The sequence below is a fragment of the Cervus canadensis genome, chromosome 17 (genome assembly GCF_019320065.1).
Source record: "Cervus canadensis isolate Bull #8, Minnesota chromosome 17, ASM1932006v1, whole genome shotgun sequence".
NCBI classification, from domain to species: Eukaryota; Metazoa; Chordata; class Mammalia; order Artiodactyla; family Cervidae; genus Cervus; species Cervus canadensis.
The window spans coordinates 6,490,652-6,548,980 of record NC_057402.1 but is presented as its reverse complement, the minus strand read 5'-3'; the positions used below and the strand labels follow the sequence as shown (position 1 = coordinate 6,548,980).

Genomic DNA, 58,329 nt, shown 5'->3' with positions numbered 1-58,329 from the left:
TGGGGCCCCAAGACCAAGTCCTCTCCCCAGCCTGCTCCCTGAGGCAGCAGAAGGTGGGTCAGGGGAGCGGGCGAAGGTTTCAGGATGTGTCCCTTCTCCCCATCCCTTAAGAGAGGGGCTGGATGGGAGACCACAGTGCCTGAAGCAAGGGGAGGCTGGCAACCAGGCCCAGGGGGACTGCCCCCTTCCTCCCCCTCTGGGGTCAGAAGGAAGATGGGGCGGTCAACATGAGTGAGCCGGGGGGGAGAGAGGACGGCCGGCAGCAGGACACAGGGACACTTTAGGACAAAAGTTTATTGTCACCAATCTGCGATGCATACATGTTCACATTGTACAAAATGATTCCAAGCCACAGACTGGAGAAGCCATGGGACCCTTCACCTGAGCCCCAGCAGGGGGGGCCCTGTCCCTGGGCTCTGCTGGGGGGCAGCGTGGAAGGCCCAGGAACACGGTGGCAGGAAACCACCGCAGAGCAGCGCCGGCGGCCCAAGGGCTGCGGCAGGACCGCGGCTCAAACCCTCTGGGTCCCTCGGAGCCTGGGACACCCGGCCCGGCCCTGCGGCGGCTACAAAGGAGGTCTGCTGGGCAAAAGGGGAAGGTGCCGTCTGGCAGGTGGACACGCCTCCAGGGAACAGGGCCGCCTTCCCCAGGCCGCGGAGGGGTCCACCGCCCGGGCTGGGGCCGCATCCGTCGCAGCCCACTCTCTCCCTCCGCACCGCCTCCCCGGTCCCCCGCGCCCCAGCCACCACCAGGCTCATGAGCCGTGACTGGCCTGCAAGCTACCTGGCCGCTCGGTGCGCCGCTGGCCTCAAACCCAGGCCTGCGGACCCAGCAGCCAGGCCGCCGTGCGGCGTCTCCCCTGGAAGGAGGCCGAGCGGCAGGGGCCTTTCCTCCCCGGAGGGTGTGGCCAGACCCGGGCCGGGCAGGCTGCGTTGCAGGTCAGTCATCCTCGGGTGGAGCAGCGTCGCCTTTGGCGCGAGGTGGGAGTGGACGGCACCTGAGCCCCTCCCAGCGCCCCCGCCCCCGGGGATCACCCGCGGCGCTCCCGCGCCCCACTGCAGAGCTGAGCCTGAGGCCGCGGGGGTGACGCTCTGGCCCGGGCAGGCCGGCCCACCGAGCCTGCGGGCCTGACCCCTATCTGGAGCGCGGTCTCCCAGCTTCCCCCACAGCGCGTCCGAGTTCCTCGGCAGGGTCCTTCATTCATTCCCCACGCTCTCATTGGCCCCCGCGCTCGCCCCCACCACGGTCCCCCGCGAAGCAGTCTCCAGCTCTCCCCTTGCGAGCCCACGACCCTCTGCCCCCAACCCGAGGGCGCGGCCGCCGCATCACCAGCTCCCGGGAGGCCGGAGGCGAGGAGCGCGCTGGGAAGCCGGCGGAGTTTCGAGAGGGTGGGAGCCCCCCGGGCACAGGCGGGCGGTGGTGGCGTCTCGGCGCTGGCAACACGCCAAGAGCGTGGGCCTGGCGCGCCCCGCACCCGAGCCCATCCCGGCAGTCCCCTGCGCTCAGCGCCGCGGCGCCCGGCAGCCTCCTGCGGCTCTCGGCCCCGGACCGGCCTCGAGGTCTGCGGGGCGCGGCGCTCAGGGAACGGCCGGCCCGAGGTGCGCGGCGCCGGGTCCGCGGGCTCCTCCTCCGCCGTCCCGGCGCGCCCCTGCCCCTGTCCGCGCTCCCGGGCCGCGCGTAGGGCGCCCCGTCGTTGTCGCGGGCGCCAGGCCCGCCGGGTCTAGTGGTCCTAAACATTTCACAATTGCGCTACAGAACTGTTGAACTGTTAAGAACCACTGGACCCAGCGTGCGATCGTCGTCCGCCGCGCTCTGTAGAGAGGAGCCCCGACGTGCCCGGGGAGCGCGGGCACCGGACCCAGACCCCCGCCCGCCCGCCCGCGGCCGCCGAGCCCCGCGAGCCCAGCCGGCCCGGCGGCGTGTCCCCTCCACGAAGCCGGGCGGTGCGTCCGAGTGGCGGCGGCCAGCGCCGCGGCGCCTTTTAAGCGGGGCAGCCGCCCTCCCCCGCCGCCGGAATGCGTTCACGCCGCGCCGGCCCGACCGGTTTTTCCGGGCGGGGCGGCTCCTGGGCCCGCAGGTCGCGCTGCTGGTCGTCCGCGGCGAGGGTACCTGCTCGGCGCGCCCACGCGGGGGTGGCCCTGACTCAGCGGCCTCCCCGCCCCGCCCGGCGCCCCCGCCTCCAGCGCCCGGCCCGGCGCCCCCGGCGTTCCTGAGGTCCGGGCCGGGGGGCGGGGGTGGGCCACAGCGGCACCGTCCTGCCAGGGACCCGGGGCGCCCGGATCACTGCGGGGGACCCTGGGCCGAGGTGGCGCCCAGGTGAGGACCGGAGCCGCCAGAAGTCCGGCCCGATTTGGGCTCATGGGTGGCGGGAGGGCCGGGCTGGACACGCCCATCAGTGTCCGTCTCACTTCAAAGGGAGCATCGTGGGAGGGGGAGGAGGGAACAAAAGGAAAGTGAAACTAGAGGGCGGGCGAGGACGCGCAGGCAGGTTTCTGGTTCTCAGACCCCGTGGGTCTCCTCCCAGAGCGTAAGGAGGGCAGCCTGGACGCCCGGCCTCCTCCGAGCTCACGTCGGGGGGCCTCATCCTGACGCTACACACCCCACCCCGTGCGGGGCGGGTGGGGGGGGGGGGCACAGTGCTCGCTCTGCTCTGCCCCACACCCCATAAGAGCCCGGGCCCTCCTGGCACACACCGCTCTGGCCCCCACCCCCCCATCCCCCATCCCCCACTGCCCTCCGGCCTGACCACTTGAGTCACCTGGGGAGGGTGGGGGGCCCACCAGCCAGCCTCCAGAGACTCCCTTACAGCAGAGCTGTCCATTGGGGGCTGGTGGGGGAGCTCAAGCTTTAGGAAAGAGAAAATCAGGAGGTGACCCCTGAAGTCCTCAGGGTGGGTGGGCAGCAGGCGGTGGTCATCCTCGTTGGGCTGAGCCCAGGGCAGCCCCCAGGGCCACGCCACCAGCTGGACACTGTCCTCTGGTCCCGGGAGCCCGGGCTGGTCCCAGGCCGGGACACAGACACCAAACTGGCCGGGCTCTCTGGGCGTTCTCACGCGGGCCATGCGTGTGTTTTCCTGCCGCCCTGCCCTGCGAAGGGAGCGGCAGAGGTCTCACTGTTTCCATTTGCAGTTGGGGACACTGAGGCTCAGAGAGAGGCCGTGACTTCTCAGAGGTCAAACAACGGAGCTGGGACTCCACGTCTGGCGTCTCTGCTGAGTCCACAGGCCTGAGTATCAGTGGGGGGTGGGGGTTGAGCGGAAACTGGGGGCAGGGGGCCACAGACATGCGTGTGACCCAGATGAGGAGCTTGGGACCAGCCCGGCCCAGGGCGGACCCCTCCGTCCGCCTGCTGCAGCACCAGAGGGGGCCGGTGACAAGCGACAAGCGGCAGCCTGAGGGCCCCGCCTGCGGCAGGAGGTGTTCAGGTGTGAGCCGCGCTGGGGAGGGGGCTTCCCTGCCTGCCCAGCCTGATTTGGGGATGGCAGACGCCGGGTAAATGTGGATAATGGCCTAAATGACAGTGAGATGTTGGCCAGCGATAACGCAGAGATCCCGGTGACTGGGGAAGCGCTGTCAGGAGCCGGAGCCCCACCCAGTGAAATCACCGGAGAGCCACGCAGCTCCGAGACCCCGAGGGGCTCCGGGCGCCTCCCACAGGTACCCTGCCCTCCCGTGCCTCCCACCACCCACAAGAGGTGCCAGGCAAGCTCGTAGCCCAGCTCTGCCACGTGCCAGCCTGGGACCCTGAGCACAGGCCTGGGCCTTGGTTTCTTGCTATAAATCGGGAAGGTGGGCTGGTGCCCCCAGGCGGGTGACCCTCAGGGCGACCCCCTCATTCCACAGGAACGGGAGTGCAGACGGCAGCGGGCAGCCTCCCCACAGGCAGAAGCCTCGCCCCGGCCCTCAGTGACCCACCTGGCGAGAAGCCCGCGCAGCGGCCCCCCCTGGGGCCCTGGGCTCCATGGGCATTTCTAGGGGGCAGGGCAGCCCCTACTAGGGGACCAAGGCACCACGCGGGTCCACAGCCCAGCTCCACTGGGCCTGGGAGAAGCAAAGGCTCTGAGCCGTTCCTGGCCCCTCGGAAGCAGTCAAAGCGGTGGCTGCTTCAAATGAGCGGCTGAGTGCCGGGCGCCACCAGCCCTGGGACGTGGAAGGGGGGCCTCCAGCGGTCCAAGCTCCTGCACAGTGGTCCTGCTGCCCGCCCCCCAGCCTTCCGAGGGTCCCAGCCCACGGGCAGCCGCAGGGCCCCCCAAGCTCTCCAAAGCCCCACTCCTTGGGCCTTTATTAGGGTGTGGGGCAGAGGCTCCCCGGGCCCCACCACGCTCCTCGTGTGGTGTTACCTAATTGTGCAAGGCTCGGGCACACCCCTGTCTGGGCGAGATCTGGAATGGTGCCAGCCGCAGTGCCAGCCCGAGCCTGGGAACCAGGCTGAGAAGCCTGGGGGTGCGGGTGGAGCCGCCCCCGGCCCCACCGGGAGAAGGCTGCGTGGTGGGTGCCAAGGGAGAGCTCTTTGGGGTCACACTTTTGCTCCAAATCTACAGAGCACGTGCCCACGGGCTGGGCCCAGCGACTTCCTCAGCCCCCAGCCCAGGGCCCACACGGACCATGTGGGCAGTTAGAGCAGGCCAGGGTGGCCTCCACAGTTCCTCAGGCTCAGCAGGAGGGGGCTGGAGTGGAGAAGTGAGGCCTCGGGCTGGCCCAGGATCGAGGGTGCGTCCTTGGCCCCCCAGACAGAGGGCCAGAGAGGAGGCCTGAGGTCCAGACACCTGACTTCAGCCCCGGCCGGGCCTCGGAGAGCCGCACCCCACCGCAGCCCGCCCCGCCTGGCCCACAGGCTGGGAGCTGCCTCCCACCCAGGCTGTCACGGCGAAGACCGGCCCAGGCTGCCCTCTCTGCCTCCCCGGGGTGGGCCTGGAGTGAGCGTGGCCAAGGGGCCCACGAGCGGCAGAAGGCCCCGTGAAAGCCGGACGGGAGGGCCCGGGAGATGTCTGCATGGAGCGCTCGGTGGAGTGGATGTGGGTGGGGTGTGCCTGCAGGGGTGACCCCAAGCTTCCAGACGAGGACTGGGAAGGGAGGGCCTGGGGCAGAGGGCCCGGTCTGCCCACCCCTAGCGGGATCCATACTCCCTCACCCTGTCACCTCCTCAGGCAGGAAGGGCAGTGCCTCCCCCACCCCCAGGGTGCCGAAAACACTGCCCTTTGACGCAGAGCCTGAGGCCTGACACCCCACACACATCCCCACGGTCCCGGAACCAGACAGACCCACTGGAGCCAGGCTGTGGGGGGAACGGTCCTCAGAGGGACTTTATGGCCACTCTCCCCAGCAACGTCCTTCAGGCTGCATCCTGGGCACAGAATGGGAAGCGGCTCCCGCAGCAGGGTGGGGGGCAGGGGGCAGGGGCAGGGGGTGCACAGCACGGTCAGGGTCCGGGGGGGGGGCCAGGCGGCACCGTCCCTCCAGCAGGTCTCAACAGGAAGGAACAGCTCACGCCGCAGCAGGAGAGCTTCAGGTTAGACCCCAGGCAGCACTTCCTGGAAAAGGGAGGTCTCTGGAGAAGGAGTGGAGGCCCAGGCACTGCATGGGGGCAGGGCAGACAGACAAGCCCAGGCACCTGTCAGTGGGGCCCAGCCTTTCACGAGGGAGGCACCCAAGGACCCGAGCAAAGCCAACCAGAGGGAGAGGCTTCCAGAAGGCCAGCTGACGCACTGGGGGCGGGGAGCCAGCTGGGAGCCCAGTCCACCCGGCCCAGTGGGTGCTGGGGTCCGGGCGGGGCGGGCCCAGCAGGGCCCCTCCAGGCTCGGGAGCTTCCTGGCCGTGGCCAGGCCTCCAGGGCTGCTCTGTGGGGTGGCCTGGCCCGGACGGAGCGTGGGTCTGAGCTCAGCCATCCCTCTGGGAAGCCCTCTGTCCAGACACTGCAGCTCCCCTCCCATGAGCCCCGCCCGCCGGAGGGGCTTTGACCCGCCCTGCCCCCAGGACACCATCCCCACCAGCGCCGGTCCACAGCGGGTAGGGGTCTTACTGCGCGGGTAGGGGTCTTACTGTGCCCGGGGCCTGGTCACCAGCCCCACCCCGAAGGTTCTGCAGGAGGGCCACCACTTCCAGGTTCCCAGCTGCCTCTGCCTGTGGGGAGTGTTGGGGGGGGCTGCCTCAGGCCCTGGGACCAGCAGCCTGGCCCTGGACCCCACCCCACCCCCACCAGGATGCGCTCCCACCCATGCATCGAGGACCCCGTGTCTCCTCCACCCCCTCGTCCCCACAGCTCTGGGCCCTGGGGGGGATCTGGGACAGGGGAAGGGACAGCCCCCTCCCCAACCACGGTTCCCGCACACAAGAGTGCCTCCGCAAGGAGGGCAGGAGTTGGGCCTTTGGGAAGGGGGGAGCCGGTGGCGCAGTCAGGGAGGGCTTCCTGGAGGAGGTGGTCCTGGGGAGGGCGCCGGGGCACTCACGACCTGCAGCGCGCTGCGCCCGTCATACCCGGGCTGCCTCGGGTCGGCCCCCGCCTGCCCCCACGCCAGCAGGCCCTCGCAGTCCGCCCTGGACGCCAGCCTGGGAGGGGGAGGGGAGGAGGGGGCGCCGTCGGGGACTCCTGGGCGCCCGGCCATCTGCCCACGGTCTCTCTCGCAAAGCCAGCCCCCAACAGCTGACCCGGCAGCGAGCAGGGTCCCCGGGGCCGGCCAGCAGCCTGGACTCTGGTGTGTCACCCATGGGGGTGGCTGTGACTCAGGTCAAGGGTACACACACGCGCACACACACACACAGGGGTGTTCACACACGCGTGCACGTGCACACACGCCCCAGCAGCTGAGCGCCGCCCGCCAGTTTCATATTTCACAATATAGCCCTTCCCGGGCGGGGCCCCCGGGGGCGGGAGGAAAGTCAGAGGCAGCCCAGTGGTGCAAAGAGGGTCACACGGGGGCCCGGGGCGGGGGGCTCTGGACCAGCGGGCTGGCTAGGAGCGGGTCTGGGCCTGCCTGCCCTGGAGAGGTGGGGGCACCGAGGAGCGGCCCGCACCCTTTCCCCTGCCCTCAGAGGCCGTCCCCCAGCCTGAGACCAGGAGCCCCGGGGCAGGGTCCACGCCAGGGGTGCTGGCTGGCTGCGGGGGCGTGGGCGGCAGGGCCGACCCCTGGGACTTCCTCTGAGTCAGGAGCCCGCAGCAGCAGCCCCCACGGGGCACAGGGTCATCTCTAAGGTGAATCACACTGACGCACCGCCAGCAGCCTTCAGACCTGGCCCCAGGCCTCTCGCGCTGGTTCCCACACACACGCACATCTCGGGGAGCTGGTCAAGGACCCCCCGCCATGTCCAGCCAAGCAGCTTGGGTTGGATCACCTGCTCGCGTGCGACCTGTCACTGCCCCTCCGCCTGCCTCCCCAGCTGTCATTCGAGGAGCCGTCGAGGCCCATCTGGGGTGCAGCCCTGGGCCGGGTCACCCCAGGAGTCCCTCCGGAGCCAAGCCCTTCCTGCCTGGGTCCCGTCACCGCGGGTCACACACCCCCAGCCCTGTCACTGCTGAAAAGTCAGCAGGATCCGTCCCCTCGGGGACACTGAACTCCAGAGGGGAGGGGCCGAGACGGGGGCCCGTGGGGTCTGTGCACCCCACTCTGTACAGGATGGGGGCCCCCGGGCTGGGTGAGACCTCGCTGGAACCAAGGCAGAGGGCCGGGGGAGAGGCTGGCCGGTGGGGACCAGGGGCCGGAGCTTCAGGCCCTCATCCTGGTGAACAGACAGCCACCCCCCGCCCCCACCAGCTACTCAGCCTGAGACGTGACCCACCCTAGAGGCTCTGACTTCAGCGCTGCTCCCAGACCCCCGCCTGGCTTCCACCGGTGCCCCGGCCTGTCCTGCCTCCACCTCCCTTTCCCCACGACCCTCCTCACTTCCTCCCTACCTGGAGGCCTCGCTCCAGGCTAGACACAGCAGGAGCTGGCGGGGACCGGGGAGGCGGCCCCACAGGGAGGGCGCAGAGGGGCAGAGGACCCTGGGCTGCCACCTGCCACCCCCCACCCCCAAGGGCTCCAAGGGCCCAGCTGGTGCAGATGGCCCCCTCCCAGGCCACCATCCCTCCCCGGGGCTGGTTTCCTTCTCGGAGCCCAGGCTCCCCCACAGCCCAGGAAGCACAGGTGTGCCCGCGAGCCTCACCGGCACAGCTCCGTCCCCGAGTCCTCCAGCTCCTGGGGGGACAGGCAGGCCCCAGCTGCCCGCAGCAGCCCAATGACACCCCGATGCCTGCCGTGAGAAAGAGCGGGGTGACCGCCTGCCCACGGCAGTGTCCGCCAGACACCAGTAAGCCAGGACTGGGAGCCCACCCTCGCTGGACGCAACCAGACCCACGCTGGGGCCCAACCCGGGCCGAGCAGCTCAAGGCCCAGGCCCACTTGAGGGCACTGCTGTGGGCACCCAAAGGCCCACCCTGCGGACCACCCTTGTGGAGCTCACACACGCTCGGGCCATCTGCAAAGGCTGAGTCCACTGGGCCCACGCTCTGCCCTTGAGGGTGGGGTGGCGAGGAGATACCAACAAAGCACAAGGGAACAGGCTGGCCCGCAGCGGGGCCCAGATGACCACGGGCGTGCAGGGGCACCTGGCCTGAGCCCCCCGTGCGGCGTGGGCCTCCATGGGGCTCGGAGAGGCCAGGGAACAGAGAGCCCGAAGACCCCCACAGTGGGATGCACGCCCCTTCCCCAGGGCCACGGGAGGACCATCAACTGCACCGTCACCCCACTTCTGAGGTGCCTGGGGAGGAGGGGGAGTCCCGCAGGCCTGGCCCCCACCGCCAACCCAGAGCCTTCCAGGGTGGGGCTGCCCCCCCACCCGGGCACAGCAGGGCCTCTGGGGGGTGAGACCGGTTTGGGAGGTGGGAGAGGTGTTGTGACAGCGGCCTGGACGAGGGGGTGGGGCCAGGATGGGGTGAGCTCACCGCGCTACCCACCCACGCCCCAGGACGAGCAGCCTGGAGTCTGCAGCCAGATCAGCCCGGCCTGGGCGCCGCGGGCACACCCCACAGGCACCCCGCCCCCTCTGCCCACTGCCAGGCCTGTTCTGAGAAGCTTTGATGCCCCTGGGAAGGGGGGGTGCCAGGAGGCGCCCCAGCCCAGGGCCGACCTGAAGAGGTTGGTGGCTTGGACTCTCCGTGAGACTCAGGAAAACCCCAGCAACAACCCAGGTTCCCACAGGCCGCGAGCCCCTGGAGAGGGGCCCGGGGCCTGGCGCAGACGCCACACGGCGCTCAGCTCTCAGAAAGGGGGGACCGAGCAGGATGGGGGTGAAGGACGGGGAGCCGCGCCTGCGCAGTGCACGGGGTCGCCAAGCGTCGGACACGACCGAGCGACTCATCAACAGCAAGGAAGAACCGGAAGGAAAGCTCCCAGACACACACTCACACAGGCGTTCACCAGCATGTGCGCCGGCACACGCGTGCGTGAGGTGGCTCCGCGCGGCTGGACAGGGGGAGGGCAGGGCAGGCAGCACCGCCCCGCTCGCGGGTCTTCCCGGCAAGTCCCCGGCCTCCGAGGGACCTGAGCCCCCAGAGGGAGAGGCCCAGCGGCCTCCAGGCCCCCCGGCGTGCCCGGCCGCTGGGAGTCCCCACGGGCCCGCAGAGCAGGCGAGGCTGACCCTCGGAGAGAGGCCAGGCGGGCCTGCGGGGGCGGCAAGGAGACCCCCACCCCAGCAGAGGACACAGGACGCGTGTTCACCCGCCGGATGCCTGCACCTCCGCCCGCATGCTGGCCAGCAGCCTGCCCCAGGGGCCGGGCTCCACGCCCCTGGCCCTGGCTCCTGGGGGGCAACCCCCAGCTCCTGTCAATTCTCACACAGCCAGCCCCGCCGGGGGCCATCCCGCAGCACAGGTGAGCTCGCCGGGTGACCCCTCCGGGTGGCCCTGGCCTCTGGCCTTGGCTGCCGAGTGGCCCGTGCCCTCCGAACCTCAGAAGGAACTAGGCTTCAGGTGCCCAAACCCACTACCCAGGGTGCCAGGGCCTCAGTAAGGACTCGGCTTGGCAAGTGTCCACCTGCAGGGGGGAGCCTCCCCAGAAACATTCAGATTGGGGACCTGCCTTAAAAAGCCAGGGCTTGTCGGACGGGGCCATTGGGGGACCACTCCCAAACATCAGACATGCTGAGTCCACTCTCTAGGGCACCTGTGCCCACCCTGCCCACCTGGCACTATGCAAGCTGCCCTGCACTTGCCTCACCCAGTGCTGGGCGGGGGGCTTCTCCCCTCACCCCTGCCCCAGCCCCTCAGGCAGAGGATGCGGGGAACACACATGAGACCTCTTCTGCTTTTCTTTTCAGAAATTCCATGCCAGGGTCTTGCTGGACCCGGCGGGCTCAGCTTGGAGGCCACCTCCAGGAAGCCCTCCCTAAGCACCCTGCCCCGAGCAGTCCTCCCAGTCTGGGCCCTGCCCACAACCGGCAGGGTCACTGCTAGTACCGAGGGCCCAGGCCGGAGGGGGCGAGGCTCTGGGAAGCAGGTGTCCTCGGTGCCCCCTGGCTCTGCCCGGGGAAGCTGTGTGACCACAGGCACACCGGAGGCCCCCCGGAGGCAGCGCCATCCAGGCCCGGCCCCGGGCGGCGCCCCTGCCTGCACCCCCACCACAGTGCCCGCCGACAAATACCTGCCCCTCACGGCCAGCAGCAGGGGGCTGAGGCCGCCCTTGTCCCGGGCGTTCACGTCCAGCCCTCTCTGCAGCAGCATGGTGACAGCCCCAGTCTGGCCGGCCCGGGCGGCCGCGTGCAGCGGGGTTTGACCGCTGAAGTCCTCCAGGCTCCGGTCACTGCCCTGGGGCGACGCAGGGGCCCGTCACCCACCGAGACAAGGAGGGGAGGGCTAGGGAGGTCACGGGGAAGGGACAGCAGGCAGAGCCACGAGGCCCCGTCGACCTCAGTGAGGGGAGCAGGCCCTGGGAAAGGCGATCCAGCCCACCCCCGGGCCCTGTGTGGCCGGGCTGGTCCCCGAGGGTGGACAAGAGACCCACCAGCTCTACCAGCACCTGCAGGGCCTCCAGCTCGCCCGCATAGGCCGCAGCACAGGCCAGGCTGGGCACCAGGGCGTCCCACACCTCATCGGCCTCCTGCAGAGGGCGGGGGAAGCAACACCTCAGACCCCTGCCCCCTGCCCGAGGCCTCCGCCATACGGGACCCCTGCCCCCTCCCCGAGGCCTCCGCCCTACGGGACCCCTGCCCTCTCCCCAAGAACTCCGCCGTACACACATGGCCACTGCCCACACCCTCACCGCCCTCCCGGACAGGCCTGTCCCCATGCTCACTCCGCAGGGGGGATACTGAGGCACATGGTGGGCCCCGGGGCAGCAACCAGACGGGGTGCCCCTGTGCCACATCTGGACACTTTGCCCAGAGGCAGGGGAGTGAGGGGGGCCAAGGAGGTCCCAGCCACTGCCGGGAGCCTGACCCAGCTTGAGGCCCACAACCCAGGCCCGAAAGCCAGCCCTCAGCCCCTTCCCGGGCCCAGGCACCCATCGTGTCCATGTGCGCTGGGGCTCCAGGCGACGCTGCCGGCCCCGAGCTGCCCCACCAGGCGAGCGCCACAGTCTGCAAGCTGCGTACACGCTGCAAGCGCCCCTCTGGACCACCCAGCCCCCTCCAGCCCCCCCTGGATGCCCGCCCGCGAGTCCTTTGCCAGCCCTCCCGGCTGCCGCCCTGAGCCCCGCCAGCCCCTGCCGCCGCCCCAGAACCAGGCTGTGTCTGGGGGCATTCCGCTCCCGTCCCCCTGGGACCTGCCGCCCAGGCCCCCTGCCCACGCTGCACCTGTCTCAGACTGAGGAGCTGGGCGACCCCGCGCCCCAGCACACCGCCCCGCAGAGAGGGCCGGGGCTCTTCCACGGCGGGCGGCGTCATCTCCCCGCGCAGGTCCCTGGCCAGCAGCTGGGGCACACGGGGCGGGGGCGGGGGGGACACAGAGAGAGCCGGGCAGCTCACCAGGGCCTGCACCCAGCAGTCCAGACCCACCAGGTGGGCCAGGCACCCCCAGCCCCCAGGGGAGGGTCCCCCCAGACCTGAAATGCCTCCATCAGGCTCCGTCCCGGGGCCCAGAGCCTGACCCAGCCACCTCCCCACAGCAGCTCAGCCCACCCTCCAGCCTCCAGCTCAGGGTCTCCCCGGGCCCTGGTGGCCTCTGCCCAGCCCGAGAGGCCAGCCGGGGAAGCACTGGGGCAGGGACACCCTGGGAGCAGGGTGGACCTGGGGCTCCCTGAGAAACAGTGTGGGGGTGTGGGGCGGTGTGGGGTTTGGGGGAGGTGACGGGTCGTGGGGGCCACTTCTAGCCCCCCACCAAGCCCAGGCACACACCCCCTGGGCTGGGCCCACCATGCGGGCCGAGGGGTGTGGTCCCCGGCGGAGGCACACGCACCTCCTTCCTGCCGTCCAGGCTCAGCCCCGGCAGGCCCAGCACATAGGACAGCTTGGCCAGCGCCGCCTCGGAGGTCATGTCGAAGCCTGACACGGTCCCGGCTCCGCTCAAGGCCTGGAGGGGCGGGGACGCGGGTGGACCGTGAAGGAGGCGGGCAGCCAGGGCTTGCCCCTGCCCCGCCCCAGGCCCCGGCGCCCCCGCACCCACCACGCCAGCTCCATAGTCGGAGGTGACGGCACCCTGGAGGCAGTGGGTGCAGTTGACAATGACCAGGCCACGCTCAGCTGCCGCCCGCAGCTCCTGAAGCAGGTCGGGCTTGGTGGGCCCATTCCCGGAGCCGAAGGTCTCCATGACCACGCCCTTCATGGGGGGCTGCAGGAAGGCCCGGACCTGTGGGGGCAGGAAGGAGGGGTGCAGGGACTCGCTTCCACCAAACACGGGGACCGACAGGCTGGTCCCCGGGCAGCGGGGACAGCTCACCTTGCTCCCCACCACATCCTCCCCGAGCGACCCCCGTCCCCTTCTGAGCGTTAGGGCCGTGAAGACTGTGGAGACGGGTCAGCGGTCACAGGGAGCTGGCCGGACATGAGAAAGGGCCGTCAGTGGCCTCACCAAGGGCAGGGCCCCCACCCCAGCTGGGCCGCCCGCCGCCCTCCTGACCCCTCCGTCTGGCCCGAAGCTCTGACACACGACAGGTGCTGCTCCCAGCGAGCCGGCGGGAGGGGACGGGCCCTGCGGCTGAGCAGAGAGCTCAGGGCGCCGCTGAGGCCGAGCTGCCGGCCTGTGTAAGGATCCACCCCTCCGGCTGTGTCCCCCTCAGAGCCTTCAGTTCAGCCCAGTCGCTCAACCATGTCCGATTCTTCGCGACCTCATGGACTGCAGCACGCCAGGCTTCCCTGTCCTTCACCAACTCCCAGAGCTTGTTCAAACTCATGTCCATCGAGTCGATGATGCCATCCAACCATCTCATCGTCTGTCGTCCCTTCTCCTACTGCCCTCAATCTTTCCCAGCATCAGGGTCTTTTCCAATGAGTCAGCTCTTCCCATCAGGTGGCCAAGATGTTGGAGCTTCAGCTTCAGCATCAGTCCTTCCAATGAATATTCAAGACTGATTTCCTTTAGGATGGACCGGTTGGATCTCCTTGCAGCCCAAGGGACTCTCAAGAGTCTTCCCAGAGCCTTCAGCCCTCATCAGAACCGCCATCAGCTCCCTCCGCCTCTCCAGGTAGAAGCCAAAGTGAAAGCTCACCTGTTCCTGGCAGCTACCCAGGAACCAGCAGACTGGAGTCTGGGACCCACTGCTGGACGACGCTGGCCACCTGCAAGGCCTGCCCTGACGGCCCAATAGCCCCCATGGAGCGAAGCCCTGGGGTCCCTACCAGGGAAGCGGGGGTCACTACCAAGGAGGCAGGGTCCTACCAGGGAGGTGGGGGTCCCTACCAGGAAACGGGGGTCCCTACCAGGAAACAGGGGTCCCTACCAGGGAGGCGGGGGTCCCTTCCAGGGAGGCGGGGGTCCCTACCAGGAAACGGTGGTCCTAGCAGGGAGGCGGGGGTCCTAGTAGGGAGGCGGGGTCCCTACCAGGGAGGCGGGGGTCCCACCAGGGAGGCAGGGGTCCCACCAGGGAGGCGGGGGTCCCACCAGGGAGACGGGGCCCCAGCAGGGAGACGGGGTCCCTTTACCAGGGAGGCGGGGCCCCAGCAGGGAGGTGGGGTCCCTTTACCAGGGAGGCGGGGCCCCAGCAGGGAGGCGGGACCCTACCAGGGAGGCGGGGATCCCAGGGTAGAGGCGCAGCAGGCCCACGTCCCGCTCCATGCTGCTGTGCACCACCAGCCGGCCCTGCCCACGGACCCTGCGCACCAGCTCCTGGTTGACTGCGGGGACAGACGGACGAAGAGCAGACGTTAGGCCCCGCCCCCCTGAGACCCCCGCCTCCCTTGGCGCCTCTGAAAGCCCCTCCCCTGCCCCCGCTCAGCTCGCTCAGGCGACCGGTGCAACCCAGCCCGAGGCAGCCCGGTGGCGGGCATGGGATCCAGGGGGCGAGGAGGACCCTGCAGGGGAGGGAAAGGGGGGCGGAGGAAGGGCCCCCCAGGAGAGGGCAGGGCGCGCAGGGCCCAGGAGCCGGGGTCCCGGGTCCCACGAGCAGTTGGGGCAGCAGCCTCAGACCAGCCAGACTCACGGGTCCCTGGCGGGGCACCCACCGGGCCCCGAGCCCAGCAGGTCCATAAATGACCGAGTGAATGAGTCTTCCAGATCCCTCACCTCTGGGAAAACCTCCGTCTCATTCACTCCAAAGTCTCAGGGGTAACGTGAGCCCAGCCTGCTCCCCACACCCAGGGTGGGTTTCTGGCACCTGAGCCCCGAGGAGTGTGGGGCCTGGGGGTCAGTGCCCGCCACCCAGAGAACCCCCAGCCGTCAGACTTTCTGTGGGCCTAGAGGCAACTGCTCCGTAGGGACTGCGTGGCCAGAGCCTCCCAGCCCTCCTGCTGCACCCATGGGCGGGGGGCAGGGGGCAGAGGTCTGGGCAGCAGGCCTGGTCTTTGACCCTCAGGAGCTTGGCATTGAGCCAGAGTCCCATCTTCTTGGCCCCTCAAGTGAGCAGAGGGTGGGTGCCAAGACCCCTCAAGAGCCTGTTAAGGGAGCAGGTGCCAAGGAGACCCCTTCATCCAGCCCAGGGAAACCGAGGCCCAGGGCGGGGAAGGGGCTTGAGAGGCTGCCCAGAGTCAGGTGGAGAACTCAGAGGGGAATGGGGGCTCCAGGACCCCCGCCCAGGGCTCCTCCGACAGCCCGTCCTGTGGCGGCTGTAAGCCTGCCTGCCTCCTGCTGTTTCCACCAGAGGAGTGCTCAGTCAGTTCGGTCGCTCAGTCGTGTCCAATTCTGCGACCGCATGGACTGCCGCACGCCAGGCCTCCCTGTCCATCACCAACTCCCAGAGCTTGCTCAAACTCATGTCCATTGAGTCGGTGATGCCATCCAACCATCTCATCCTCTGTCGTCCCCTTCTCCTCCCGTCTTCAATCTTTCCCAGCATCAGGGTCTCTTCCAATGAGTCAGTTCTTCACATCAGGTGGCCAAAGTATTGGAGCTTCAGCTTCAGCATCAGTCCTTCCAATGAATATTCAAGACTGATTTCCTTTAGGATTGACTGGCTTGATCTCTTGCAGTTCAAGGGACTCTAAAGAGTCTTCTCCAACATCACGGTTCAATAGCATTAATTCTTCAGCGCTCAGCTTTCTTTATGGTCCAACTCTCACATGACTACAGAAAAAAACCATAGCTTTGACTAGATGGACTTTTGTCAGCAAAGTAATGTCTCTGCTTTTTAATATGCTCTCTAGGTTGGTCATAGCTTTTCTTCCAAGGAACAAGTGTCTTTTAATTTCATGACTGCAATTGCCATCTGCAGTGATTTTGGAGCCCAAGAAAATAAAGTCTGCCAGTTTTCATTGTTTCTCCATCTATTTGCCATGGAGTGATAGGACCAGATGCCATGATCTTTTGTTTTTTGAATGCTGAGTTTTAAGCCAGCTTTTTCACTCTCCTCTCTCACTTTCATCAAGAGGCTCTTTAGTTCCTCTTCAATCTGCCATAAGAGTGGTGTCATCTGCGTATCTGAGGTTATTGATATTTCTCCCGGAAATCTTGATTCCAGTTTGTGCTTCAATCAGCCAGGCATTTCTCATGATGTACTCTGCATATAAGTTAAATAAGCAGGGTGACAATATACAGCCTTGATGTACTCCTTTCCCAATTTGGAACCAGTCCATTGTTCCATGGTCAGTTGCTTCTTGACCTGAATACAGATTTCTCAGGAGGCAGGTAAGGTGGTCTGGTATTCCCATCTCTTGAAGAATCTTCCACAGTTTGTTGTGATCTACATAGTCAGAGGCTTTGGCATAATCAATAAAGCAGAAGTAGATGTTTTTCTGAAACTCTCTTGCTTTTCAATGATCCAGCAGATGTTAGCAATTTGGTCTCTGGTTCCTCTGCCTTTTCTAAAATCAGCTCAAACATGTGCAAGTTCTTGGTTCACATACTGTTGAAGCCTGGCTTGGAGAATTTTGAGCATCACTTTGCTAGTTTGTGAGATGAGTGCAATTGTGCTATACTTTGAGCATTTGGGGGCACTGCCTTTATTTGGGATTGGAATGAAAACTGACCTTTTCCAGTCCTGTGGCCACTGCTGAGTTTTCCAAATTTGCTGGCGTATTGAGTGCAGCACTTTCACAGCATCATCTTTTAGGATTTGAAATAGCTCAACTGGAATTCCATCACGTCCACTAGCTTTGTTTGTAGTGATGCTTCCTAAGGCCCACTTGACTTCACATCCCAGGATGTCTGGCTCTAGGTGGGTGATCACACCATCGTGGTTATCTGGGTCATGAAGATCTTTTTTGTAGAGTTCTTCTGTGTATTCTTGCCACCTCTTCTTAATATCTTCTGCTTCTGTTAGGTCCCAACCATTTCTGTCCTTTATTGTGCCCATCTTTGCAAGTGAAAAGTAATTGTCATGTGATAATAAACCAAGGAACATTCCAGACACAGGCTGCCCTTTCACAGGGAGCTGGGGGGTGGCACTGGGAGGTGGGAGAGGAAGGAGCTGAGTGTTGGGGGAGAGCTGGGGGTGGAGGGCGGCTGTTGCAGCAGCGGGGAGCGGTGTTCTTTATTTCAGGGCCGGGCAGCCAGGAGTTCTGACTGCAGAGGAGGGTTTGCGGAGATAAAGAGGGCCCACGCTCCCCACACAGCTTGCCCATCCCAAGAGCCCACGGGACTCGAGTCCTTCCCCTTGGGCCTGCCGGACTCCAAGGGACGCTGCCCCCACATGTAGAGGGGCCGAGAGGGGAGTGAGGCCCACCGCGGCCAGGCGGGTCCTGACCGAGGCCTCAGGGTTATGGCCGAGCCCAGTGCACTGGGGGGATGGTGGTTCCAAGTCCCCTGCAGCCACTGGGCCCCCTCTGGCCGGAGCCTGGAGGCCTGACTCGCCCTTCCCAGGGTGGGGGCTTCTGCCTGGAGAGGACCTGGGGCTCCTGGAGACACGGGTGACCGCACGTGCCACAGCCACCTGGCAGGGGGTTGTCGGGACCACCATGGGGGGCAGCACCCCGTGCTCCCGTCCTGGCACAGCTCAGCCCCTCCCGAGCCCCAGCCTCACATGGGGATGGGGAATGCAGCAGGAAGCAGTGAGGGACTCTGCCAGGCATGCCCCAGGCAAAGCCTGGTGCGTCTCAGCACTGGGTACCGGGACCGGCCTGGTGCCCTTGGCACCACACGGGCACCCTCCCCCCGGGCCGGAGGACACGCTCCTCCTGGGATCACAGACGTGGGTGGTCCACGTCTTGCCCCTCAGGGCCAGCGTCAGCCACTCACCCGCACGGCCACTTGCACCAGCGTGCCCTGTGCCTCGAGGCCAGCGTGGGCTTGGCGTGGCCCCGGTAGGGGCCTGGGACCCAGGGTGAACTCCTCTGCACCCATGAGCGGGCTGCGTCCCAGAAGTTCCCCTCTGAGCCCCAGACCAGGAGTGACTCAGCCCCGCAGGGCAGGCAGGCCTGCATAGTGGCTGCCCCACCTTCGTGCCCATTCTTCCTTCCTCAGCTGGCTGGCACCGAGGCAGGAGGGGCTGAGCGCCACCACTCAGCACAGCCCGGAGGCAGATCCATCCACCAGCAGCAGCCCATGCGCCACCTCCTCCAGGAAGCCTTCCTGACTCTCACTCTCAGCAAGCACGTGCCCCCTGCCTGACCCCCAGACCCCGGCCGTACTACACACACCGCAGATAAACTGATGTGTCCTGGGCCTCCCCACCCTCCAGGGCATGCGGACAAGCAGGATAGGTGGGCAAGGGGAGGGAAGTGCAGTCTAAGACCCCAGAATGAACTCAGGACTCAGGGCCGCAGCACCTCCCTGCATGGTTCTTCCCTCTCAGTGTGCGGTTCTGAGCCCGTGGTCTCCTCCCGCCCCACCCACTGCCCCCTGGCAGAGGTCCTCTCCTCCCAGGGCAAGCGTGGGGGGCCTCGGGGGTGAGATCTCAGGACCCACCAGCAGCTGGAGGCATCAGACAGCCCCAGGAGGGGGGCTGGGGCACAGAGACTCCCCTGAAAGTCCCCATGATGCAGTTCACCCCACCGGAACCACGTCCCCGCGAGGCCACTGCAGGGCTCCTGGGCCTGGGGCCATGTGCCTGGGGAGGGGCACCCGAGAGGCTGACCCCCCACACATGGCCTGGCTGTGAGCCGCGGTGACGTGGGGGGCGTCCCCACTCTGAGCGGCCCCCACCCCCAGGTTCTCCGCAGAGCTGAGAGCCGCGCTCCCCCACCCAGGGGCACCCACAGCAGCTACGGTGGGACACGAACCCCGGGACCGACGCCCCTGCTGGGGGCCCTGCTCGCTTACTCGTGACGTCAGCGCCCACGGTGGCCAGAGGCGGCAGGTTGGGGGAGCAGAAGGCCGCGAACCTGCGCGCGTCCACTTTGGTCACCCGGTTGCCCCGAAACAGCTGATTTTGGAAGAACAGGCAGACCTGCGGGGCGGGGAGGGGGGCGCGTAGCTCAGCGCCGGGGAGCCCGGGCCGCCCCCCAGCTTCCCCTCATCCACCAGGACCCCCACCCCGCTCTGGAGCTGTTCCTGGGGCGGGGGCTCTGAATGGCACTCGTGAAGCCCCTCCCCATGACGGGCCCGCCCCCCAGGGCTCCTCTCCTCCCCTGAGATGTGAGGGAGGGTCTGGGAAATGTCTCTGTGCGCCCGCGCCGCCAGCCGCAGGTGTCTGGGGTGGGACGCGGGCACAGGCTCCCGCTGCCTGCTGCTTTCCCATTTTCTCTACGGTGAGGGTGTAGCTCATGTTCAAGGTAAAAGACTGAGGTTTAACCCTGCCGGCCCCCTCACCTGCGTCCCCCGGGGCAGGCAGGCGCCCGCCCCCACGCCGCGCTGGAGCCCAGACCCCGCCCCGCCCCGCCGCGCCCGCAGGAGGAGGCGGTACCTCGGGGATCACGTACTGGCCGGCCAGCAGCAGGGCGCCCAGCAGGTTCTCCCGGCCGTCGTTCCACAGGGCGTGGATGGGCACCTGGGGAGAGGCGGGGGCAGCTCAGGCCGTGGGCGCTGTCGTTGGAGGCCCGCCCCTGCTGACCGCGCTCCTCCGGCCGGGCCCGGCCCCCTCTGCTCCCCCCAGACCCCAGGGCCCCCTGCCGGGTGCCGGCCAGTCCCCACGCTGCGGAGAGCACACGACGCCCTGGGACCCGTCGCTGCCCAGCCCAGCTCCCTGGCCCCCAGGGCAGCGAGGCCCTGCTGTCATGCTGCCCAAGCCAGTGCCTGGGCGGGGCAGGCAGAGGGGAGCCGGGCGACCGCAGGTGCGAGGGCGGGCAAGGAGCTTCAGGCGGGGCCTCCGAGTGCTGGGTCACAGACCTGAGCCGATGCCCCAGCGGTGACTGACCCGCACCCAGCTCCCCCACCCCTACCCAGGAAGGCGGGAAAGGGCTGGCCTGCCATGGCGTGGGCAGAAGGGTCGGCTGGGGAGGAGTCCCCCAGGGCCTCCAATGGAACCGCCCTGGGCTGAGCCACAGTCCTGGGTGCTCATAAGGCCCGTGGACGTGCGCCAGCTGCCTGGCCTCTGCGCCTCATCTACCCTGGTTGCAGCAGGGGTGTCCCACTGGGGCCAGCGCAGCGGAGAGCAGGCAGAGCAGGGCAGCAGGCTGGCAGCGGGCAGGATCCAGGCACTGACCGCGCGGAGCCCCAGGACCTGCAGGACCGGGCCAGGCGCCGGGGACCCGCCTGCCCTCTCAGCTGCCCTGTGGCCTCTGCCCAGCGGGCGCCCGGGGAGGTACCTGGGCCCCGGTGAGGATGACGGTTTTCTGCAGGTTCTCCAGCACGAAGGAGAGCACGGAGGCGGCGAAGGCCATGGTGTCGGTGCCGTGGATGACCACAAAGCCATCGTACTGCCCGTAGTGGCTCTGCAGGGGCGGCGGCCAGCTCAGGCGGCCCAGCTCCTAGGAGCAGGCACTGGTGCCCCCCACACGCAGCTGGTGGAACTCGGGGACGCGTGGGCGGGCCTCGGTCACTGCCAGCCGGGGAGGCCCTCAGGGTACGGAGCCCCTGTCCCTATGCTCTGCTCTCTCCCAGGACAGCCTCCTCCCCTGAGACCCTGGGGCCTCCCAGTGACACCCCGCGGCCCCGAGAGAACTTGGCGGGGGTCTCCGGGCACTTTGGTCCCGGGGTGGGAAGATTCCCCGCGCAACGCCCGACCTGGGCTCCTGAGCACTCCGTCAGCTGGACGACGGCGCGGGCCCAGCTCAGTGCTCCGGAGGGCCCTTGCTGAATGACCACTGCCCCGGGGGGCAGCAGGGGCCGTGGGGCAAGGAAGCCCGCCAGCCACTCGGTCCAGCGGGAGGGCCGGGCACGCACAGAAGCAACAGGCAGGAGGCACAGCCTGTGCTGGGAGATGAGAGGTCGGCGGTGGGCAGGGTGCGGACAGCAGGCACGGGGACGGCCCCTCCAGGGAGTCAGAAGGCCCCCCCGGCACGCAGGCCAGCTCTGCAGGGACACCCCCCAGCCACCGCCTCCGTAGGAGCAGCCAAGGCCTCAGGGGGCAGTTGGCCTGGGCTGTGGTTGCGAGGGACACAGCCCGGGAACCATGGGGCCCTGGGACCTCTCTTGAGGCCCATTGATAGACCAAGCCAGGTGGGGCTCGGAGCTGCAGGGGAGCGGAGCCACGTGGTGGACTGGGCCGCCCTCTGCCGGCCACACCACGAATTTGCACATGGCTGGCCAGCAGGACGAAGAATTGATGCTTTTGAACTGTGGTAGAAGACTCTTGAGAGTCCCTTGGACTGCAAGGAGAGCCAACCAGTCCATCCTAAAGGAAATCAGTCCTGAACATTCACTGGTGGGACTGATGCTGAAGCTGAAGCTCCAACACTTTGGCCACCTGATGCAAAGAACTGAGTCACTGGAAAAGACCCTGATGCTGGGAAAGACTGAAGGCGGGAGGAAAAGGGGACAACGGAGGGTGAGATGGTTGGATGGCATCACCGACTCAATGGAATTGAGTCTGAGCAAGCTCTTGGTGATGGACAGGGAAGCCTGGCATGCTGCAGTCCATGGGGTTGCAAAGAGTCAGACACAACTGAGCAACTGAACTGAATTGAACTGGACAGCAGTCCTAGGCATTCAGAAAAGCCATTAGGCCCCAGCTGTGGGTGCTGCTGGCCAGAGACTAGGGAGACTGCCCCAGACACAGCTGCATACATCCAGAGACGGGGCCAGGCCTGGGGCCAGCCAGCTGCCAGGAAGGGTGGCTCAGTGACAAGCCCCTCTCTGGGGAGCAGGGTTTCTTAAGGGGGGAAGGTGAGAAATTGGGCTGGGAGGGCCCCCACCCCGGGAGGCAGTAGCTGGGGCCGGCACTGGTGGGGGTGAGGGGCTCTGGCTGCAGGAGAGACGGCCACTCAGTGCTCTAAACCACGAGCCCTAAACCCACTAAGACTGCACTCCAGGGTGGGCGCGGGGTGGACCAGGCGTGGGGTGGTCAGTCTGCAGAGAGGTGTCTCAGTCTCCGCCCAGGACACAGACTAGGACAAGCTAAGTGTTCAAAGTGAGACGGCCACCTGGGCCATTTCCTCACCGGAAAAGTGGACATGGTCCTTGATGCCCCCCCCACCCAGGGTGCAGGAGAGAGGGTCGTGGGAGCCATGCCGCTGAGGTGTGGCCCCTCATCAGCCTCCTCCCAGCCCCACCTCCACCGCCAGCCCCCCCCCACAACCCCCCCAGCCCTCCCCACGCTCCCTGGTCACCTCGATGGTCTGGGCAATCTGAACCCACTCGGTGATGGTCATGTCACTGGAGTCAAAGAGGGGCTGGCTCTCCAGCACCCTGTAGACGACCCTCTGGTCGGGGCTGGCCGGCCTGCGGGAGGCGGAGGGCAGGCTCACACTCAGCGCCCCCTCCGTCAGCGGCCCCTTCCCCTCCACCCAGTCGGGCACCCAGGAACGTGGCCTCGGGCCCTGCACCTCCACGGCCCGCTTCTGCCTGAGGCTGCAGGAACAAGGACCATGGTCCCAGGGAAGGGCTGCTCCACGGCAGGAAGTGAACCAGGACACCCCCAGGAGGAGGGCCGCTGGCAGGAGGGGTCAGCAGCCAGGAGGGGTCAGCAGCCAGGAGGGCAACCCCTACCCCGCCGGCCAGCAGGGAAGACCACCGGGCAGCCTGGGCCCCGACCTGGGAAGCAGGACCTTCCCGGGGGCGGGGGGACCCTGGGGCCAGCCCCTGCCTGTCCTGATGGACTTTTAAGAGGACTGCGGTCAGTTCCAGAGCCACCACAGTGGGGGGCCGTGGGGGCGGCGCCCTCCAGCAGCTCGCTGTGGACACCCTGAGAAGCCACAGCCGCCCCGCCGGCCTGGCAGGTGCCAGTCTCAGGGTGCCCTCCCCCCACCCCGTGACAGCCGGCCATCGTCCGTGCCCGGGACCCACGGGAGCGCCCACTCACGGCAGCACCAGGGTGTCCTCGGGGAAGCCGCGGGCCCGGGCGTGCTCCTCGTCATGGAACATGGGCAGCATCCTCAGAACCGTGGCCAGGTCCCTCCCGGGCACGAACACTGTGGGCAGGGTGGGCGGAGGATCAGGGGCTGGCAGCCACCACCAGGGCCCCAGGCAGGACGGGGCTGGGCGCTGCGGGTGAGCTCTGGCCCTGTGCGGAGTCAGACTGGGTGCTCAGGTCTGCAGCCGACCCAGGGCCCTGGCAAGTGTGGACCGCCGCCTGGGGACTGGACCCTGGCTCTCCCCCAGACAGCTCAAGGGTCTGCCAGGGGCTCTGGCCGCTTCCTGGCTAACACCTCCACCTCCAGACGAACCCACGGCCCCAGCAAGGCTCAGGGCACCCCGGTCCCCTCACAACACACACACACCACTTCTCCCCCCGACTTCCCCAGAACATCCACACCACTCTGCCCAAGGACGCACCATTGACTCTGCCTGACGTCCCCTGCCCCGTCCCCCTTCTCACCCAGCAGATGCTTCCCCCCGATGCAGGGCACCACCTCCAGGAAGCCCTGCTTGATGTCCAGGTCCCGGTGCCCTTGCCACACACACCCGATTACCCTTTCTCCTTCCCCGGCCAGAAGCACACATCTAAGGAGGCACTAGGCAGAAATGGCACGCCTTCTAAGAAAAGCTCACAAAGTCCCAAGTGTTTCCTGGAGACAAACAACTTCCTCAGCAAAGGCTCCCAGAAGAATCACTGCATCCCGGCCCTGGCTTTTTGTCCCATCCTGCTCCCTGCGAGCTCCGTGACCTGAGGCAGGTCGGCTGACTCCTCACTGAGGTTCTGCTGGGCATCGCCCACGTGCCTGGCCGTGCTGGATGCCCGGCCGCAGCAGCAAGGACAACATGCCCCCCCCCCATTCCAGAGAAGCTTCTTTGGCTGAAACAGAAGACCTCCAGGGCCAGCGGCAGTGGGCACCTAGGTGGCGATCTCGTTCCCAGCCTTTGCCCTCTGCCAGGCGTATCAGCGTCCTGCTGCCGTGTAACAAGCTGCCCCGGGCTTAGTGTCTTAAACAGCACCCTTCATTGTCTCAGTGGAGGTGGGGCATGGGGTGGGTTTGGGTGTCCGGGACGCGCTCTTCCTGGAGGTCCTGGAGCAGGTCTGGTCCAGGCTCACCCGACGGCTGGCAGAACTCAGCTTCATGCCAGCTTTCACGCCACCACGAGCCTTCCCAGCCTAGGGGCTGCCCACACCCCCGGCCGGGGGACCCCCGCGATGGCCGGTGGGTCCTCACACTCTGAATCTCTCTGATCTCACCCTGCCTCCTCTCCTCCCTCAGTGGAGCCCGACAGCCGTCCAGCCCCCGCCCCCCAGCCTCACCCCGCCCCCCACCCTGGTGCCTTCTTAGGCATGCGTCTCCTCAGGCTGGCGGCCAGGATCTCTCCCCAGATGTGAATCCGGCCCCTCGCTCCTTTCCCTGGGGTCGTGGGCCCAGCATCAGACCCTCCGCCCCGCCCCCAGCTCACTGATGCCCCTGCCCCACCCTGCAGCTCGGGGCAGCGCTCAGCTTCCCTGTGCCTCGCCCTCCGAGGAACAAGTCGGCACAAACTCAGTGAACCAAAGCAGCAATGTTCACTGGCCAGAAGCCGCAGGCTTTGGGTGGCAGGGTGGGCTTCCCGCCCCAGCACCCCCTCCACACGTCCACCCGCTAAACCCCAGACATAGCTCCCACCAGCCCCGCAGGGAGCACAGCCTCAGAGTTCAAGGTGCCGTCTCCCCAGCCAGAAGAGGATACCTCGGGGAAGGGGGCACCCTGAATAGCCACCCCCTCTTCCACCCAGGAGGCCCCCGTGGGGGCTCCACACACTTTGCTGCAGAAGCAACGCGGCTCAGGGAACATCAGTGCGAGACGGCCCGGCTGGGCTCCCTCCCAAGACGCTGGAGGGTGGCCGGGACACGCGGCTGCCTGCACAAAGCGCTGGACCCGCCAGCCCTGCTGCCGGGAGGCCCCGACTTCAGACCTGGGGGTTGAGGGAGGCCCAGGGCCGCCCACCCCGCTGCGGCAGGGAACAAGATGGCCCGCGGATGTCCCCTCCTGAGCCCCAGGACCTGAGAGGCAACATCTCTGTGGGTGTGAGCTCAGGAGATGACGCTGGCTCCTGGCTTCCACCCGCATCCTTGTGAGCAGGCTCGACACTCAGAGGGGAGGGCGGAAGAAGGACAGAGCCCTGGTGGGGGAGGTCTCCAGAGGGCCCTCCTGCTGCCCGAGGCCCTGGTTTGCGGCCCCGGGTCAGGGCGGGTGCAGGAGGCTCCCCCGCCACTGTCTGCGCCAGCTCCCCTGCAGTGGGTGGCCTTGAGGGGGTGGCCGTGGAAATCTGCGGATCCACTGACGGGGCGGGCTGTGTGCACACTCACTGCCACCCCAGAGCCAAGCCACTGCTGGTGGGCTCGGGGAGGGGGGACTCGGGGGTCCCTGACTTCCGGGAACATCCCACCTCAGGGCCGGCGGGCCTGGTGGCCCCGCTTGGCGAGTGGGTAGGCGGACGGACGGGCAGAGCCAGCCCAAGAGGAGGCCACACTCTGCTTCCATTCTATTCTCTGGGGGCAAAATTCTGCCGACGCATCATTATCCAAAGCAGCCAAAAATGTGGGGAAAACGGTGGTGAGAGAGTGTCAGGAAGTCAACAAACAAAAAATATTTTTGTGGATTTTGTAATATTATTGACTTTTAAGAACGGGGAGTTTGTTATTTCCTTCATCAATCTAAGTAAACACCTGTTACCAAAAAAAAAAAAAAAAGCAGGGAAGGGGTTGGGAAACTTCCCTGGCTGTCCAAAGGTTAAGGCTTCCCCTGCAGGGGGCGCGGGTTCAATTCCTGCTCGGGGGACTAAGATCCCACCTGCATTGCAGTGCAGCAAAGACAAAACAACTAATAAGCCAACATCTGCTTTCACATCTAATTCTGATTTTGTAAACTGGATTCTTTTTCTTAATGAGGGCCCCCAAGCTTCAGGCCCTCCACAAGCAGAAGCAGCCGCACAGGGCCTCGTCTCCCTGCAGTGCAGATGGGGAGCTGGTCATGGGCAGTGGCCCCACAGACACATTCCCCCGTAAGGGCCAGTCTGCCCCCAGGACAGGGAGCGTGTGGCAGCCTGTTCCGTGACGGGCGTCCAGGCCGAGGGCAGGAGAAGCCGTGGGCATCCCCTCTCAGGATGAGGCTTGGCTGCCAGGCCCTCCTGTGGCCTCCTGGGATGTCCTGGCCCCTGCGGACCCCGAGGCTCCACCCACCAGGAGCCGAGCCCACGGGGGTCACACGGGTTGGCGGGGTCTCCGGCCAGGGTGCTGCCTGACCCTGGGCTTGCCGTCATCGACTGATCTCGGGTTCACGACGCCCCTTGACCTGTAACATCATCTCTGAGCTCAGAGAGGGGGCGGGCAAGGGGCGTCCCCAGCCGCCACGGCCTTGCCCTCCCCTCAGCATCCTGACCTCTGGCAGGGCTCGCGAGCGAGGCCCCGCATGCCCGGCAGGTCACTGTTTACCAGCAGGCGCAAAAATGCTCCCAACAGTGAGAATTCAAACAGCCAGGCCGGCCCCTCAACCACACCCGCAGAGCCAGGGCGGTTAATCATTGACCCCGCGACCGACCGGAATCCCCAGGCAGGCAGGGCCTGGAGCGGCTGGGCGGCCCGGGCCTCCAGCAGGGCTCAGAGCGGGGTCTCCATGGGCCAGGCCTGTGTCCTCCGCGCACCCCCTTTGCCCTTCTTCCCCGGCCCCAGCTGGCTCCCTACCAGCCCAGGGGCGCTGCCCTGCGGGATCTTGGGAGGTCACTGCCCACCACACTCCATCTTTCTAGAGCCCCTTCCAAACAAGGGGGTTTGCAAGCTCTTTGGCAAATGCAGGGCCTGTGGGAGTGAGCCGGGGGCGTCCAGGTGGCGGGGGGCGGTGATGGGGGGGCGCACAACGCAGTGCAAATGGGGTCACGGTCAGAGTCCCCCTGGTCCCTGCAGCTCAGACCCTTAACACCTATGAGCTGAGCTCAATGGAATCACAGGCATCACAGCTGGCCAAGTGCCAAGCCTGGGGGGGTGGGCAGCAACCGGGATGCGTCAGGGCCTTCTGAGGACGCCAGCAGAGTCCGCCTGCTCCCCTCTCTCTGCCCCAGCCCTGCAGTCCAGGAGGAAAGACCCCCAGGGTACAAAGGGATGTGGAAAGTCCCCCAGGACAGGGCTGTCTGGGGGTCTAAGCCCTGGGGCCCAGCATGGATGGGCCCTGGAGACATCTGTGAACTGGCAGGGGAGGGGGGCATTAACAGGGACAGAGGACGGGAAGCAGTTGCTGGCGTGAGAAAGGGCTCACGGCATCTGAGTGGCTGCTTCAGGGGAACCGCGTGGTGGTGGGGGGGCCGTGGAGGATGTTCTGTTAGCCCTGGGGGTCATGGGGGGGACACAGCTGGTTCCAAGGCAGGAGGAGGGCCCTTGGGAGCTGGGAGAGCTCAAGTAGGAGGCCACCCCCGGGCCAGGGCGGGGTGGCCCGAGTGAGGCCCGCGGGGGGTGGGGGCCCGGGGTGCAGAGAGCTGTGGAGGGCTGGGGAGGGGTCCTGGGGGGACGGAGGCGGAGGAGGGCCAGCACCCCCGCTCCAGAGTAAGGGGCGAGGCTCCAGAGCAGGGCTAAGGGACTGTCTGGGCCCCTCCTGGAGGACCCAGGGCCCACGTGGAGGCCACGCTGCAACACTCCGGGGGTGCGTGCGGTGCCCGCCCCACCCCTGCAGGCTCCCCAGACCAGGTTCCTGCCCGAGGCGCTCTGCCCAGCCTGGGGGCACGCCTGCCCCGGGGTCCTCCAGGCCGGTGCCCACCCCAGGCTCTCCCCCACCCAACAGTCACCCCCTCCCTGGCCCAAATCCCGTCAGCGCCCCGGGGCAGGGGACAGGGAACGCCCACCGCCCAGAATCCTGGTGCCAGTGAGCTCTGCCCAGAGCTGGCGGGCGTCCCTGCCCCCCGCGCGGGCCAGACGGGGACAGCGGGGAGCGGCCGGGGTCGCCCGGCAGCCGCTGGTCTCCCGAGTGAGAGGCCCGGACAGCCCTTGAACACCTGCCCACCAGCCCATCTGTGCAGGGATGGGGGTCCCACGGGAGCCACAGCCCCCCCGGGGCTCTGCCCGAGAGGAGCAGCGGCAGCGCGGGGGAGGCGCTGGGCGCCCACCGGAGCGCGGGTCAGGACGGGTCAAAGGCCTGCCGGCGGGAGCACGACCCCCACCCCGCCCCCCACCCGGAGCCGGGCGCCCGCCCCGCTCACCGCCGCGCTCGCTCCGCATGCCGATGGTGCCGCCGGTGTAGACGGCCAGGAGCCGCCGCTCGGGCCCCGCCGCGCGCGCCATGCCGGCCACCCAGGGCTCCGAGGGGACCGGGCGGGCCGGCGGGGCGGGGCCTGGGGGGCGGGCACTCGCCGCAGGGTCGGGCCTGCACCTGTCCCCGCCGGGGAGTGGCGGGGCAGGCCCCTAAGCGGGGAGGTACTAGGGACAGGTTCCAGCGGCCCCAGTGGCCCGGGGCGTTTTGGGTCGCTGTGACTTGTGGCACAGAGGCCATGGCCTCACCGACGGTGGAGCCCGAGGACCCCCAAAGCAGAGGGCGGGTGGCCCTCCCCACGGGCCCTGGCGCTCCAGCTGACCCAGCACTGTAGACCATGCCGTTGGAGTCTTCTGCCCTGGAAGGGGCAGGCAGAGACCCCAGCCAGTCCACTCACACTGTCCAGAAGCCGTAGGGGACCCCCTCCAGGGCTAGGTAGAGCCTATCCGCGGCAGTCCCGGCTTCCCAGGGGGCGCTAGTGGTAAAGAACCTGCCTGCAAATGCTAGAATCTCCAGAGACAAGGGTTTCATCCCTGGGTTGGGAAGATCCCCTGGAGGAGGAAATGGCAACCTGCTCCAGTATTCTTGCCTGGGAAATCCCGAGGACAGAGGAGTCTGGCGGGCTATAGTCCTTGGTGTTGCAAAAAGTTGGAAATGACAGAGAGTGAACACACACACAGTCACTCACTCGCCTTTCAGTCCAGGAGATGGAGGAGGATGGGGAGTACCAGAAGAACTCCCCGCAGGTGGAGTCAGTCTGTGTAGCCCTCCCTGGGGTCAGCACACCAAGGCCCTGTAGGGGACCCACACAGGGGCGGGGAACCACAACTTGGTTTGGTGGAAAACTGATTCCTCTCCAGAGAGAGCCCTTCCGGACTTGATTCTGACTCCTAGAAGTGATGAAATAAAATTTCTATTTTATGGCCAGACAGTGAAAAAAAAAAAAAAGGTCTGGTCTTAAGGGATCAAAGTCTCCTTGGGAGAGACTTGCTTTTCTCCTCTGTCTTTCAGATGTAAATGTTCTACCTGGTCCTTTCTAGGAACCCTCATCTAGGCCCGCTTTTAAAAATGCAAATTCCACCATTCCCTTCTCCGCGGGATCTTCCCGACCCAGGGATTGAACTCTGGCCTCCTGGATTGCAGCAGGCAGATTCTGAGCCACCAGGGAAACCCAATTCCTAAGACAAAACAAAAGATTGGCTAATTTGGAACTTGACTTGTCAGAGTTAGTCGCTCAGGTCTGATTCTGCAAGACCCATAGGATAGCCATCTAAACAAGTGACCTTGACTTGTTCCATCTGCCAGAACCCCAGTCTGAATCCAATCCCTCTTGTAACTGACAGGATTTGGAGGTGTGCAACTTTGTCTTTATCTTATGCATACACCACCCTTATGGCAGAAAGTAAAGAGGAACTAGAGAGCCTCTTGATGAGGGTAAAAGAGGAGAGTGAAAAAGCCGTGTTGAAAGTCAACATTAAGAAAACTAAGATCATGGCATCCTATCCTATCACATCACTTCATGGCAAATAGAAGGGGAAAAGTGGAAGCAGTGACAGATTTAATTTTCTTGGACTCCAAAATGAAGCTCCAATACATCGGCCATCAGAGATGGCCAATGAGTTTGTGAAGAGCAAACTCAATGAAAAAGACCCTGATGCTGGGAAAGACTGAGGGCAAGAAGAGAAGGGGGCAGCAGAGGATGAGATGGTTGGATGGCATCACTGATTGAATGGACATAAACAAATTGAACAAACTCTGGGAGATGGTGAAGGACAGGGAACCCTCAAGTGCTGCAGCCCACGAGATCGCAGAGAGTCGGACACAGCTGAGCAACTGAGCAAAACAGCACAATCCCTGAGCAGTCACTGCGGCCGTGAGGCTAAAAGGCGCCTGCTCCTTGGAAGGAAGGCTGTGACAGACCTAGGCAGCACATTAAAAAGCAGGGACACCACTTTGCTGACAAAGGCCCCTATAGTCAAAATTACGGTTTTTCTAGCAGTCATGCATGGATGTGAAAGTTGGACCATAAAGAAGGCCGAGTGCTGAAGAATTGGTATTTTCAAATTGTGGTGCTGGAGAAGACTCTTGAGAGTCCCTTGGACAGCAGGGAAACCCAATCAGTCCATCCTAAAGGAGATCAACCCTGAATATTCATTGGAAGGACTGACGCTGAAGCTCAAACTCCAATACTTTGGCCACCTGATGCAAAGAGTGACTCATTAGAAAAGCCCCTGATGCTGGGAAAGATTGAAGGCAGGAGGAGAAGAGGATGACAGAGGATGAGGTGGTTGGACAGCATCACCAACTCGATGGACATGAGTGTGAGCAAACCAATGGAGATAGTGAAGGCCGGAGGAGCCTGGAAGGCTGCGGTCCAATGAGTTGCAGAGAGTCTAACAGAATGTAGCAGTTAACAGCAACAACAAAGGGGTATGTGATAAGGATCCAGGCGGTAATAGTCTTGTATTCTTCCTTCTGCAGTTTCAGAAGGGTGAGTGAGTGAGGTTGCTCAGTCGTGTCCAACTCTTTGCGACCCCTTGGACTGTAGCCCACCAGGTTCCTCCATCCATGGAATTTTCTAGGCAAGGGTACTGGAGTGGGTTGCCATTTCCTTCTCCAGGGGATCTTCCCGACCCAGGGATCGACCCAGATCTCCCACATCGCGGGCAGACGCTTTATCATCTGAGCCACCACAGTAAGGTTCTCCTAATCTGAATGAGCCTCTCTGGCCCCTTTAATCTTGCCTCGGGTGGTTTCATGGCTGCTCCTTCCCTGATTAGCAACTATTAGAATCTGCTATTTGGAACAAAGGGAAGGTCATGGAGTCTTGCCTATAGGAAACGGGGGACAAAAAGGCCTTTGTGCCTGGGAGCCCCACAGGGCCCTACTGGGCATCAAGACTTCTGCCATCAGCAGGAATACCTACTCAACCATAAAGACCACTGTCCTCCCAGCATCAACAGGTTCAGTTCAGTTGCTCAGTCGTGTCCGACTCTTTGCAACCCCGTGAAACACAGCATGCCAGGCCTCCCTGTCCATCACCAACTCCCAGAGTCCACCCAAACCCATGTCCATTGAGTGAGTGATGCCATCCAACCATCTCATCCTCTGTCGTCCTCTTCTCCTCCTGCCTTCAATCCTTCCGAGCATCAGGGTCTCTTCCAATGAGTCAGTTCTTCGCATCAGGTGGCCAAAGTATTGGAGTTTCAGCTTCAACATCAGTCCTTCCAATGAACATCCAGGACTGGTCTCCTTTAGGATGGACTGGTTGGATCTCCTTGCTGTCCAAGGGACTCTCAAGAGTCTTCTCCAACACCACAGTTCAAAAGCATCAATTCTGGAGAAGGAGACGGCAACCCACTCCAGTACTCTTGCCTGGGAAATTCCATGGAGAGAGGAACCTGGTAGGCTACAGTTTATGGGGTCGCAAGGAGTCGGATACGACTGAGTGACTTCACTTTCACTTTCAGAGCCTCCAAACGAGGGTAGACCTGAAAACAAAATTTTCCTGGTGGGATCCACCATCCCACTACAGGAGGGATCAGTCTCCTCACTGGGAGCCCCTTCAAATGGCTCAATTTCCCCTATCAATAGGATTTCATCAAGGGGCATCATCCTCAGCCCTCCTGATGAAAAGCCAGAGAATCCTGGATTTACTGCTTCCTTTCCTCACTTCTTTTCATTCCATTCAAACCAGAGTACCCCATACACATGATCTAACAAGTCTAACAGTACCAGAAAGAGTAAAAAAAAAACAAAAACAAAAGCATCAATTCTTCAGCACTCAGCTTTCTTCACAGTCCAACTCTCACATCCACACATGACCACTGGAAAAACCATAACCTTGACTAGACGGACCTTTGTTGACAAAGTAATGTCTCTGCTTTTTTTTTTTTCCACTTGCTAATTATTTTATTGCATTTTATTGTTATCTAAGCTCTAGAGGTTATTTATCCCTATCGTATCTGTACAACAAAAATATCATGTAAGGGTAAGCTACTCCGCATCTTTTTCCAACCCTGTTCAGTGATGTCACATAGGTAGCTTACAATTGTCCGTGAGATTATTTACGCCACAGAAACTGGCAAACGCTGCAGACGAGGGCTTTTTCTCTCACTGCGCATGCTAAGTTGCTTCAGTCGTGTCTGACTCTTTGTGACCCTGTGGACTGTAGCCTGTCTCTGCTTCTTAACATGCTTTCTAGGTTGGTCATAACTTTCCTTCCAAGCAGTAAGCATCTTTTAATTTGATGGCTGCAGTCACCATCTGCAGTGATTTTGGAGCCCAAAAAAATAAAGTCAGCCACTGTTTCCACTGTTTCCCCATCTATTTGCCATGAAGTGATGGGACCAGATGCCATGATCTTTGTTTTCTGAACGTTGAGCTTTAATCCAACTTGTTCACTCTCCTCTTTCATCAAGAGGTGCCGGAGCCTGCCGGCAAACGAACTGGTCAAGAACACAATTACCAGAGTACCTAGGAAAAAGAAGACTCAGAAAGAGAAAGATGGGGTTGAGAGGGATGGAGTCCGCTTGCGTCTGACTCCGCCAACTTTATTGAAGAATACCACGCCTATATATACGCTAACAGGAGTTACTAAGAATAGATCGAGGGTTTGCATACGTGCAGAGCTACAGATGTTTTAAATTCCCACACTTAAGATCAGTAAAGCATTAATTACCCTAGCGCCCAACATGATTAAGATCAATAGAACATTAGATAGAAAACAGGCTTCATCAATAGAACATTATCTAGATGGAAAACAGGTTTCGAACATGATGAGTTTATCAGCACCAGAAAAACAGGCAAAAAGGTCACCGGTGTGTTTTTTCCCTGAAGGAGACAAATGCCAGTCTATACTTTAACAAGAAGGGGTGGCAGGACAAAGAGAGACCCTTTGTTCTCTCTTAGGGCCGTAAGGGGCCTGTACATTCAGGCCGGCTCCCTGCAAAGAGGCTCTTCAGTTCCTCTTTGCTTTCTGCCACAAGGGTGGTGTCATCTGCATATTTGAGATTATTGATATTTCTCCTGGCAATCTTGATTCCAGCTTGTGCTTCACCCAGCCAAGTGTTTCTCATGATGTACTCTGCATATAAGTTAAATAAGCAGGGTGACAATATACAGCCTTGACGTACTCATTTTCCTATTTGGAACCAGTCTGTTCTTCCATGTCCAGTTCTAACTGTTGCTTCCTGACCTGCATACAGGTTTCTCAAGAGGCAGGTCGGATGGTCTGGTGTTCCCATCTCTTGAAGAATTTTCCACAGTTTATTGTGATCCATGCAGTCAAAGGCTTTGGCATAGTCAGTAAAGCGGAAATAGATGTTTTTCTGGAACTCTCTTGCTTTTTTGATGATCCAGTGGATGTTGGCAATTTGATCTCTAGTTTCTCTGCCTTTTCTAAAACCAGCTTGAACATCTGGAAGTTCGTGGTTCACGTATTGCTGAAGCCTGGCCTGGAGAACTTTGAGCATCACTTTACTAGCGTGTGAGGTGAGTGCAGCTGTGCACAATTGTGCAATTGTGCAATTCTTTGACATTGTCCTTCTTTGGGATGGGAACGAAAACTGACCTTTTCCCGTCCTGTGGCCACTGCTGAGTTTTCCAAATTTGCTGGCATATTGAGTGCAGCCCCTTCACAGCATCATCTTTTAGGATTTGAAACAGCTCAACTTGAATTCCATCACCTCCACTAGCTTTGTTCATAGTGATGCTTCCTAAGGCCCCTGACTTCACATTCCAGGATGTCTGGTTCTAGCTGAGTGATCACACCATCGTGATTTTCTGGATCGTGAAGATCTTTTTTGTAGAGTTCTTCTGTGTATTCTTGCCACCTCTTCTTAATATCTTCTGCTTCTGTTAGGTCCATACCATTTCTGTCCTTTATTGAGACTATCTTTGCATGAAATGTTCCCTTGGTATCTCTGATTTTCTGGAAGAGATCTCTAGTCTTTCCCATTCTATTGTTTTCCTCTATTTCTTTGCATTGATCACTGAGGAAGGCTTTCTTATCTCTTCTTGCTATTCTTTGGAACTCTGCATTCAAATGGGAATATCTTTCCTTTTCTCCTTTGCTTTTCACTTCTCTTCTTTTCACAGCTATTTGTGAAATGGCTCCTCAGACAGCCATTTTGCTTTTTTGCATTTCTTTTTCTTGGGGATGGTCTTGATCCCTGTCAGGAGACAATGTCACGAACCTCTGTCCATAGTTCATCAGGCACTCTGTTTATCAGATCTAGTCCCTTAAATCTATTTCTCATTTCCACTGTATAATCATAAGGGATTTGATTTAGGTCATAGCTCAATGGTCTAGTGGTTTTCCCCACTTTCTTCAATTTAAGTCTGAATTCGGCAATAAGGAGTCCACGATCTGAGCCATAGTCAGCTCCCGGTCTTGTTTTTGCTGACTGTATAGAGCTTCTCCATCTTCAGCTGCAAAGAATATAATTAGCCTGATTTTGGTGTTGACCATCTGGTGATGTCCATGTGTAGAGTATTCTCTTGTGTTGTTGGAAGAGGGTGTTTGCTATGACCAGTGAGTTCTCTTGGCAAAACTCTATGAGCCTTTGCCCTGCTTCATTCCGTACTCCAAGGCCAAATTTGCCTGTTACTCCAGGTGTTTCTTGACTTCCTACTTTTGCATTCCAATCCCCTATAATGAAAAGGACATCTTTTGGGGGCATTAGTTCTAAAAGGTCTTGTAGGTCTTCATAGAACCGTTCAACTTCAGCTTCTTCAGCATTACTGGTTGAGGCGTAGACTTGGATTACTGTGATATTGCATCAACAAAACAACTCCTTAAATGATAACATTCCTTCTTGATCTTGTAAGGGGTCACACCATCCATTAGGATGATGCCTAGATTGGATAACGTAAACTGTTTCAATAATATGTCATTCGATGTACAGCCTTCTGGTGAAGGATAGGAAGCCTGGCGTGCCTGGTGTCCACAGGATTGCAAAGACTCAGACAACGACAACTGAGCAACTGAACCTCTTCTGTCTCAAAAAATTCATATAACTGTGCCTTGACGTCTAACTGGGAGGAACAGTTCTCAGAGCTCTCTGAAATGCTCTCCCTGAGTTATAATCCTTAAATTTGGCTTGAAGAAAATTTTCCACTTCTTTCTTAGATCAACTCATTATTTTTTAATTGACAATTATTATAGAGGAAACTTTACAGCCAGGTTGGAAGGAATCTATCGCCTTCCTCTCTTGAATGTCCTGTTTCTGACACCCCGCTTCAACTAAGCAGGACCAGCGCCACCAGACCAGGACGAGAAGACAGCAACATCTGAAGCAGAGAGCTGACCCAAGATGCTTGACCAGGCTTGTGTACCAGTTACTTTGGTAATTGTTCACACTTTTGCTTAGGAACCAAATGTATTTCTCCCTTGGTTCAAAGTCACCTATGGGTAGTTTCGGAATCAGTCCCTGCCAATCTGCCTTTAATGTGAGCACACTGGTTTTAATCAGTTTTCCTATGCTATGACCATTTGGTGGCAGTTTTTGTTCCTTCATTTGGAATTTTGTTCAGTCGCTCAGTTGTGTCCGACTCTTTGCGACCCCATGGACTGCACCACACCAGGCTTCCCTGTCCATAACCAACTCCCAGAGTCTACTCAGACTCATGTCCATCGAGTCGGTGATGCCATCCAACCATCTCACCCTCTGTCTTTCCCTTCTCCTCCCGCCTTCAGTCTTTCCCAGCATCAGAGTCTTTTCCAGTGAGTCAGCTCTTCATGTCAGGTGGCCAAAGTACTGGAGCTTCAATTTCAGCATCATCCCCTCCAATGAATATTCAAGGTTGATTAACCACAGAGACTTTAACAAAATTTACTCAGCAAGCTTTGAATGACAGTAATCACACCATTAGCTTGTCCAGTTCAGAAGTCTTCATGATGAGAAAATCCATCCTATAGAAGCACGTGGCCCTAAGCGCTCTCTAACTGCTTCCCACAGGGGCACTGGTGTTATGATACTGAATATCGGGTTTTTATACCTGATGCGTCTTCTAACATAATTCATCTTATGATACGTGTAAGAATCAAACCTCAGCTCTGAATGATCCTGTCCCTGGTAGGGGAGATGTAAGGGACGATGGTACGGTACGCTTCAGGAGGATCTCTGCGCACCTGCATCTCTTTTTTTCTTCTATGTGAATACAATGCCTCTTCTTAAAGAAATGCCTGTGGGGTTTCCGTGGAGGCTCGGTGATAAAGAATCCACCTGTCAAGGCAGAAAACATGGGTTTGATCCTGATTTGGGAGGATCCTACCTGCCACAGAGCAACGAAGCCTGTGCACCACAACTAATGGGTCTGTGCTCTGGTGACCAGGAGCCCTAGACCAGTGCTCCGAAGAGCAGCCACTGTGATGAGACGTCCGGGCACCGAAACCAGCCCGAGCAGCAGTGAGGACCATGCACAGCCAAAAACAAACACACACATTAAAAAATACACAGACTACACGAGGAGCCATCCTCAGTTTAATCAGTTTTCCCATGGCCTTTGTTTTCCAGGTCTTTGTGACCCCATGGACTGCAGCACACCAGGCTTCCCTGTCCTTCCTGGAGCTTGCTCAAACTCATGTCCATTGGGTCAGTGATGCCATCCCACCATCTCATCCTCTGTCATCCCATTCTCCTCCCACCCTCCATCTTTCCCAGCATCAGGGTCTTTTCCAATGAGTCAGTTCTTTGCATCAGCTGGCCAAAGTATTGGAGTTTCAGCTTTAGCATCAGTCCCTCCAATGAATATTGAGGGCTGATTTCCTTTATGGTCTTTTTTTTTCCTGGCTGCATGGCATGTCCATCCCACCACATACCTATCCCTTCACCCTACCCAGCCTTGCCACACACCTGTCTGTCCATCTTGCCCCACGGTGACTCATCAGATGCCCACACGGCTCCCCCCAAACACACCCCACAACACAAGCACCCAGCTCCCCCTTCACTCACAGGAGTTCACTCTTCACATGCCTGCCCAGCTCACCCAGCATGCCAGCTGGGGGAGGGTGCTGTGAAACCTGAATGAAAGCCCCTGCGTGCCACCCCCAGGGCCCCCGCCGCCCAGGTGACCTGCTCCCGCCCCCTCTGCTCTCCTATGCATCTTCCAGAGCATTCTCCCAGCGTGTTGTCCAGGCCTAGAGCCTAGCCTAGACCCCAGGAATGCAAGCTTCCCAGACGCCTGGCTCAGAAATCCCAGGGAGGGGCCCCGACAGTCCACGCTCCAATTGTAGCGGGGGGTCGGGAATGCCGTCACAAGTCTGCGGACCTCCGGCGAGACCAGGTGTCAGCTAACCAGGACTCAGCTGTTCCCCTAAGTGAACGTGACCAGTCCGTCTCACCCGCACCCCGACGTCCCGGGAGGTGTAGGGAGAGGCTGGGAGAGAGCCGCAGCCCTGGGGCAGCTGGCCTTCTGGGGGCAGATGGCGCCCACCCCTCAGTCCACCCCGGGACAGATGTCTGGTCCCGGCTCGGTCTCGCCTCTCTGAACACCGGCTCTGCACCCCAGCGCCTCCCTGCTCCCCGCTGAGCCCAGTGACCAGGGGGAGCAGCTGCTGGCCACCTGGGACCTGCCCAGTAGGGAGGCTGCAGGCTCCAGGACAGGGCCGCTGAGGCAAACTGGGCACCAGATGCTGGCTTTGCCTCGCCAGGGCTCTCTTACCTGTGGCCGACCAGCCCACCGACCATGGACAAAGGGCAGCCTGGAGGGCGCAGGACTGAAGAGAAAGGGCCCGGGGCGGGCGTGAGGCCAGCCTCCTGAGAGGGGGCGTGTCCACCGCAGGGCAGGCCTCAGGAGGCCGTGGGGTGCGGCGGCGCCCTCCGTCAGCCTTGCAGGAACATGGGACTCCTCCCATCGCATGAGCACCTGGGGGCCGCTGGCGGTCCCGAGTCGGACTGGTTTCGTGTTGCTGCGTCGCAGGGGACAGGGAGGCCCGCGGCGTGGGGGTGGCGGGACAGCCGGCCGGGGGCGCGGTCAGAACACACGCTCCTGCCCATCAAGGCGCTGGCTTTGTGTGGGCGGCTCGAGGTGCCTCCAGTCAATGAGAGTGTAACTTCCGAGATCGCGGGGCGCCGTGAGCATCACCGTGGGGACAGTGATACAGCTTGAAGGTCGAGAGGGTCCCCAGGACGCGACGCAGAGAGCACACGCTGTCGGAACCGCGGTGGACAGGACGTCCACACGGGGGCTCACCGGCCTTCCGTCTGTGAAAAACGCGGCACCTGCAACGGGCAGGGAGGCAGGGTCCCCCTCCCACCCCGCCGTGGGGAGCTGTGGCCCGAGACGAGTGGCCCGAGACGAGGGCTCCTCCGGCGCCCTGGCTCCACATCAGTGAGGTTCCCGCCTCGTTTCCTCACCCCTTCCGCACTGACCGCACTTCCCGGAAGTACAGCGCTTCCCAGAGTTCCGTGGGCGACGTCGGCGATCAGGTGACCCGAGGAGGGGGTCGTGGGCCGTCTGATCTACCGCTGGTCAGAGGCCCGGGGGACAACCTAGCCTTGCGACTGGGGTCTGAGGCGTGGGTGGCGGGGGGGACTCCCCAGGTACCTGCTGGGGCTGGGGTCAGGGATCGCCTTTGAGGGGTGAAGGGGAGCTTGAACTGGGTCAGGGACCCAAGAGAGGGCAGAGAGCGAGCAGACAGGTGGCTCTCAGACACAGCAGCGCCACCCACGTGACCGGCCCCTGCAGGTGCCTCCCCACGGCGAGGAGGCGTGGGGTGTAGCCTGGCCCTCAGAGGCCACCAGGCAGCTGGCTGGGGGCGGGGAGCCGGGGTGGGGGGGCGCTCTGAGGACGACGACACCCCGCGGGGCGGCCCCAACCCCGTGAGACCGCGGCCGCCGGGACCCCAGGGCCTCGGGGCGGCCTGCACAGCTGTCCGGAGTCAGAGGGAGCTGCCCTCAAGCCTGTGTGGACTGGTCACTGCGCGCACACTGCCTCTGGAGGGAAGCCCGATCTTGGGGGGTCTGGGGGGCTGGGGAGCAGGGCTTTTTCAGCAAAGAAAAAACAATACCCGAAGAGGACTGACAGCCGAGGCCCTGCCAATTGGAGGGGACATGTGTCCTCTGGAGAGGAAGCCAGGGCAGCCCCACGGCGTTCTCAGCACGGCCTGGCAGGACAGCGAACCCGGCGGCTTGCTGCACCTGTCGCTCACCAGGGAAAACATCCCCCGCCCCGGAAAACATCCCCCAGCCCGGAAGACATCACCCCGACCCGGAAAACATCCCCCCCCACCCGGCCCTGGAACACATCCCCCCGGCCCTGATCTCACCACGCTTGGAAGTCACCCAGACGTGGTGTTCATTTGAACACTCCACCTGTAACCATTCCAGAAGGAAACACAGATGGGGTTTCTTTGTGACTTGGAGTTAGACAAAGATTTCTTAGGAAACTCAAAGGAACTAATCATAACATAAAAATCTTAAATTATAAACATCAAAATCCCAAACTGCTGTTCATCTCAAGACACTGTTAAAAGAATGAATAGACCACATACAAAGAATAACTCAAAATGGGTTCATAAGACCTAAAACTATAAAATTCCTGGAAGAAGAACTTCCCTGGTGGTTCAGTGGCTGAAACCCTGTGTTTACCAATTCAGGTGGCTCGGGGCTGACCCCTGGTCAGAGAACTAGACCCCACGTGCTGCACCTAAGAGTCCAGGGGCCACAACTAGAAAAAGCCAGCCTGGGGCAAGCAAGGCCGGCAAACGCCGGGCCTGCAGCTGAGACCTGGCACAGCCAAGTGAACAAATCCATATTTTTAAAAATCTCCTAAAAGAGAACATGGGGAAAGCTTCTCGGCACTGGACTTGACAATGGTTTCTTGGACATAACACCAAAGTACAGGCGACAAAAGAAAAAAACAGACAAATAGGACTACATTAAACTTAACTTTTGTGCATCAAAGGAATCTGTCGACAGAGTGGAAAAGCAACCTACAGGAACAAAGAAAATACTTGCAAGTTGTGTATCTGATAAGGGGTTAATAGTCAGACTACGTAGAAGACTCCTACAACTCAACAAAAATCAAGTAACTCAATTACGAAACAAGCAAAGGACTTGGATAGACATTTTTCCAGATTATACACAAATGACCAGTAAGCACCTAAAACAATGCTCAACCTCACTAACTATCAGAGAAATGTAAATAAAACCACACTGAAAAAAAAAACACACTGAAATATCCCCCTACACCCAATGGTGTGGGGGGAGGGGGAAGAAAGACACCCTAGTGGTCCAGTGGTTAAGAATCTGTCTTCCAGAACAGGGGACCCAGGTTCGATCCCTGGTCGGGGAACTAAGATCCCACGTGCTGTAGGGCAGCTCACCCCACAGGCCGCAACAATCCAGTGCAGGCTTGCTCTGGAGCCCAGGGGCCACAACTGGAGAGAAACCCACACCCCACCGCAAAAGACCAGACATAGACAAATTAAAAATAAGAATAAAATCAGAAAACAACAAATATTGGTGAGACAGTAAAGAAACCGGCAGCTTTGTGCACTGCTGGTAGGACTTTAAAACGGGGCAGCCACTACGAAAAACAGTGTGGAGGGCCCTCAAAAAATTAGAACTTGAGCTGAAGCCATTTGGTGGTGCTTTGTGGGGTCCCTGGGTCAGGAAGATCCCCTGGAGGAGGGCATGGCGGCCCACTTCAGCCTTCTTGCCTGGAGAATTCCAGGGACAAAGGAGCCTGGGGGGCTACAGTCCAAGGGGTCGAGAAGAGTCGGACATGGCTGAAACGACTAAGCACGCACACACAGGAAGCTCCAGTCCTCTATGTCTCAGCGCATAAAAATTCATCAAGAGGCAGAGTGATAGATAAGAAGTGATTTATTAGAATAGGATGCTTGTGAGGCTGACAGGCAGGCGGTCAAGAGGATGCCATACCCGGAGAACCTAGCAGGCTACAGTTTTATAATAAGAGGAAGCGTGGGAAGGGAGAAAAGACCCCTTTCTTCCTCACTATTGAGTAGATGTCTCGCTTCCACCATCAGCTCCTCCTCCAGCTGGCCAGAGGCACTTTCTTGACCCTACATGGTCAAGTTAGGGCCACAGATTACTGTTTTTCATGTGTGCACAGAGCGTGTCCTACCTCACCCTGCTCACCAGCAGGATGTGCGTCTCACGCCACCATTGTTTTATTGTCTTGGGGCATGTCCCGTTCTTCTGATGAATGGCTTTGTTGCTAAGCCAGCCTGCTCAGTTTCGTGGTTAAGTAAACCTGCCTTCTTGAGTAATCATTAACTTACAGGGGTCCCCCATATTTTCTCTGTTTGCAGCCTCCTAGTGGGATTAACTATTTAATCACCTGCATCATCCCTTTACTCTGTCTGTATCAGAACTACCTATGATCCATCAATCCCACTCTGGGCCTTCGTCCAAAAGAATTTAAAGCAGTGTCTTAAGGACATCCTTGCACACCCGTGCGCAGAGCAGCGCTATTCACAACAGCCAAGAGGTGACAGATGAGTGGATAAGCTCAATGACCATCCACACAATGGACCATTATCCAGCCTTAAGAAAGTAAGTTCTGACACGTGCTACAACACAGATAAACCTTGAGAACGTTATGCTGAATGGAACAGGCCGGGCACAAAAAGACAGACCCTGAATAACATACTCATGAAGATATTTAAAGAGGCCAAACCTAGAGACGGAGAAAGAAGCATGGTAGGTGTCAGGGGCTGGGGGTAGGTGGAACGGGGAGGTGGTGTTGAATCAGATTTGCAAGGTGAAAAAATTCTAAAGATCTGCTTCACAACAAGGTAAGTAAAATTCACATTTTTAAATGGTTAAGATGGCGATACGTTTGTGTTTTTTACCACAATACAATGAACGGGCAAGGTTAGACTAGGATAAGATTTTCACCAAGTGTGTGCCTGACGAAGCGCTTGTGCCCTAAACGGAGGGAGATCTGCTACAACTCAGTGAGACAGACACAAACAGCCCTGAGGCGGGCCACGAGACCGCCGCAGACATGTCACAAAAGAAGCTACAGGCAGAGTGTGATAGAAAGAGTGATTAATACAAGCGGATTAACTACTTAGTGGGGGTAAACAGAATTCTAAAGGCTACGGGAAGACGGACTCCACCGGTGGTCCAGAGGCTGAGACTCAGCGCTCCCAGCGCAGGGCCCCGGGTTTGACCCCTCGTCAGGGAACGAGATCCCACATGCCGCAACTCGGTCTCCACACCACTACCAAAGCCTCGTCTGCTATAAATCTGGCCCCTGGTTTATTAAGCCAAATAAATGAGCAAATTTCTTTTAAAGACTATAGGAAGAGAAGGTCAAAGCAGCCAGCACTTTGAAAAATTCTGCCGTTCCTTATAAGGTTTAACCACTATCTGCTCAGTAATCCCACCACTTCAGTTCAGTTCCGTCACTCAGTCATGTCTGACTCTTTGCGACCTCATGGACTGCAGCACGCCAGGCCTCCCTGTCCGTCACCAAGTCTCCGAGTTTACCCAAACTCATGTCCATTGAATCGGTGATGCCATCCAACCATCTCATCCGCTGTCGTCCCCTTCTCCTCCTGCCTTCAGTCAAAGAATGCTCAAACCCCACCTCTGCTAGGTATTTATCCTGTTTATCTAGGGGACAGGAAATCATGTATCTATAAATACTTGTTCACAGCAGCTTTCTTCGGCCCAAAGTGAAAGCAATCCACATCAGTAGGAGAACGGATAAATAAATTGGTGGTTTTTATACAACGGATAATAAAAGAACAAATCATTCAGTCATACAACATGAATGAACCTCAAAAAATGCTGTGCAAAAACTAGCCTGACCAGAAGAGTACGTGCTGTAGGATTCCATTTATATGACCTTCTACAACAGTCAGAACTAATCTACAGTGAAAAAAAAAACTACAGCGAAAGAGATCAGAAGGGTGCTTGTTCCGTGGGGAGCCTTCGGTGCTGATGGAAACAGCCTGCTCTCTTAGGGAGGGCGCGGCTGCGTGCATTCATCAGCTCCTTCAGGACTGTAATTCACACCCATGTATTCCCTGTGTGTAAGTGCTAGTGCTAGAGTTAGCCCCTTAGTCGTGTCCAGCTCTCTGCGACCCCATGGACTGTGGCCCTCCAGGCTCCTCTGTCCATGGGATTCTCCAGGCAAGAATACTGGAGTGGGTAGCCTTTCCCTTCTCCAGGGGAACTCCCCAACCCGGGAGTCAAACCCGGGTCTCTTGCATTGCAGGCAGATTCTTTACCAGCTGAGGCACCAGGGAAGCCCATGTGTAAACTATACCTCAAACTTTTTTTTAAAAATGAAAAAAAATAATAACCTCTGATTTAGAGCTCTATATGAAAAAAGGAGGGGACATTTTATCTTTTTAAGCATTTTATTTAGGCACGCAGGGTCTTTAGTTGTAGCGTGTGGCATCTAGCTCCCTGACCAGGGATTGAACCCAGGACACCTGTGTTGGGTGCTCAGGGTCTTAGCCCCTGAATCACCAGGGAAGTTCTCAAGGAGACATTTTTAAGAGATCTGGTAACATCTTTTCACTTTATACTCTTCCCAAATGAGGTTATTTTGTAATAACTCTAAACAACCAATAATATACAAACAATAAACTTATATAACTCTCCAAATTGTTTATAAAAATGCTTCCACAAAGTTGGAAGAAGTTCTGCTTTCTTGTCATAATTGCTCATCAATATTTCCAATTTTTTTTTTTCATTTGTGAGGCGTTCCCTCCCATTACCAGGTTGCAAGCCAAAAATTTAGAAAAACCTTATCTACAGACCGACAGCCGCTGAAACAAAACCTGCAGTTCTGAGAGTGGGTCGCTAGATGGCAGTGCTGCTGCTCTGACGGCTCTCAATTTAGGAGGAAAAAAGCACGTCCCCCTCCCTTGAATAGGTTTGTTGAAACCCAAGTATAAGTAGCGCATTGTGAAATGCAATTTCAAGCAAGAAAATATTATGTAAGAGATAATGCGCCTCTCTCTAATTACAGGTCTTCAGAAGCGGGGCCTAATTTAAGATTCCTCTAAAATCTTTCCTGTCATCTTTCAACATTATACTACTTCTCTGAGGTTATAATGGCACATTTTTCTCTCTTGCTTAAAAAAAAAAAAAAAAAAAAACCTCTTCAAGTTAATGTTCTAAGACTATTGTTCCAATTCAAAAGCAAATCCAGGGATTAATCCAGAACATGCCAGAAAACAGAGCGCTATTTTCTGCAGCACTTCCTCATGTGGTGTTTAGTCACTCTCCCAGCCACTCTGCTCTGGTTTCCAGGGAGTCCTAACTTGCTGTCGGGGACTGGGTCAGATCCCCGCTTGTGTTCCTTAATGTTCAGGAAGCTTCCTGGTGCAGAGAGAAGACGCTCAGGAGACATTCAGTCACTTGAATTCTGTGATTTGGATACTGTCTGTGCTTCTAAAAGGAAGCCTGGGCTTTTCAGAGTGGGAAGCAGTGGTCAACTGTTACTTCGAATTCAGACAAGTCAGAACGTATAGCCTGGAAGCAAATATCCACGGCTGCACTGAATCTAGACCATAGCAATGTGCCTTGGTCTCTTTTTGGGATTTTTAATACTTCTGAACCTACCAAATCAGTTCAGTCACTCAGTTGTGTCCAACTCTGTGACCCCATGGACTGCAGCATGCCAGGCTTCCCTGTCCATCATTAACTCCTGTAGCTTGCTCAAACTCATGTCCATCAAGTCAGTGATGCAAGCCAACCATCTCATCCCCTATCAGCCCCGTCTCCTCTGGTCTTCAATCCTTCCCAGCATCAGGGTCTTTTCCAATGAGTCAGCTCTTCGTATCAGGTGGCCAAAGTGTTGGAGTTTCAGCTTCAGCATCAGTCCTTCCAATGTATATTCAGGACTGATTTCCTTTAAGATGGACTGGTTGGATCTCCTTGCAACCCAAGAGACTCTCAAGAGTCTTCTCCAACACCACAGTTCAAAAGCATCAATTCTTTGATGCTCAGCTTTCTTTATAGTCCAACTCTCACATCCATACATGACTACTGGAAAAACCATAGCTTTGACTAGATGGACCTTTGTTGGCAAAGTAATGTCTCTGCTTTTAATATGCTGTCAAGGTTGGTCATAGCTTTTCTTCCAAGGAGAAAGCATCTTTTAATTTCATGGCTGTAGTCACCATCTGCAGTGATTTTAGAACCCAAAAAAATAAAGTCTCTGTTTCCATTGTTTCCCCATCTATTTGCCATGAAGTGATGGGACCAGATGCCATGATCTTAGTTTTCTGAATGATAAGACCCAGTCTCCCCCACAGTCAGTCTCTCCCATCAGGAAGCTCCCATAAGCCTCAAATCTTTCTCCATCAGAGGGCAGACAAACTGGAAACCACAACCACAGGAAACTAATCAAACTGATCACATGGACCACAGCCTTGTCTAACTCAGTGAAACTATGAACCATGTCATGGAGGACCACCCAAGACAGATGGGTCATGGTGGAGAGTTCTGACAAAATGTGATTCACTGGAGAAGGGAATGGCAAACCACTTCAGTATTCTTGCCTTGAGAACCCCATGAACAGTATGAAAAGGCAGAAAGATAGGACACTGAAAGATGAATGCCCCAGGTCAGCAGGTGCCCAATATGCTACTGGAGAAGAATGGAGAAATAACTCCAGAGAGAATGAAGAGATGGAGCCTAAGCAAAAACAACACCCAGTTGTGGATGTGACTGTTGATGGAAGTAAAGTCTGATGCTGTAAAGAGCAATGTTGCATAGGAACCTGGAATGTTAGGTCCATGAATCAAGGTAAGTTGGAAGTGGTCAAACAAGAGATGACAAGAGTGAACATTGACATTTTAGGAATCAGAGAACTAAAATGGACTGGAATTGGTGAATTTAACTCAGATGACCATTATATCTACTACTGTGGGCAAGAATCCCTTAGAAGAAATGGAGTATCCCTCAATAAAAGAATAAAAGAATCCAAAATACAGTACTTGGATGCAATCTCAAAAATGACAGAATGATCTCTGTTCGTTTCCAAGCCAAACCATTCAATATCACAGTAATTACTGCCCCAACCAGTAATGCTAAAGAATGAACAGTTCTATGAAGACCTACAAGACCTTCTAGAACTAGCACCCAAAAAAGATGTCCTTTTTATCATAGGGGATTGGAATGAAAAGTAGGAAGGCAAGAGATACCTGGAGTAACAGGCAAATTTGGCCTTGGTGTACAGAATGAAGCAGGGCAAAGGCTCATAGAGTTTTGCCAAGAGAACGCACTGGTCATAGCAAACACTGTCTGCCAACAACACAAGAGAAGACTCTACACATGGACATCACCAGATGGTCAGCACTGAAACAAGACTGATTACATTCTTTGCAGCTGAAGATGGAGAAACTCTATACAGTCAGCAAAAATAAGACAGGGAGCTGACTGTGGCTCAGATCATGAACTCCTTATTGCAAAATTCAGACTTAAATTGAAGAAAGTAGGGAAAACCACTAGACCACTCAGGTATAACCTAAATCAAATCCCTTATGATTATACAGTGGAAGTGAGAAATAGATTTAAGGGACTAGATCTGATAGACAGAGTGCCTGATGAACTATGGACAGAGGTTCATGACATTGTACAGGAGACAGGGATCAAGACCATCCCCAAGAAAAAGAAATGGAAAAAGGCAAAATGTCTGTCTGAGGAAGCCTTACAAATGGCTGTGAAAAGAAGAGAAGCGAAAAGCAAAGGAGAAAAGGAAAGATATTCCCATCTGAATGCAGAGTTCCAAAGAATAGCCAGGAGAGATTAAAAAAAAGGCTTCCTCAGTGATCAGTGCAAAGAAATAGAGGAAAACAATAGAATGGGAAAGACTAGAAATCTCTTCAAGAAAATTAGAGATACCAAGGGAACATTTCATGCAAAGATAGTCTCAATAAAGGACAGAAATGGTATGGCCCTATCAGAAGTAGAAGATATTAAGAAGAGGTGCCAAGAATACAGAGAAGAACTCTACAAAAAAGATCTTCACGACCCAGAAAATCACGATGGTGTGATCACTCACCTAGAGCCAGACATCCTAGAATGTGAAGTCAAGTGGGCCTTAGAAAGCATCACTATGAACAAAGCTAGTGGAGGTGATGGAATTCCAGTTGAGCTATTTCAAATCCTAAAAGATGATGCTGTGAAAGTGCTGCACTCAATACGCCAGCAAATTTGGAAAACTCAGCAGTGGCCACAGGACTGGAAAAGGTCAGTTTTCATTCCAACCCCAAAGAAAGGCAATCCCAAAGAATGCTCAAACTACCGCACAATTGCACTCATCTCACATGCTAGTAAAGTAATGCTCAAAATTCTCCAAGCCAGGCTTCAGCAATACGTGAACCATGAACTTCCAGATGTTCAAGCTGGTTTTAGAAAAGGTAGAGGAACCAGAGATCAAATTGCCAGCATCCACTGGATCATCGAAAAAGCAAGAGAGTTCCAGAAAAACATCTATTTCTGCTTTATTGACTATGCTAAAGCCTTTGACTGCCTGGATCACAATAAACTGTGGAAAATTCTGAAAGAGATGGGAATACCAGAGCACCTGACCTGCCTCTTGAGAAACCGGTATGCAGGTCAGGAAGCAACAGTTAGAACTGGACATGGAACAACAGACTGGTTCTAAATAGGAAAATGAGTACATCAAGGCTGTATATTGTCACCCTGCTTATTTTGCTTATATGCAGAGTACATCATGAGAAACGCTAGGCTGGATGAAGCACAAGCTGGAATCAAGATTGCCGGGAGAAATATCAATAACCTCAGATATGCAGATGACACCACCCTTATGGCAGAGAGTGAAGAAGAACTAAAGAGCCTCTTGATGAAAGTGAAAGAGGAGAGTGAACAAGTTGGCTTAAAGCTCAACATTCAGAAAACTAAGATCATGGCATCTGGTCCCATCACTTCATGGGAAATAGATGGGGAGACATGGCATCTGGTCCCATCACTTCATAGGAAATAGATGGGGAAACAGTGGCAATAGTGCTGACTTTATTTTGGGGGGCTCCAAAATCACTGCAGATGGTGACTGCAGCCATGAAATTAAAGGACGTTTACTCCTTGGAAGGAAAGTTATGACCAACCTAGACAGCATATGAAAAAGCAGAGACGTCACTTTGCCAACAAAGGTCCGTCTCGTCAAGGCTATGGTTTTTACAGTGGTCATGTATGGATGTGAGATTTGGACTGTGAAGAAAGCTGAGCACCGAATAATTGATGCTTTTGGACTGTGGTGTTGGAGAAGACTCTTGAGAGTCTCTTGGGCTGCAAGGAGATCCAACCAGTCCATCCTGAAGGAGATGAGTCCTGGGTGTTCATTGGTAGGACTGATGCTGAAACTGAAACTCCAATACTTTGGCCACCTGATGCGAAGAGCCATCTCATGGGAAAGACCCTGATGCTGGGAGGGATTGAGAGCAAAAGGAGCAGGAGGTGGTAGAGGATGAGATGGCTGGATGGCATCACTGACTCAAGGGGCATGAGTTGGTCCAACCCCAGAGATAGAGTGGAGGACAGAGGAACTTGGCGTGCTGCCATCTATGGGTCACAAAGAGTTGGAGACGACCCAGCAACTGAACAACAGCCACAAGCCCCAAAATGTGACCTTTAAGGTTCTTGCACTCGAAAAAGTATCCCTTTGTGGTCACATGTGGAATCTGTTTTTGTAAACATTTCACAAACCTAAGGGAGAGGATACTTTAAGTGTGAGGGATGCTGGATTCTACATAGATATTGTATCAGCTTTACTGACTCTTATTATCTAATTCCTGTATCCTAACTGGTGTCTTCTTTAATTCCTGGATCCTATCTGGTGAATCAGAACGCTGAAGGATGAACACAGGAGTGCCAAGGTCACCCATTACTGGTGTATTTGCCTGAAATCTCCCAGTATTTATTATCTCCTCAGTATGTTGCTTGCTGGCCACATATTCCTAACACACCATTAATTTCGCCTTTTACGTTACATAGTATTCCTCTTAATTCGACACACTTGACCCCAAACACCACCTCGTCTGAGGTCAACTGCAGATTCCGCTTTTTGTTCTCCTTCCTCTGTTTCCTGGGCCCTCATCTCTGTATCCAATTTCGTCACTCTGTTCTCGTAGACAGGGTGGAGCTGGGTTTAGTTTATTTCTCAGCCCCGCTTAGCTGCCTGTCCTTTGGTGGGAAAGCTCAGTCCACACGATAGCATACTTGGTTCTGCTCCCGTCAGCTTCATGTCCGTCCCTCATCACGCACGGACCGCCTCTGCCCACCCGATCCCTGTGTCCTGGTCTGCTCAGGGTGTAGCCCCTGCACCATCCCCCCGCTCCCCCGCTCCCTTTTGTCTGCAAGTCCTCACTCAGGGACCCCTCCCTTCCACGCTCCCCGTGCCCACGGCCATCCCTTGAAGACGTGTCCGAGTACTTCCCGAGCCAAGAGGTTTCCTCCCTGACACAGCAACCATGCCCCAGGAGATGGGTGGAATACTGGTTCCGACGATCGGATCCCTACTTCTAGCTGAACACAGAGTGGGCTGAAGGGGAGACAGAACAGAAGCCACAGAGAGAGGCTGAGTGAGGAAGTCACGGGGTCAGAGACGCTGGAGGCCACTGAGATGGTGACACATGACGGAATCACAGATGTGTTTTGGAAATCAAATTCTAACTGAAAAAAATAAAGTAGTTCAGCCACCACCTGTAAACTGCTCCATCCCAGGCTCTCCCCTCCAGGTGACACCTCTCCTGACCTCCAGACACCTCGTGGCTTTTTCCTCTTTACAGTTTTTGTTTACTTATTCTTGGCCGTGCTGGGTCTTCACTTCTGTGTGTGTGCTCTCTCTGGTTGCGGCGAGCGGGTCTCCTCTCTATTGCGGAGCATGGGCTCTAGCATGTGCAGGCTTCTGGAGCTGTGGCCAAGAAGGCTTGGTTGCCTCACGGCATGTGGGATCTCCCCAGGCCAGGGATCGAGCCTGTGCCCCCTTCATTATCAGGCAGACTCTTATCCACTGGGCGACCAGGGAAGCCCCTCACAGCTTCTTGCACATCTTTGTTCAGTGACTCCTGGATGCGCTAAGCACCAACCCAGATTCTCCCCCACCGCACCACATCTGTCATGTTCCCGGGAAAGGACGTCACCACGGACCCGACTCTCTAGCCTGAAACCTGGCGGTCACTGCGGGACGCTGCTTGTCACTCACACATCAAGCCGGCCTCCTCCAGGTTCTGAAAACCCATTCTCTCTCTCCCCAACTCCACTGTCCGCCTCTCCTGCGGACGGCCTCCTCCTCGCGTCCAAGCAGCTGTCCTCATCCTCGGTCACTTCCTTCCTCTCCTGCTGCTATCCACCCCCATCTACTCATCACCCTGCAGCCGGGGGAGGCCGGAGAGTTCAGAGCGGACCACGCACCGCCCTGCTTACCAGCCCTCGGCGGCAGGCGCCGCCTTCAGCATAACACCCCACGCTCCACTGTGTGCCGGCATTATCTCAGACAAACCCCGACCGAAGCCAGCCTGCCTAGCCAGCAGAGCCTGTGAGACTCCTGGGCGGTGTCACGGAGCCCAGAGGCAGGACCGAGCCCACGACCAGGCACTCAGGTGTCCGCCACGCGCCCCGGCCCCGCCCAGCCCTGCCTCTCTGGACACGGCGGCTTCAGCCACCACTCCAGCCGGAGGTCTCCTGGTTTCTGTGTGGCCTGAGGCCGTGATCTCCAGCGTGAAACCCCGAAGGACCCCGCGGTTCGGTGACGGCAGGGGCCCACCTCGGACCCACAGGGGCCGCCCTCACAGCTGGCCCAGGAGGAGCAGCGATGCTCGGAATCGGGCGTTCAGTGTCGGCGGCTCTCAGAACAAGATCGGGCGGGGCGGGGGAGGCGGCGCTGCGGGGCAGACAGGCCGTGAACCGCTCTCTGCCCATCAGAACCCCCCAGAGCGTCCCCTGCCTGCTCTCCCCCGGCCGAGCCTTCCTGAGTTGTCCGCCTTACACCGTGCAGCTGTCGTGACCGTCTTCACGCAGGGCCTCAAAAAGGCTGCCGCTGCCCCTCGAGTCCACTGTCCTCCGCGGACCCTTTCCCTGCCCTCCAGCTCCGCCGCTGAGTCTGCGGGAAGTCCCCGCGCCCTCCCACGCCCCCCGCACCAGGGCCCCGGCGGCCCCATGAGAGGGCAGAGCCCACTCCTGAGCCTTGGGTCTCCTCGCTGCCGCGCGAGCTCCAGGCAGAAAGCCTGCTGACCGCGCTCCCCAGCGCCTGGGCCTGCCGCCAGGAGGCCGTCAACGGCTTAGAAGGTTGCCTTTTTCTGAGGCGGTTTCCGTTCACAGCAATTTCTTTCTGCGCTTCTAAGAGCTGCGGTTGCTCACTACTCCGTTTTATATGTAACTAATGGCTCTTACATCTGAGCACAGCATGTGGACATCTCCATGGCAACGCACCCTAGGACAGAGGAGGTGACCTTACTGGCGGCCTCAAGACCCCGCGCGGGTCTGGCCAGCGGGTCTTCCTGCGGCGGAACCTGGACGTGGAGGCGGGCCGACTGGTGTGCGCCCCTGGCTTCCAGCCCCTACACGGGCCTCCTGATCCCCTAAACCCGAGGGCCATCCCTCAGCCTCCTGCCTCCTGACGGTGGCGGGCAGGCCCTCCCCAGACTGTGATGGGTTCTATTCAAATCGCATTTGAATACCAAGTAGGTGCCAGGTCTTTCAGATTTAGAAATTAATAAAATACAGATTCTACTCTTAAGAGACCTGTAATATAGTGTGAAAAGCCTTCTCTGAGCCTTCACTACGGGGCTGGGTCATTGGACCCTAAACCCCTAAAAGGCAACCCAAAAGTGCTTGTGGAAAAAGTGAACTGTTTAATTCTGAGAGCAAAACCAGATGCCTGGAGGGACAGGGAGACGGGACACTTCCTTCTGTCCAGACACCTGCGGACAGCATCGCAGCACAAGGGACGCCCTGGGGGGCGTTTACCAAGGGGCAGCAGGCCGTCCAAGCGGAGGGAATGGCGTGTGCAGAGAATGTCCAGGGAGATGAAATGTCCAGGACATGATGAGAAACAGCCCCACAGGATGGGGACCCCGGCCGCAAGGCTGCGTGGAGACACCACAGCCAAAGGCATGTTCAGCCTGGACCAGGGGCCGCTGAGCGGCAGTGACGCGCAGGTCACGGGGTGGACCCGCTGCCGTGGGGCAGGAAACGTCCCCCGCCACCTGCCACCATCCTGACAGCGTGTCAATCTAAACACGTTTGCATTATGTCAACAGTGCAATTTTTCACCGAAAAAGTATTTTCGGGAATGAATTTCACCAAATCTTTATGTAACTCCATGCTCAGTTTTCTAAACAAAGTAGTTTTGTTTTCATTTCTGCTTTTTCTCCCCTCCCAAAAGATTCTCACTAGGGTTAACTCTCTTGCAGAGAGTGTTTGGGGAGGTGTGTCTGTCTACAGTTTTATCAGAGCTTCTGACACTGGGGGTTTCCTCTGGAGCCATTTTTCCCACATTAAATTTTGTAAATGTCAGTCGCTCAGTCATGTCTGACTCTTTGCGACCCCATGGACGGTAGCCTGCCAGGTTCCTCTGTCCATGGGATTTCCCAGACAAGAATACTGGAGTGGGTTGCCATTTCTTCCTCCAGGGGATCTTCCCAACCCAGGGATCGATCCTGGGCCTCCCACATTGCAGGCAGATTTTTTACCGTCTGAGCCACCAGGGAAAGCCAATATTGTATAAAGATGACTCTGTTCTCATCCCCTCTAATATTTCATTATTACTGTCATTATTATTACCATGTAGCTGCTCTGGGTCTTCGTCACAGTGCGTGGCTCCTTGCTGGAGCGTTGCCCCGCTCAGACTTGGTTGTTACCCATGGCTTGTGGGACCTCAATTCTCCAAACAGGGATCAAACCCGTAACCTCTGCACTTGGAAGACAGATTCTTAAGTACTGGACCACCAGGGAGGTCCCTATCTACTTTTAGACAGTAATAACTGCCATTCTTGAGTTTTTCTTTGACTACTAACGCTATTTAGAAGTGTGTTGTTTACTCTCCAAATATTGTGGGATTTTCTAGCTATCTTTCTGTTTGTGACTTCTAGTTTAGTGCTCTGAGAGCATAATATATGTTCTATTAAAGGGATTAAGGTGTGTTTTATGTCTCATAGTCTGCATAGCTATTGCAATAAGACAAGAAGAGTAAATAAATGCATACAGTTTGGGAAGGAAGAAATAAAACTCCATTTATTCACAGATGACGTGGTTATCGATAAAGAAAATCCCAAAGAATCACTTGAACAACTGAAACTAGTAAGTGATTATAGTGAGGTTGCAGGATTCAAGATCAACATATAAAAGTCAACTGCTTTTGGGACTTCCCTGGAGGTCAAGTGATTAAGCCTTTGCCTTCCAATGCAGGGGGTACAGTTTCGATCCCTAGTTGGGAAAGTAATATCTGATATGCCTTGGGGCAAAAAAAACAAAACATGAAACAGAAGCAGTGTCCTAACAAATTCAATGATGACTGTAAAAAAATGGGTCTGATTAAAAAAAAAAAAACTTTAAAAAAGTCCAGTGGTTTCCAGTATTCCAACAACTGAACAAGAGGAATTTGATATTTAAAACACAGTATCTTTTGCATTAGCACCAAAGAAAAGGAGAATAAGTATTTCATAACAGATTGAACAAAACATGTACGTGACCCAGCAGAAAAGTACAAAACTCTTATGTAAGAAACCAGAGAAGATCTAAATAAATGGAGAGATAGTTCATGTTCATAGATTTGTTGTTCAGTTGCTCAGTCGTGTCTGACTCTTTGCGACCCCATGGACTGCAGCACACCAGGCCTCCCTGTCCTTCATCATCTCCTGGAGCTTGCTCAAACTCATGTCCATTGAATCTGTGATGCCATCCAATCATCTCGTCCTCTGTCCTCCCCTTCTCCTGCCTTAAACCTTTCCCAGCATCAGGGTCTTTTCTAATAAGTCAGCTCTTCGCATCAGGTGGCCAAAGTATTGGCGCTTCAGCTTCAGCATCAGTCCTTCCAATGAGTACCCAGGACTGGTCTCCTTTAGGATGGACTGGTTGGATCTCCTTGCAGTCCAAGGGACTCTCAAGAGTCTTCTCCAACACCACAGTTCAAAAGCATCAATTCTTTGGCGCTCAGCTTTCTTTATGGCCCAACTCTCACATCCATACATGACCACTGGAAAAAACCACAGCTTTGATTAGACAGACCTTTGTCGGCAAAGTGATGTCTCTAACCTTGTTCCTGGGTGGGAAGACTTAATATTGTTAAGATGTCAGCTCTCTCCAACACGATCTACAGATTCAACACAATCCCAACCAAAATCCCAGCAAGTCATTATATGGATATCAACAAACTGACTTTAAAGTTCATATTATTCCGTATCATACAGGTGTACGAGCATATTCACTGCAATGCTGTATTTAATAGTAAGACTACTAAATATTTAAATACCTGGTGTGGAAAGGTAGTCAATTATGAAAAATCAACAAAATTCTATACCACAAAGCAGTTAAGAATCATGATATAACTCTTTATGTAGTGATCTAGAAACATGATCCACAATAAAAATTCAGCGAAAAAATTAAGGCATAGATCAGAGTATGCAGCACACAGCCAGATGTGAGAACTGACCCGGGGCCTGTGTACACAGAGAGACAGCCTCTGGAAGGGAGCAGACAGTGTGTCTGGATTAGCCTTCTGTGGCTGCTGCAAGTTATCACAAACAGGGGGGTTTGAGGGGGCTTGGCACGGCAGAAATGGATGGCCTCCGCTTCTGGAGGCCAGGAGTCTGGGATCAGGGGGCCGGCAGGGCTTCACCCCGCCTGAAGCCCTCGGGGAGGGTCCCCGCCGCCTCCGGTCTCTGGGGGCTCAGGGTACGCCTTGTCTGCTGTCTGCCCCGCCGTCTTCACATGGTCTCTTTCTTCTGTGTCCTCTGTGTGTCTCCTAAAAGGATGCTGGTTACTGGCTTCAGAGCCTACCCTCAATCCAGGTCTGACTTCTCATCTCGAGATCCTTCATCAGGCCTGCAAAGACTCTCTCTCCAGATAAGGTCACAGGACAGAGGCCCCAGGGGTTGAGGTGTGGACACAGACGCTGCAGCCATCATTCAACCCCCCACAGTGGAGTCCGGAGAACTCTCCTCCTCTGATTTTTCGAATCCAACCCCCTTCCCTGTGACCGTTGCGCTTCGGCACACACGCCCCCGCCTGGCCCCCTGCTCTCAGCGCGGGTGTCTCTCCCTGGGTGAGAGTCCTTTCCTGCAGTGGCCTGCCCCGTGCCCCGTGCAGCAGCCAGGATGGTCGTTCTCAAGAGTCAGCTCAGGTGTGACGTCACTGCCCAAGCCCCTCTGAGAGCCCCCACCCCACGCAGAATGAAAGGCGAACTCGCCCACGGCCTCTGCTCCTAAGCATCCTTGCCCCGCCTCCCGGCTCACTCTCCAAATACTCCGAGCCTGTGCTCCCTCATCTCCTCTGCCCAGAATTCCTCCTCCCAACACAGCCTCAGGTCAGATCTCTATCTGCCGTCCCCTCACCAAGAAGCTTTCCCTGACGCTGTCATTTCCCTGCACCCGCCCTCCATCGCCAGGTCAGCAAACCACAACCCACAGTCTGACACTGGTTCATATAATAAAGCTTTGCTGGAACCCAGCCTCGCTGATTCATCGAAGCATCACCTGTGATTACTTCTGAGCGATGGCTGCAGAGCTGCCTAGCAGCACAGACACCTCATGGCCCCCGTGCCCAGGACTCGGACCACCGGGCCGGCCCCTTCCCGAGAGCAGCCCGCCGTGGCCCCCTCCGCGCCCCTCACCCGCCCCGTGGGCTCTGACCGCGGCCGGCCTGGCTGGCCCTCCTGTCCCCCCTCCCCAGGGTCGGCTCTGGGAGGTCGTCAAAGTCCCGGAGCAACAGCACGTGCTTGACAAACCCCCATAGGAGGACAGTGCAGACAGAGGCCACGGCCGCCTCTGGGGACAGCTGGGTGCTGGTGGGCAGAAGGCGGACTCTTCCTACCTACCCTCTAACACCCCTTCATCTCACACCAGGGGCATGTATGACTAAGAACAGAATTAACTGTTTTAAAATGTCAGTAGAGAATTATTCACACGAAAAGCATGGCAATTACCTTCTAAATCAAAGTTATATGGAAAGACAGGCAATCGGATACACTACCTGGTCTTTGAGAAAACAGCAGGTACAAAGTTAATGCGCTGAAGACCAACGACTGATTTAACCAGCAACACGGATGCCTGGGTTGGGGTGGGAAAACGAGGTGCAGAAGGGTGGGAAGAGCCCCACCTCCATCTGTTACAGCAGCGAGCAGTTAACCACTAAGGTGAAATGATGCAAAAGCATAATTTACTCAATAAAATACTTATTAAGATAGAGGCAATTGCAGGAAAAAAAAAAAAGGTCAAGAGTTAGAACTGTTTTCTTTGAAGGCCAGAACCACAGAAATCAAAAAACTGGATTTTTTTTTTTTTTTTGGCTGCACTGGGTCTCGGTTGTGAATTGCAGGATCTTAGTTCCCTGCCCGGGGGTCCAACCCAGGCCCCCTGCATTGGGGGCACAGTCTTCACCACTGGACTGCCAGGGAAGTCCCCCCGCTCCTTTTTTTTTTAAACACAAGCCTTTTGGTACTAAATTTTTTAACCACTCACAGAAGGATACTCAAAAGCTAACAAGCAGGAAGCGCGCCTGCAGCCCAGGCCCGGCCCGCCCCGCGCGCCTGCTCCTTCGGCGCCCGGCCGGCCACTCCCACCGGGCGGCGGGCGGCGCGGAGAGCAAACAGCGGGCAGGTGGGACCTCCTCGCGGAGGTGAGACCTGACCCTTACAGCTGAGGAAGGCCGGTGTGCTGCTGGCGGGAAGCGCGCTCCCCGGAAACCTGCAGGGGGTGCTTTTGCTCAAAGCTGCCCCACGCAGCCGAGCAAGACTGGACGCCGGGGACGCTCAGACGGTCCAGACAGACACAGCCGCGCGGCCCGGCACACGCGCGTCCGCAGCATTCCCGGCTGCTGGCCCGGCTGACCCGCGGAGGCCCAGGGCAGCGCCGGGCCAGGCCCCAGTTTACAGAAGTCCTCCCCGCGCCGAGGCGGAGTGGTTTCCGAGTCCCCCAAATGAGCTCCTGGGCACAACCCCACCGGCGGACCAAACCCGAGCGCTTCTCGTGTTTTCTCACCGGCCGCAAGCTGTCTCCTTGGAAGCCCCACTCAGGAGGACCGTTTCTCCTACCCGCCCACTGGCCGGCCAGACCTTCCCTCCAGCTGGTCACACCTGTGTGGGAGCTAACTCAGATCTCGCTGGCTGCTGCATTCACAGTGGCTCTGCTTTGCTGCTGAAACCCTGTCTCATAAAAGTTATGGCAAACTGATGGGGAAACAATGGAAACAGTGACAGACTTTATTTTGGGGGCTCTAAAATCACTGCAGATGGTGACTGCAGCCATGAAATTAAAAGACGCTTGCTCCTTGGAGGAAAAGTTATGACCAAGCTAGACTGCATATTAAAGAGCAGAGACATTACTTTGTCAACAAAGGTCTGTCTAGTCAAGGCTATGGTTTTTCCAGTGTTCATGTATGGATCTGAGAGTTGGACTATAAACAAAGCTGAGCGCGGAAGAATTGATGCTTTTGAGCCGTGGTGTTGGAGAAGACTCTTGAGAGTCCCTTGGACTGCAAGGAGATCCAACCAGTCAATTCTAAAGGAAATCAACACTGAACATTCATTAGAAGAACTGATGCTGAAACTGAAGCTCCAATACTCTGGCCACCTGATGTGAAGAACTGACTCATTGGAAAAGACCCTGATGCTGGGAAAGATTGAGGGCAGGAGGAGAAGGGGACGAGAGAGGATGAAATGGTTGGGTGGCATCAGCGACTCAATGGACATGAGTTTGAGCAAGCTCTGGGAGTTGGTAATGGACAGGGAGGCCTGGCGTGCTGCAGTCCATGGGGTCGAAAAGAGTCAGACATGACTGAGCGACTGAAATGAACACCCCTTTATCAGTTTTAGAAATCTGGATTTTTTTTTTAAGAACAAAATATATTTTAATCTCCTCTGACTAAAAACTGTCAGAAACAAACTCAGTCTAATACTTTTATTGTTTTAACACAGATATGCTAGTAACCAGGTGATCTCTCTCATTTCCAAAATGTGGACTAAGAATTGTAACTTAAGGAAAAAC

General features: G+C 58.2%; 2 protein-coding genes across 18 annotated transcripts; both read right to left on the bottom strand.

Annotated features, from left to right (window-relative positions):
- Positions 1 to 276: 276 nt before the first annotated feature.
- LOC122454775 (uncharacterized protein C10orf95-like) lies at positions 277 to 1,737 on the bottom strand. Its single transcript, XM_043489365.1, has one exon. It carries the CDS (start codon positions 1,735 to 1,737, stop codon positions 1,216 to 1,218), a length of 522 nt encoding a protein of 173 aa, XP_043345300.1. The 3' UTR covers positions 277 to 1,215.
- A 3,538-nt stretch (positions 1,738 to 5,275) lies between these two features.
- On the bottom strand, positions 5,276 to 28,232 carry ASPG (asparaginase). 17 transcript variants are annotated; one of them, XM_043489324.1, is made up of 16 exons: positions 28,117 to 28,232; positions 22,832 to 22,940; positions 22,140 to 22,251; positions 20,178 to 20,303; positions 19,337 to 19,420; positions 18,754 to 18,880; positions 14,125 to 14,237; positions 12,571 to 12,753; positions 12,364 to 12,477; positions 11,763 to 11,879; positions 10,973 to 11,068; positions 10,613 to 10,776; positions 8,139 to 8,225; positions 6,446 to 6,545; positions 6,019 to 6,119; positions 5,276 to 5,573 (listed from the first exon to the last, which is right to left on the bottom strand). In XM_043489324.1, the coding sequence occupies exons 1-16, from the start codon at positions 28,196 to 28,198 to the stop codon at positions 5,510 to 5,512; spliced, it is 1,779 nt and encodes a 592-aa protein (XP_043345259.1). In that variant the 5' UTR covers positions 28,199 to 28,232; the 3' UTR covers positions 5,276 to 5,509. The 17 variants fall into 17 exon arrangements, with proteins under 17 accessions (XP_043345259.1, XP_043345257.1, XP_043345263.1 ...); XM_043489322.1 differs by having other exon boundaries at positions 5,276 to 5,530; XM_043489328.1 differs by having other exon boundaries at positions 6,039 to 6,119.
- Between the last annotated feature and the right edge of the window lie 30,097 nt (positions 28,233 to 58,329).

Excerpts from the sequence above, each read along its gene's own strand:
- LOC122454775 (XM_043489365.1), bottom strand. The coding sequence starts at position 1,737 with ATGTTTAGGACCACTAGACCCGGCGGGCCTGGCGCCCGCGACAACGAC.
- ASPG (XM_043489322.1), bottom strand. The coding sequence starts at position 28,198 with ATGGCGCGCGCGGCGGGGCCCGAGCGGCGGCTCCTGGCCGTCTACACC. Across the intron at positions 12,478-12,570 it reads CCGACTATGGAGCTGGCGTG|GCCTTGAGCGGAGCCGGGAC; the intron begins GTGGGTGCGGGG and ends CCGCCCCTCCAG. Across the intron at positions 10,777-10,972 it reads TGCAGGTGCTGGTAGAGCTG|GGCAGTGACCGGAGCCTGGA; the intron begins GTGGGTCTCTTG and ends GCGTCGCCCCAG.